Here is a 72,089-nt window from a genome sequence, read left to right on the forward strand (position 1 = left end):
TGTGGGCGAATGTAGGCACACTTGGCTCAATGCCGGCCTGACCCACGATCCCTACTGTTGAATTCAGACATGTCAATACACGAGAATGCGGTAGGGATGCACTTGTGGGCGAATGTAGGCGCACTTGGATCAATGCCGGCCTGACCCACGATCCCTACTGTTGAATTCAGACGTGTCAATACACGAGCATGCAGTAGGGATGCACTTGTGGGCGAATGTAGGCGCACTTGGTTCAATGCCGGCCTGACCCAAGATCTCTACTGTTGAATTCAGACGTGTCAATACACGAGAATGCAGTAGGGATGTACTTGTGGGCAAATGTAGGTGTACTTGGCTCAATGCCGGCCTGACCCACGATCCCTACTGTTAAATTCAGACGTGTCAATACATGAGCATGCAGTAGGGATGCACTTGTGGGCGAATGTAGGCGCACTTGGCTGAATGCCGGCCTGACCCACGATCCCTACTTTTGAATTCAGACGTGTCAATACACGAGAATGCAGTACAGGGCATAGCTTAAGGATTTCATTTAGCTCGGACAAATGTCCTTCCGTTTTGAAATCTGTCCGGACATGCCCGGACATTTTCCACAACACATTTTCAGATTGTTTCTTCTTTTTTTAGTAGTAATGAGGCATATTCACAATGACTCATTATGTGGACGTATCTCACACAATACTATGTACAATTCGCCAATTTACTTGTACAGTCTGTATCGGCTATAGAGTGACCGGATATAAGAATATATCGGCTACAGTGATATTGGTACGAAATATCAAAAGCAAAACGTATTTTATCCAGTACAAATATCACTATAACCAATATTATCGGATGTATTGATATATCGGATATTATGATGGCAACAAAGAATCAAAACATGCATAACACACTGCATTATTATCGGCTATAGTGATAACTTTAAAATACATGTTGCAATAATATCAAAGGCCCTATTTTTTTTACTTTCTTCACGTTCTTCACGTTGCTTATTTTGATAGTGACACATGTACATGTACATAACAGAATTTTTTTATGGAAATGCGGGCACTGTCAACTATGCAGCATGCTCATTTGTCAAAACGCCATGCTGGAAGTATTTCCCTGCCTTTCATGTGTCGATCGAAAAAAATCGATCGTATCGCATATAGTGATGCATCGGTTATAGTGATAAAATCACGGAAATCAAAAGGGTACGCTATAGCCGATACAGACTGTATTAGAAACTGAACTTTTTTTTTACTGACGACAAATGTATGTACAAGAAAGCGTTGCAGTCAAGAATTTTGCAAACGCGATATGCTCCTTGCAGAGAAGGTAAGTCAGTTCGAATTTGCGTCGTGCAATAGCGGCAGCACCATCGTCCATCTTGCACAGTGCCTTCGCATTTCGAGCGAATTCGAGGGCATTTCGAGCGGATCACTCTTGCCTACGGAAAACATTCATTGCTCGTTTATGCATCTCCGTTCCAGCATAATCCTTGAACGCTGATATTCTCAGGTTCTTGAATCCGGTTATGAAAGCCTCGCTGAAGTTTTTACAACTGGGGACTCTGTCTACAAACTTGATGCACACGGAACAGTTCAAACATTCTCCTAACAGCCGATCGTTCTTCTGCCGGTCATAAATCAGCCAGGAGGAAGTAGTCAGCTCTGCATCATTGTCCGAGATCCACTTATCGCAAGTAGCGGCCTTCACACCATGGACTTTTTGCCCGGCAGCAAGTCCTCTGAATCTCCCTTTCGCTTTCCACAAGACATTCTAAAAGACTATCTGCATTTCTGGTCAGTGAAAGAGTGAAAATAAAAGATGACATCTTCCTCTCAAGAGCGAACAACTCAGACTGCAGACTGCATTTCAACCTATCGATTCAAGTGCGAAGTCGACACCATGTACCAAAGGTCGAAAGTGTGAATTGACTGTAGCAACCGCGTTGCTACAGGCGGATCAAGTAAATCTGGTGAAGTCTACGCCTGAGGCTACGGTGTAGACGTGTTAGTTGTACGATATGCAAGTCGCATTTGGCACGAAGTTCCGAAGAAAGCCCAACTCTGCATAAAAAGGTCGAAAGGTCGCTGCTCTTTTTTTCCTTTTTGACCGGACACTATGTCCGGTGAAATTGAAAACGTCCGGTCAGTGGCCGAAAATGGCCGGAAAATGTCCGATGTCCGGCCGTTAATCTATGCCCTGCAGTAGGGATGCACTTGTGCGCGAATGTAGGCGCACTTGGCTCAATGCCGGCGTGACCCACGATCCCTACTGTTCTCCCTTACGGGATGGCTTGAAGGATGCACTTGTGAGCGAATATAGGCGCACTTGGCTCACTGCCTGCCTGACTCACGATCCTTACTGTTCTCCCGAAAATACAACATGACCCAAACATGATTTATCGGCATTACTATTTACAGCAATTGATGCGAGCGCCGTCCAATGCGGCTGCCCATTAGCATAGTGGGCAATGCGCTATAAGTACCGGATCTGGAACAACGCTGCTGGCACTGATCAGTCCCTGGGTGTAGCTTGCGATGGCTAGTTTCTGCTCCGCTGCTGGAGCGGCCAAGTCCTCGCGTGCAGGCTAGTCCGCGGAGTAGGGTTTGTTCCTGTCGGGTCTAAATTGCGGGATGGCAGTGCGTTTCGCAGCTCAGCAGAGCGCATTTTGGCTGGACATCGCTCACTGACAGAGACATGGTTGATCGGATATTGATCAGAAACTGGGCACGATCGTCAAGCAATTTGACCGTCAACGCAGCAAAGCAAAGGCGCGTTATGGCTGGACATCGCTCAATGGCACTGACAGAGACATGGTTGATCGGATATTGATCAGAAACTGGCCGCGATTGTCAAACAATTTGACCGTCACTGCGTTAGCACAGCAAAGCAAAGAGCGTTTTGCCTGAACATCGCTCACTGACAGAGACATGGTTGATCGGATATTGATCAGAATCTGGCCGCGATAGTCAAACAATTTGACCATCAGCGCAGCAAAGCAAAGAGCGTTTTGGCTGGACATCGCTCACTGACAGAGACATGGTTGATCGGATATCGATCAGAAACTGGCCGCGAAAGTCAAACAATTTGACCGTCAGCGCAACAAAGCGAATAGCTGTCAGCGCAGCAAAGCAAAGAGCGTTTTGGCTGGACATCGCTCACTGACAGAGACATGGTTGATCGGATATTGATCAGAAACTGGCCGCGATAGTCAAACAATTTGACCGTCAGCACAGCAAAGCGAAGAGCAAGAAACAACAGCATGGCGAATTGGAGTAATGCGCATGCTCCTGGGGCAAGGGGTTGGCTGTGGCCAGGGTCGATGTTGTTGCTCTCTTTTTGTTTTTTTGGAATTTTAGAAATCAGGTGAGGATTCCGCACTGGGACTGGTTCTCCTGCATTGTTCGGAGGTAATCCAGGGGTTTGCTGGCTGTTTAGACATGTCTGTGTTAGACACCAGTGAGGATAGGAGATCTTCAGCACGCGCCGAATCTGGGTGATTGCATGTTGTGATGGTAGGAGTGGTTGTGTCGGTGTGCGGTGAGGTTGGATGTTGTCGTACCTGTACCTGTGCGGCCTGGCGGCGTTTCAGGGTGCACAGTCGTGCTGGTTGCCGACATGGGCGATATAATGTCGGGTTCGTACTGGTCGTTGACTGGGTCATTTGGTGCGAGCTGGAGAGAAGGTCCGCTTTCCGAGTGGTGTTGGCACCGTCAGAGGCGGTTTCGGATACGGCGCTGGCGTGGGTCAAACTCTGGGCCGCTTTTGGTGCCGAATCGGTACGGTGAGAGTCAGCTCCGCTGTTCCGCTCTGTGCTGCCCGTGCTGCTGCCTTTGCTGCCGGCATGCGTGGAGGTGTGTGCACTGCGACGGTTTTGGCTTTATCCCAACAAGAATGGGTGAGATATTTTCAAAAATTGAGAAATAGCTCAAAACCCACTCGTAGAGGTAATGACAAGTAGACCCATCCGAACTCGTGAGACACGAATATATTTCGCATTGTCACGACTGGTCTCTAAACCAGCTCCCCCTTCGCGAAGAAGTTTCAATAACTCAATAAGCGTGACATTTAGTGCGACAACAAGAGATAGTCACTGGACATAACTAACGAGGTTTTGACAACCTACCTAACAGCCTAAGTGTGAATTTAATTTGCTTATGCTTGCTTGCAAAGGTTGGGTTTCTTTGTGTGGATGTATACGGCTTCAAAACAATCTAGCACTGCGTACACGTGACACAATTGAACAAAATCATCTGAATACACAGCACAACAATCAGGATGCTCAAACAAATGACGATGGACAACTCATACATCAGAATAATCAGCATGTGCGGTGGACACAACCGATACCAAATGGCTAGTCGTGTGGACCCCAGCCATTGCCACTGTCAGTGCTTTAGACGCTGCCATCGCCGTCGGTGCCGATCTTTGCTGTTGCTTGGCGTTGACGTCAGTGCTTTAGACAGCCATCACCATCGTTGCCAAATGTTGTCAACACCTGGACGCACTCATCCGACAACAGGAGACCGCCAGCAAAGAATCATCCTGGTACAAGATGATCTAACGCAGCGGCATCAACACAAAGCAACGTCACCTCACAATTAACTAGACCACCGGAAAAACAACCGGACAAGACACTTACTGGCATGGCAGTGACAGGAACCGCATCAACTAGAAGAATGACAAGATCAGCAACGACGGCAATGGCAGCAGGAGCAGTCTGAAGAACGAATTGCCTGACTCCACCAAGACTCGAACCAGGGACCTTCGCTTGTAGCTAGCGATGCTGTAACCACTGAGCTATGGTGTAGTGGTCATCCCAGCAGAAACCGTTCAAGATTTTCTTCAGACTTCGTAACTCACACTTTGTGTGAATCTATACAGGTGGGTGGGACGCAGCCCTCACTGTAATCCACACACTCCACCTACAAACTAGCACGCAATATTCTTCCAGGATCATACATCCTATTCAAATTCTACTTTGTTCTTCCAGAACTTTGAACGTTAATGGACTTGTAGACCTACCTGACGGGCTGTTCAAAGCCACAACCAAATTACAAACCCTGTAAGTCATGTTGTGAATGTACCGTAAAAAGGCCTTTTTGTCCAAGTTCTTTTGAGATGTGGCAAATGGAATTTCGGGATATTGCATCTCGTTGAATGATCTCATGTACCCTTTATGACCCGAATCTGATGCCGCTCGTGGAAGACTTTTCCAGATAGAACTCCGTGTTGGAAGCAAAGAGCTGAGATAGTGTCTTTACAAGTTCCATTGCGCATTCCTTCAAGAAAGAAACTAGCTCCTGCGATTTCTTTTCCACTTAGCCACCTATTTAACCTCTCCTTTACCACAGGCAAGTTCTCTACCAACTGGAAACTGGCTAAATTTTTGCCTATTTACAAGTGCAAAGGCAGCAAATCCCAAGCGAGTAACTATCGCCCAATTTCCCTCCTGTCCTGTATTTCCAAATTTTGCGAATGGCAATTCTTCAATCAATTATATAATCCTATTTCTCCTGCTCTGGATCCCGCGCAATCTGGGTTTCGTCGTGGTGACTCGACCGCTCTACAGCTCACCAAGCTGATCCAAAACATTGCCGACCATTGTCATATGGGGCGGAAAGTTGCCATATGCTTTTTCGACCTAGAGAAAGCTTTCGACACCGTGTGGCACTGTGCAGTACTTGCTAAACTTTCCAAAGTTTTCGGTGTGTGTGGCGCAGCGCTAGAGTGGATTACAGACTACCTATCCGACAGAACACAAGTTGTCTTTGTAGGTGGACTTCTCTCAGATGCCTCACCTGTTCTGTCCGGAGTGCCGCATAAAGCAAATAGCTTGGACAGTGGTCCTGCGAGCTCGTAGGCACATTCCTTAAGGACGCAAGCAGAAATACCGTCAGGCCCTGTAGCCTTGGAGACGTCGAGCTTTGTCAGAAGGTGGCGCACAGCCTCTGGGCGGAAGCGGATGGTGCAAAGAGGTGGAGCATCTGAGGGAGCAGGGTCCGGTAGGTCAGCCTCCACAAGGTCCGGACCGGCAATGCTGCATTTCTTCGAGAAGAAGCGAGCGAATGCCTCTGCTTTCTCTGAGCTCGTTGCCCACTTGCAGCCGTCAGAGTCGACAATTAGGGGAATTTCGGGCTGTGCGCGGTTGCCTGTAGCGCTCTTCAATTTCGTCCACCACTGTTTGTCTCTGAGGGACCCAGTTGTAAGGCTGCGACGGAGGCTTGCCTCCTTTGCACGTCGTGATCGGAACTGGGTGGCGATCGCTACAGTCACGGAATTGGTGAATGCCTGCTGAAGTGCTGGGTCATAATGGTGTTTTCTCCAATCGCGCCAGGGCTGAATCGCCCGTTCATGCTTATTTTGGAGTCGACGAGATGTCTGCCCTGACGTTTCCTGTGACCGGCGCTGACTCTGCCGATCACGGGCGTTCTGGCCTCGACGGGATCCCTCTTCCGACGTTTCCTGTGACCTGCGCTGAATCGCCCGTTCACGCTTATTTTGGAGTCGACGAGATGTCTGCCCTGACGTTTCCTGTGATCCAATTTTATTTCCACCTCGTCTCCCTATTAATTTTCTTTCCAAATCTCTCTCTACATCAGGGAGTCGTATACATAATACGACGAATATTGTGGCCAGCTGTTTGTGGCCAGCTGTTATGTACAATCCTGTAGAACCTTTATAGTCACAGATAACGGGACAGATACGGTAGCTCCAGGCATGACACAAACAAACAAACACCAAATCACAGATACGGGACCGATACGGTAGCTCCAGGCGTGACACAAACACACACACACAAACAAACAAACACCAAATCACAGATACGGGACAGATACGGGACAGATACGGTAGCTCCAGGTGTGACACAAACACACAAACACACAAACACCAAATTAAAGCTGTGTGGACCCTGGCTAGCGCCAGACGTTACTGAAGTAACGTCTTCTGCACAGCTACGGGAATTAAAGCTGTGTGGACCCTGGCTAGCGCCAGACGTTACTGAAGTAACGTCTTCTGCATAGCTAGGGGAATAAAGCACTTCCTTATGTCAGTACATGACACAACGTGGTGTCAGAAGTTAGTCAACCAGGTCTTCTACACTTCGAGTAGAAATGGCCAAGTTCGCGCCGCCTGCAGACTTTCATTTCTCCATTCCAGATGCCTGGCCGGCTTGGAAACGCCGGTTTGCGAGATATCGCCTCGCCTCAGAGCTCAACGCGATAGACAAGAAAGTGCAAATCTCTACGTTGCTCTACTCGCTGGGCCCTGAGGCCGAAACCGTCTTCGATCAACTGGTATTCGACTCCGTTGGAGACGAGGACAAGTATGACAAGGTCATGTTGAAGCTGGACGCTTACTTTACGCCAGCATTGAACGTTTTTCACCAGAGGACCATTTTCGAACAGTGCGTCCATCTTCCAGGAGAGTCCGTGGAAGAATTAGTTCGGAAACTTCAGGCAGCAGCGAAGTTCTGTGACTTTGGTGACCAGAAGGACAACAGAATTCGAGATCGCTTGTGGCTCACATTCTGGATCGTCAAGTCGCGAAGGACTTGCAGCTGATTGAGCCCGCAAAACTCATCCTCACCGACGCAGTTCTCAGGGCCAGGCAGGCCGAGAACATTTCCGGAGACGTTGCAGTGCAAGCCGCCAGGCCGCAGGTCAATGCTGCATCCGCTTTGGAGGAAAGCAGCAAGATGCAAAGAGTCGCCGCCAGCGCAGCCTGCACCAACGCCGTCCACGCAGAGGAAAAGCGGCACTGCAGCTTCAACATGTGGGTGGTGTTGCCACGCTGGTTCGCACAAGAGCAACCGTTCTGCATATCCTGCGTTCCGTCGCAAGTGTGATTCATGCGGCAAGCAGGGCGACTTCGCCGGCGTCTGTCTTTCCACTCCAGCAACCACGCGTGGTGCCAGAGCTGTCGAAAATGAATCGCTCGCGTCCCCGTCGCCATTCATGGGTGGTGTTGCAGAGCTGTCATCCAACGCCAGTCCTTCCCAGTCCACCGACGCCTGGTCAGTAAGTCTGCCTGTCTGCCTGCTTGCTCGACAAATTTGATATTCAAGATCGACACAGGTGCAGACGTATCATGTATCACGCACTCCACGTATCAGAATCTCGTACTTGGTCTGGCTCATCGCAATTGTCGCTTATCTATCGCCACTAAGAACAGGAGTTTTTTTACCGCTCTGTGAAATTTCCAACAGGCATAGTGAGGAAGCATAAAAAATGAATACTCTCCGCTACAAGAAAAAAAATTCAGCAATGGAATCAGGTGAAGCAAGTCGAAGAAAGGAAGCAAAGTAAGCAAAATGAAGAAGAAGCGCGTTCTTGCACTCACACTAGTAATACAGGTCCAGAGTACATTCAACTCCGCATCTCTGGAGCCGCGCGGCTACATGAGCTGACATTTGCTGGTGTCTAGCTGCTGGCATAGACTGGTACATGGTAGAGTATCTCTCGCGTTCTCAGCCTATCATAATTATGGCAGCAATGGGAAAGAAACAGTTGTGGCTGTCACTTCGGTGCTTGAAGGAACCGTGGGCAGTGTGACCTGTGTGTCACCACAGTGTGTTTCAACAAAGCCTTCGAATGAGGCATACAGGCCTCTCCAGACAGCTGTCATACGCTTTGCTGGATACGCTGGCCACAACTCTTGTAATGCGGCTGCTAGGTCCACCAAGAGAAGGAACAACCAACACGTCGGCCGGGCGCATCCATCAAAAACACTTTTCTTCTTCAGCATGGCGCTCATACTCCTCTGCAGTGCACGCGTGCCTGTCACGCTTTCCAGGGCAGGATGTCAGTTGCCCCTGCTACAGTTCCGGTCTTCGGGTCTCTGCGCGCGCTTGGCTTTTGGCAACACAGACAGTGAATGGCCAGATTCCCACTTCCCAAAAAAAGTCGAATACATCGCAATTCAAAGCGCTAGTCGCGATCATTTTATCCTTGGTGCCTCCTTTGATTTTGCCATCACGATCTCCAAAGCAAGAGTAAGTTCGATATCGTGATTGGACTGGGTTTTACTTGTCAAAACGAGCGTGGGGATAAGCGACAATTGCGATGAGCCGGACCAAGTGCAACGCCCTGTACTCACACCATCCACTACCAAACTTCTTGGTCCATCTGGTGCACCTCTATCCATCAAGGGTCAGTTCACTGCAGACACCATGCACAAGAGTGAACTGTTCTCTATGGAGATCGTAGTTATCTATGGTCCTGGATCTACCAACCTGCTGAGTCGCAGAGACTGCCTCCGACTTCGCCTGATCCAGCATTTAGATGCAGCAGAATCGTGTACCAGCAAGCCAGCACAGCCCATCGGTTGTATGGTTGGGCCCCCAGCTGATATCAAGCTTGTGGATGACGCCACGCCGTACCACTGTGGTGTTGCCCGCCGTGTGCCTCTGCCTCTACAGGACAAGGTCACAGAAGAGCTCGCACGTATGGAGGGAATGGGAATCGTCCGGGAAACAGATCCCTCTGACTGGTGCTCTCCTATGGTGCCGGTTCGTAAACCTAATGGTCGCGTACGGATCTGCGTAGACCTAAAGAAGCTGAACGGCAACGTGAAGCGCGAGCACTTCCCTCTTCCGACAGTTGAGGACACACTGGCTAGGCTCGCCGGATCTACTGTCTTTTCCACGCTGGATGCCAACAGCGGCTTCTGGCAAGTGCCTCTCACGGAGTCTGCACCCAAGCTGACCACGTTCATCACGCCTGTGGGTAGTTTCCGATTCCTCCGGATGCCATTCGGTATAACCTCTGCATCAGAAATCTTCCAGCGACGCCTGCAGGAATTCCTGTCCCACGTCAAAGGTTCTGAGGTATTCATGGACGACGTTCTGGTCCACGCCGCTAACAAAGCTGAACACGACCACCAGCTGGACACAACGCGCCAGGTCCTTGCTGACGCAGGCATCACTCTAAACCCCGACAAATGCCACCTCAAGCAGTCGTCAGTCAAGTACCTGGGACACATCGTCAGCGGGTCCGGTGTGAAACCCAACCCCAGCAAAGTCTCCGCCATTGACGAACTCAAAGAGCCTACGAATGTTCCTGAGCTCCGCCGTGCCTTGGGTCTGTTCACATACGTCGCCAGATTCATCCCGGAATTGGCTACGATCTCAGCGCCCCTCCGTCAGCTCCTGCACACCAACACTGGTTGGTTCTGGGACTCCCCGCAGCAGGACGCGTTCCGTCGGCTGAAAGAGCTCGTTGTTTCAGCCCCGTGCTTAGTGCACTATGACCCCAAGCGTCCCATCAGGGTCAGTGCAGATGCCAACAGCTATGGCATTGGAGGTGTTCTGCTCCAGAAGCACGATGGCGACTGGCGCCCAGTAGGCTACGCCTCTCGCTCCCTGACCAAGACGGAACAAGGCTACGCGCAGATCGAAAAGGAATGCCTCGCAGCGGTGTGGACGTGCGAGAGGTTAGACCAGTACCTCTTCGGCGCTCCCAGGTTCATCGTGCAGACGGACCACAAGCCCCTAGTGCCACTGATCAACACCAGAGACCTGGACAAGGTTCCCATCCGATGCCACCGAATGCTGCTAAGCTTCCTCTGGTGCGAAGTCCATGCCATACACGTTCCCAGCAAGGATCTGGTGGTGGCCGACACGCTTTCACGAGCGCCAGCAACGGCGTCAGTTGACAACGTTCTGCAAGACGACATCGGCATGGTTTTATCAACCACTGCCGAAGATCTCACGAGTCCATCCATTCTCGCCGACCTAGCCAAGGCTACGTCTGAAGATCCCGTGTTGTCCAGTGTGATGCGCTACGTCATCCATGGCTGGCCTGCTACCGTCCCTGACGACATCAAGCCGTTCCATCGTGAGCGAGGCCAGTTGTCTCACATGCAAGGTGTCTTGTGCCACGGCTTTCGCCTGGTGGTTCCGTCCGTGCTACAGCCTGAGATCCTCCAGAAGCTGCACGATGGTCACCAAGGTGTCATGAAGAGTAAAGTCCGTGCCCGCTTCTCGTCGTGGGGGCCTGGTATCTCTGCCGACATCGAGGCGTACGTCGCCAAGTGCACTACCTGTATCAACAAGAGTACATAACCCCCCCAGAGTGTGCAACTCCACTATGGGTGCTGTCCCGACAGAATTTCAAGTTGACGTCATTTTGATGATGCAATGCGCACTGTACACGGATTATCAGACGAATCCGGAACCTGTGGTTGACCGAAGCCGATCGATCCTGTACAAATTATTGCAAAGAAAAACGTGTGATGCGTTGACACCCGTACACATGTTGTAAATCACTGCTGCAAGGAGCATCGCGTCATAAATAATGACGTCAACTTGAAATTCTGTCGGGACAACAGGGTATGTGGGAGTTGCACACTCTGGGGGGTTATGTACTCTTGGTATCAAGCAGCGTCATCAGTCTCCAGAGCCTCTTCAGACAACTCCGTTCCCCGAGCGTCCGTGGCAGCGTATCGCATCGGATCTCTGTGATGTCGACGGCCGCCAGTACCTGATTACCATCGACTATTTCTCCTGTTACATTGATGTCGCTTGTCTCTCATCGATTACATCACGGGCCGTCATCACTCACCTGAAGAGTATATTTGCTGTCCACGGCTATCCGGACATCTTCATCAGCGATAACGGGCCACAGTTCGCTTCCGACGCCTCTCACATCCAGTATAAGAAGTACCCCACTCTTGACAAGCTCACCCATTACAAATCTGAGCGGAACAAGGCCCGGAATATGTCTCGCCCATTTTCGCTGCGCTCACCTTCCCCTCTTCGGTCCTACGTAACCATGAACCTTCCAAGTTGGAAGGCTGTTGGTTTGCGCACTGGAGATGTGTTAGAGCTAGGTCTCGGGTCGCTGAATGTCTCCGTAGCCTGTCTGTTGTGTGCCCTATTATCGCACTTTCTGACCGTTTATCATCTCATTGCTGTCGTGGATAGTTGCTGCATAACTCGTTCTCATGTATTTCTTCTCTTTTTTACATTTTATTACTGGCTCTGTATCCGAGTTTAAACTTTCTTTGAGTGCCGACTTTTTTTAAAATAATCTTTTTCTTTTGTATAAATAATAATAATCCCAAGTCATAACTCGTAACAGGTTGTCCTTCTCCTCTGAGATGCCAAATAGAGTAATAAGAAATTCTTCCAGGAAGTGATATACATCCTATCAAAATTCTACTTTGATCTCCCAGGGATTTGGACACTAATCAACTTGTTCGCCTACCTGACGGGCTGTTCAAAGCAACAACCAAATTACAACACCTGTAAGTCATGTTGTGAATGTACCGTTATTATGATCACACCAGAGCAGTTCAGGACAAGACAAAAGGGGCACTGTTGACTTCAAGATCAAAGCTAGAACGCCGAACTAGAACGACAGAGAAGCTCAGCAGCACAACAGAAAAGCATGCGCGGCTGATACAACTTAGAGTAGAGGAGTAGAAAGATAATGATCTATCACGTGAGGTAGCTCACTAGTACGGATATCACAACCGTAAAAAGGCGTTTTTTGGCATAGTTCTTTTCTTTTGAGATGTGGCAAATGGGATTTCGGGATTTGGCATTTCGCTAATTGATCTCATGTACACTCCCCCGACCTTTATGACCTGAATCTGACGCCGCTTGTGGAAGACTTTTCCAGGTAGAACTCCGGGTTGGAAGCAAAGAGCTGAGATAGCGTCTTTACAATTTGTCTGGCGCATTCCTTCAAGACAGGAGCGGAAACACCGTCGGGTCCAGTCGCCTTTGAGGAATTCAAGACGAGCTAGAAGCCTGTGGACTGCATTAGGACAAAAGTGAACTGTCGTTAGTGCATGTGAGCCAGTGAATGCTGTGTTCAGTAAGTCCATCGTAGTAAATTCGAGGCTTTGTACACTGCATTTGTTGGAAGAGAAATGTGAGAAAGCCTCCGAGTTCTCATAACTTGTGGCCCTCTCGCACCCTTTAAGGTGGCTCGTTCCTAAATTTAAAACTAGTCCTTTGAGCATCCTTCTGCGCAGGTTTGGAGTAAAAATATTATGAAATATTATTATTTTTTGCCGCTCGCGGATTCGAACCTCCCCCGTATAAACTTTTTTCTTCTTCTTTTCTGGTAGTGGTTTTTGACAAGAATAGCTTCTTTAATCAACTTAAAAGGTATGTTCTTGTGGCAACAGAAACATGGAACTTGGCAACCACTTTTTCATCAATCAAAGGAACATCTTTACCAAATTTATAGGAAATCCATTGAGCCGTTTCAATTTACTTGATGGCAGGGATTATGTAAATTTACCCCCAAATTGACAAATTGATAGTACAGTGCGTATCGGTTATAGTGTGGTCGTATACAAGAATATACTGCCTACAAGAATAAACACTCATTTTTTCATAATCAGAACACATGTTTTATGTGTATATTTATTCTTACAAGCAGTATTATCGCATAGTAGAATATATCGGCCCTAAGAATGGATTTTATGCAGCAAAATATGCCAGATTAGTGCAAAGTGTATCGCCTGTAGTAATAACATCTGTGCTCTGTGCATACTCAATACAATAATACTCAACACAAAAAGAGAGTTATGTCCAAGGGAGCATTGGAAAATCACTTTTTCTGTCCAGTCGGACTCTTTCTTCCGACTTCTCTCGTATCTGCTGCTCCGCAGTCTAGTCGCCTAGCACGACCGGTCGACCGCGAGTCTGATCCATGTGTAACATGTGTACGTATCCACATGCCAAACGTGCACGCAATGCGCGCATGTGCATATGATTATGTCACACGTGCATATGATATGTCACACATGCATTATGATATGTGCACACTTGATTTATCGTGTGTAAGAAATATCGGCAATGAGAATCAAATGTAGTTTTTCAAACACCCACGCTATAACCGATACCTACTGTACTTGACAAAGTATGCTTCTGGTAGCTGCAGGGGGCTATAACTTGGTAGACTCTTCCCATTACTATTTGAGCTGAGCAAACCAAGAAGTTGGCTAAGGCATACTTTTTTGGAATTTTCTTTTTTCATGCCAAAGTGATATCTTTCTGTCCAACTTTATGGAAATGTTGGTGCCCATCTGAAATGTATATGTGCCATAAATAAGTTCACATTGTGCACATGTCACAGAATGCGTGGTATCAATGACACTAAGGATTGGTTCATACGGCTCACGCAAACACTAGCATTTGTACAACTTTGAGGGCGTCAAGGGCCGCATCAGTACTGGGCGCTAGTTATACACTTCGGGACGGATATCACCGAGCGCAACTGTACTACTACTACTACTACTACTACTACTACTACTACTACTACTACTACTACTACTACTACTACTACTACTACTACTACTACTGCTGCTGCTGCTGCTGCTGCTGCTGCTGCTGCTGCTGCTGCTGCTGCTGCTGCTGCTGCTGCTGCGGCTGCTGCTGCTGCTGCTGCTGCTGCTGCTGCTGCTGCTGCTACTGCTGCTGCTCCTGCTCCTGCTCCTGCTCTTGCTCCTACTCCTACTGCTGCTGCTGCTGCTACTACTACTACTACTCCTGCTGCTGCTGCTGCTGCTGCTACTGCTGCTACTACTACTACTACTACTATTACTACTAATACTAGTACTATTTGATAGACACTGGGCTGTCCAAGGGGCTCTGGAAATTACACACTGCATTTAACTCCTTGAGGATGGTGTAAAAACTGGTGAATGTCTCTCCCTCTGTTTGGCATGCTCGATAGAATTCCATTCGATTCAGGAAAATATTCCTTTGTTTCCGGATAAAGACTTCCAGAGCTTAAAGCCAGCCATCCACCGTGGATCGTGGATTGCTCCTTGCCTTGCATATCTCCGCGGTTCTTTGTCCAAGCATTGCCTACGCCGCCTTCTGTGTTTCTTCCTTTGCTGCCCTGATGCCTTGACAAGCCGCAAAGTCAGACCATGCCTCTTTTCAACCGACAAAGTCTGCGAGACTGGCGTTCGCTCTCAGGATAGGATGGTTCCTGCAGTTGACTGTCTTGTGCTGTCTTGCTCTGTCATCATTTTCTCTTTGACCGTTTCTGTCGTGTAGTGTCCTTTCCGACAATGCTGCTAAGGGCTCCTCGTGCTGGGCTGACGCTTGAAGTTGTTCTTGGAAAAGCAGAATTAGCTGTGGAATAGTGTCCTCCTTGATGTGATCTGTCGGGCATGTTCCCGCCGCATTCGAGTCTAACTGTGCCATGCTGTGTCCTCATCGGACTATGAACTGATTTATTGTTCCAATGCTTGACTTTATATATTAATGATTAACTGAACACAATGCAAGATGACTTCTAACTTAACACACAAGTGACAATATCAATGTTATCTAATCTCGCACTCAATGTGTGACACTGTATGTGTGTTATCACGCGACTCAGTATCACATCAGTATGCAGCACATGGCTTCAGTATAGTTCATAGGATATAGAGCCATCTGGTGAGATATGGACAGTCGAGTCTATGAAGTTTATGGAGCCAGTCTACTCCGTGGATTGGCGAGTGCATTTAATATTTGGATCAGCATTATTGAAGCGATCTAGGCAACTGGCAACTCGACGCGCTCTTTCTCTTTTGTATAAATATACACAAAAATAACACTTTATCTCAGCAGGTAACGCTGGGCCAAATAACACCTTTTGTCAAGTTTTGTTAATAATACACAAATAACTAAAACTTTCTCGCATACGCTGTGTCGCGCTACATATCATAATGGTAATTGTTATGCTAGACTTGCCACATTCACGGTACATATATAATTATAGCCTGGCAGGGTCATTACCAATTTTAGTCTGATGATCGATTAAGTTCGTGAAACTCGGAGTTACGAAACCGCAACTGCTCGTTCTGCTGTGTGTGTATCCCGCTCTTTCCCTTTCGCAAATTGAGCCCTCTACGGACGGTGGATGAACTTCACATGGTAAAATATGGAACTAAATGTTTCCGCCGACATTGAAGAAGAAAATGCACCTGACCAAGAAATGGGAACAGTCTGAAGAACAAATTGACTGTCACCACGAAGACTCGAACCAGGGACCCTTGCTTGTAGCCAGCGATGCTGTAACCACTGAGCTATGGTGTATACGTCATCCCAGCAGAGACTGTCCAGCATTTTCTTCAGACTTCGTACCTCATACTTTGTGTGAATCTACACCGGTTGATGTGACGCAGACCTCACTGTAACCCGCACACTTCGCGTACAAACTACTGTCGTGGACATGGAAATCCAGTCAGTTGACTGGGGCCAGCGCCCTCAGCGTGCTCAGTGCAAACAGAGCGTTGCATGGCCTGCCATGCAGGGCACAGTCATGTGGATCCGATGCAAACACCCATATACGAATGGTACGGGGCCAGACATCCCTTTTTTGGTATTTTTGATATGAGTATGTTGGAAGTCGATTCCAACGACTAGGTCGAAGACGTGTGAAGCGTTTCCAACAAGTGGATGGCTTTCGCACTAAAGACTACAGTACTAGCCAATGGCTAGCTTTCCCACTAAAGAACACAGCACTCGCCAATGGCTAACCTTTGCGGAATCCCCCCCCCCCTTCACCGCCACGTGTTAACCATTGCAACGAGAGATATGCAAAGAAGCATTCGTGGTGTAATCTGAGAAAGATGAGGAACGTCCCCAACCACCAGTATTTCCCTGGAAAAGAACTGTGCAGAAGAGAGCACATAGATGCGCTCTACCGACCTGGGTTAGGAAGCAGGCACGTTCATGACTTGACCGGCTATAAGAAAACCCCGGTAAGCGAGCAAAACATCAAAGCAATGGAGATACGAGCAGAAAGAGAAGGTCGAGGCTGGTGTTACAGTGAAGACGAAAGCGGGAAGTGGCGCTTAGCCCACACTAGGACCTGACGGACTTCAGCACATACAGCATTTTGTTGAAAACAACCGCTATTCCAGCAGCGAGAAAGCAGCAGCCGACTTGGCTAATGTCGGTCCAGCAGGCGACTCAGTAGGTGCTAGGCAGGTGAGACGGCGCCTATCAGAAACCCATCGCATTGGCTTCCGCATAAGAAAGTCGTCCTCACAGAGGCACACAAGCTCCACCGTCTTGTAAGGGCAATCGTCCACCAAGACCATGCCTTCGACCAGACGGTATCCGCCAACGAAGCTTGCTTCGCTGCCTGCCCAAATCATGTTCTGGTTTCCTCGCGATTCTGTGCCTGTTCTTGAGCAGTCACAGCATCCGGCGAAGGTGCACGTCTTCGGCGCTGTGTCTCTGTCACGCGCAGCAGCACATCCTCGACAACGGCATGCCGATCATTGCGTTTCAACCTGCTCGTTCACCAGACCTAAACCCGATCGAGAACATTTGGAGCTTGCTGAAACGATGACTGGCGGCACGCAACTGGTAAACTGCAGATAAGCTACACAAGGCTCCGATCTGCCGATGTGGCGAGTTTAGCAACATCCATGCCAAAAGTCTGCAGGAAGTCATCGCAAATAATGGTGGTCACAGCAGATACTAGCCCAGCTTCTCAGCTACTGCAAATAAAATAAAATCATGACAAGACTATCATGACAAGAACACTAAAAACACTAAAAATGAAGTTTTGCTTAGCGTAACAAGTATACAAAGTTCACTAATTTGAGGAAAAGACACAAACGGGGACAGTCTGAAGAAAAAATTGACTGTCACCACCAGGACTCGAACCAGGGATCCTCGCTTGTAGCCAGCGATGCTGTCACCACTGAGCTATGGTGTAGTCGTCATCCCAGCAGAATCTGTTCAACATTTTCTTCAGACTTCGTTCCTCACACTTTGTGTTAATCGACACCGGTGGGTGGGATGCAGACCTCACTGTTACCCACACACTTCACGTACAATGTAGGAGCAGGAGAAGCGACAGCAGGTGCAGCAGCTGTGGGAGCAGCAGCAGGTTGAGCAATAACTTGATGACTGACTAGGTAGACAACAGCCACCTATGTAGTGGGTACTAACAACGAGACTGACGTTCCATAAATAGTCAAGGGACGAGTTCACGCACCGCTGCCACCAATGTAGTGGTAGACGAGTGCACGAATTTACTTTTAATCGATCTTCAGGTACGCACCTGGATTGTTAGGTTAATAAAAGAAGCGTTCGTTCGTGTTTCTCCTCTTCCTGGAGCGCGTCACCGTGGCGCTATGTGCAATGGGCATGGAAGTTGCAAAGGAGCGAGTGTCAGTGGTCATTTCTGCTACAATGCCGGAGGGAAAACTTTATTCAACGATTTATAACCCAGGGTACCTAACAGCCAAGGTCTTCCAGCCACAAGCAAGTCTGCCAAAGAAGAAGACACCAGCACTGCCTTCATCTTCTGAGCGACGCCATAGAGGACAAGTGTGCAGAGGAGGACTTTCGCCTGAGACAGAGCACGCACTTTCGGGACAAGCTCTGGTCATTCGCTCGGTAGAGTTACATAAGGATCCGTACCATGAAGCGTTGTGTAGCCACAAAGGAGCGCATCGATACAAATGCATGGCTAGAGCATGAAATTACGCAAGCCGCATCACAAGCCCAGCTTGGCGTTCGGACCAGTAGTGCGGCGACATGTGATGGATCCAGTGTCCAGCGGGCATTGGTTGTGGATGATTGTGTGCCGGACAGCACCAGGCGGATTCTGGAGCTTGGACCGAGCAATAATCTAGCACCACCATTCGCAATATTGTTCATGCACTCTCTGGAAACACACCTTCTGGCTGAGTCACCGGTTCTGCCTGTGCTGTACAAACGGTACATTGATGATGTGATCATTCTCTGGACCCACGGTGAGAAACGCCTCTTGGTGCTAATACAGCACTTCAATGCAGGACACGACCGACTCAAGTTCACCTACGAGCTCAGCAGTAGCAAAGGCTGGATTGATTACATGGACGTGACGATTGCCATACAATAGTCGGGCCAGATGACGTACAAGCTCTGTCAAAAGCCATGCAATAGTGGATTGCTGATAGACTACGCATCTGCTGTGCCCCATCACATCAAACTTGCCGTTGCCTAGTCTCAATTCTTAAGAGCACAACGTCTGTCTTCCAATGACACCATGTGTGAAGAAAGTGAACAGAAAAGACCAACTTCAACTCAACTACTATCCAGAGAGCCTCATCATTTGAGGAAGCATGCGATATACCGTCTGCAATGCAAGTTGTGCAGGGTAAAATACATCAGAGAGACGGGTCACACACTGGAGACGAGACTGAAGGAACACAATGTTGAAGCTTGTAGGTGGACTGTGAAGAAGCCATGGGTGACCACATGTGAGCTAAGCATGCAGGGATCAACCTGAGTGTCGGGGACAGCATCTTCTCAGCAGTGTCTGTGATTGCAAGGTCCAGTGACAGGGCAAGCCGCAAATTGTGGGACGCAGTCGAGATCAGAAACGAAGGCCCAGAGATCAACACCAGTGCTGAATGGTCATTACTCTAAAACAGTCACACCACACTGGTTATCTACAGTTGCGCGTGTGCCGTATGAACTGTGCGTGTGCTGTACTCATACGCATGCATGCTTACACCAAAGTGTAAAAACCGCCCCAAACAAAGACAAGTGCAACATTCATTTCAGTTCAGGACAAGTAAAGAAGACGGAGATCGCTTCGAAGCGGTTTATTTCATACACAGAACAGCAGGGCTTCAATATTTTGTGTGGCCACCGTCTGCTTTGATTAGGGCTTCAACACGACGTGACATTGACTCTACGTATGGGGAAACCGTGTCAGGAGCCAACAAGTCCCACTCCAGGTGCAGTGCCTGCACCAGCTGGTCAGCATTCTCGCAGCGATGTGGAATTATTCTCTTCTTGTCAAATCTTGAGGAGAGCCCACACATTCTCGATTGGATTCATGTTGTGTACAACCTGACCTCCCGTACCCGTATGACAACCTGCTTCGTGTACACCAGCTCTTGCGTGAGACAGTGTGCTCGCTGGTCTACCGGTACCGGTTCCTACATTCCACCATGGAGCAGCCGCTGATCAGCGCATTATTTGGAGATTTCGACACTCCGACTAGGGCTGGCCAAACGCTCGGCTCCCAACAACATCTGCTGCAGCTTCCATCCAGAACTCATCCCGTGTCTCTTTCTGCTGCACGCGTTTGGAACAGTCTTCCACCTGATGCGAGAAACATCACGTCCCCCCTCCAGTTCAAGGGTGTGTTGCACGCGTATTGTCTTACTGTAGCATGACAGCAACCCCCTCCCCTGTCTTGAGTACTAGTATGTAGTAATCCTGATGCTCTGATACATACCGAGGCTAGCTGTATGCTCAGTCTCCGGCTAGCTGTATGCTCAGTCTATACATTCTTGATCTTATCTTCTTCTTTTTCCTTTCTCTTTTCTTTAAAATGTTTTATTGCCAGAAGTGGTCTTCATATAAGGAGGCAAACATGCCTGTTTGTTGTTCGACTTCAAATAAATCCAACTAACCAACCATTGTCCGGCGAAGAGGGAGGTTGAAACAGGATGTTGGGTACTCTGCTATCGAGAAGATCCTGCTGTGCTTGAGTGAAGTGAATGAAAGACATTTTGAACTGTTTTTAGCACGCAACACGTGCACTCCGAACTTTTATGCGTACCGTTGAGTTCATACACACAAATCGCCAGTGATGTAATGGGAGCTAGCTTCGCGCCAATTCGCGGCTTTGCACGTCGGGCCGGATTTCACCGAGCGCAACTAGAGGTGACAGTATTTTCTGGAAAACACTGACATGGTCACTTTCGTGTATTGCTCGCGAGAAACCTGTTCAGACATTTCTCAAGTTATCTGGTGACATCTGCGCTGTGCTATAAACTAATAATTACTTACTACGAACACACAGCATAGAAGTCAGTGAAAGCTTGTGTTCTTTCACTAGTTTTAGACATGTCATATTCAACAACATGTGTAGTCATAGAAATATTAACACCTAAGAACACCAAATTGATGTATATAACTTCTCCTTTGCAGACTTCCACTTCATATAGCATCCTGCTGAGGGCAATTTGCCAAAAACGTTGAAAATGATTCTGAGTAATGAAAACGAGTCGTGAATTTGCAGTGCCCAGGGAATGAGCATGTGTGCTCACCAATTCTCTTTTAAAAAAAGAAGCGGGAATAAAAAGACCTTTCTCCGGTACACACCTGGAGGTTGAACAGCTCTTCTGTTCGGCTTTGTTGTTGTTATCAAATCTCATGAAAACAGAAATGGCTAGCAGCTTTTATAGGCAACAGACCACATGCGCTAACGTATAGGGATACGCTAAAGTACGAAGATACGCTACAAGCAAGGCAGGGATACTACACAATGTACATCTTATCCAAGTCATGGGGTGCGTATATCGGAAAAGAGATTTTTTGCGTAGTTCTGTTATTTTGATATGCGGTAAATGTGTAAAGCACGGTATAAACACGGTATAAAGAGTGTTAAGAAATTCTTCCAGGAAGTGGTATACATCCTATCAAAAATCTACTTTGTTCTCCCAGAAATTTGTTGAAGAATAAACTTGATCACCTACCTGCCGGGCTGTTTGACGCGACAACCGAATTGAACTACCTGTAAGTCATGTTGTGCATGTATCGTAAAAAGGCGTTTTTTTGGCGTAGTTCTGTTCTGTTGTGGCGAATGGGATTTCGGGATGTGGCATCTAGGCATATGCGGATAATGCCGTCAACAAATTGACAGAATTCGGTACTTTTTCTTGTAAATTTCATGCATGTTTAGTATGTGAATAAAGAATTAGAGCAAAATTCGACAAATTGCCTGCCATAAGGTTTGTATCGTTCTGCCAATTTCACTGCTTTTCGAGCAGAATCTGCCACCTTTTCGATGATTATCCACCAGTGCCCAGTGGCATCTCGTTGGTTGACCTTAGGTACCCTTCCCCACTCTTTATGACCGATACCTGATGCCGCTCACGAGGTGGTCGCAACCAACGTAAGCGAAAATGTGGTTCTTTATCCACCCTGTACCGAAACTAGTGTTGTAACGAGCATATCTATAAAAAACGAACTATCAGTTCCACTAACGAGCAAGCTATCGAGCGAGCTAACGAGTTTCATTGATGTGGCAAATATGAATTTTTGAATATACTTTTTTCAAAGTTCGATTTTTTTCAGCTGCTTCAAATTATCACCGCAAATTATCACCACTGGCATAATTGGGGTTGCTGCTACCTCACTTTGGACTGCTGTTTGGTGTCGAGATGTCTTTTCGGCGCCGTGGTTAAGCAGCCTTTGTAAGAATAGACCGTTTTGCAAAGATTGCAAGTAGCCCTGGTCTTCGCTGCATCGCGGGAGAAAACTTCCAAACAACTGAGCGTGAACTTTCACTCAGATGCGGAACAAGACATCAGTAGAGTCCACCAAAGCTGCAATGACAACACAAACAACTCAAGTGTCGTGCAGGCATACAGACACTGTAACTGCGAGTGATATTCACGTTGCGCGGGACTGGACTCTCTATCGACCAGGAAATCGTTATATATTTTACGACTCCCCGGTCGACATGTACTGCCATGTGTACGGAGTACGGTGTACCTTGTTTGTTAGGGAAAAAGAGCTGGCCGCACAAACGAGCCGAGTTTCTGGCGAGCGAGTTAACGAGTACCCGGTGAGATCGTTTTACCACTAACCGAAACCCGTGCAGAACCAAGAGCAGCCTTGTATCAGATACAGTTGTATGTAGACAGCTATGAATGACCATCCGTCTGCTAAGGAAGAACATGGCCACTGCAGGTAGCCATGGAGTTTTGACATCATTCAGGTCTACAAAACCAGAGAAAGATAGCGAAATAACAGCAGCAAAAAGTACCGTCACGATCGCACAAATCGAGATTTGTGTGTGTTAGTGTGTGCGTGTATGTGTGTATGTGTGTGGGTGTTACTATGTGTGTGCGTGTTAGTATGTGTGTGTGTGTGTGTGTGTGTGTGTGTGTGTGTGTGTGTGTGTGTGTGTGTGTGTGTGTGTGTGCGTGTGGGTGTGTGGGTGTGGTATGGGAGCGAGATTAAGCGTGTGCGTGTTAGTGCTAGACCTGCGCCTACTGCGTCTGCCACTGAAATAGCCTGACCATGTATACATTCACGCAATTACTCCTCTTGTTCACCTACCTGCCGGGCTGTTCAAAGCCACAACCAAATTACAAAAACTGTAAGTCATGTTGTGCATGTACCGTAAAAAGGCGTTTTTGGCATAGTTCAGTTCTTTTCAGATACGGCAAATGGGTTTTCGGGATTTGGCATTTCGTTAATTATTGTTACCAACCACACAACAAGCCGACCTGTTTGGGAGCTATTACGCGTTGTATTACCAGGAGATAGGCAACAATTGCCGCATACAAAATGCAATATTCTGGTCCAATGCCAGAGCTAGTATTGCAAGCACCGCTGTGTGTTATTATGGCCAATGCTGACACTAACTGAGGCAACAGTTGCCCGGCGAGAATTCAGACGTGTCAATACACGAGCATGCAGTAGGGATGCACTTGTGGGAGAAGGTAGGCGCACTTGGCTGAATGCCGGCCTGACCCACGATCCCTACTGTTGAATTCAGACGTGTCAATACATGAGCATGCAGTAGGGATACACTTGTGGGCGAATATAGGCGCACTTGGCTCAATGCCAGCCTGAATCACGATCCTTACAGTTCTCCCAAAAATACAACATGACCCAAACATGATTTATCGGCATTACTATTTACAGCAATAGATGCGAGCGCCGTCCAATGCGGCTGCCCATTAGCATAGTGGGCAATGCGCTTTAAGTACCGGATCTGGAACAACGCTGCTGGCACTGATCAGTCCCTGGGTGTAGCTTGCCCTGGCTAGGTTCTGCTCCGCTGCCAGAGCGGCCAAGTCCTCGCGTACAGTAGTCTGGAGCCAACTTCAACTCGAGCAGGCGAGTCCGCAGAGCGCATTTTGGCTGGACATCGCTCAGTGACAGAGATATGGTTGATCGGATATTGATCAGAAACTGGCCGCGATCGTCAAGCAATTTGACCGTCATTGCTGCAAAGCAAAGAGCGTTATGGCTGGACATCACTCACTGACACTGACAGAGACATGGTTGATGGGATATTGATCAGATACTGGCCGCGATTGTCAAACAATTTGACCGTCAGCGCAGCAAAGCAAAGAGCGTTTTGGCTGGAAATCGCTCACTGGCAGAGACTTGGTTGATCGGATATTGATCAGAAACTGGCCACTATTGTCAAACAATTTGACCGTCAGCGCAGCAAAGCAAAGAGCATTTTGGCTGGACATCGCTCACTGACAGAGCCATGGTTGATGGGACATTGGCCGCGATAGTCAAACAATATGACCGTCAGCACAGCAAAGCGAAGAGCTGTGAGCACAGCAAAGCAAAGAGCGTTTTGGCTGGACATCGCTCACTGGCAGAGACATGGTTGATCGGATATTTATCAGAAACTGGCCGCGATTTCATGACCCAGGGGCTGCTGTGGCTGTCGACGTCAGCGAGAACATCTGGCGTGTCGTTGACGTACGCCTGGAAAAGTGTTGATCCAAGAATGCTTCCATCGGGGACTCCAGCGGTGGTTGTGTACGTAGATGACGTACGCCTCCAACGAGGCACTGTAAGGAACGGGTGTCGAGGGAAGAGGCCAGCCATCTCTGAAGCAGACCATTGATGCCTAGGCTACGCACCTTGTGAAGGAGGTCGACATGTGAGACACGATCAAACGCTCCTGTGATGTCCACAGCAAGGTGTTTCGCCGCCCTCCACAGCCCACAGCGCTTGCCCAGGCAGTTTGGAGAGCTTGCAAAGTGTCTGATGTTCCGAGGCCTCCGCGAAATCTAAACTTGTGCGACGTGAGCAGATGGTGGTCCTCAAAATAGTTTACGATGTGTCTGTTTACTAGAGTTTCCATGATTTTCGAGATTATGCACAGTAAGGATATGGGCCTGTAGTTGAGCGGGAAGGTCGCTTGTGGATCAGAACCACGTTGGCCGTCTTCCACATCCTAGGTTGGACTCTAGACCGGAAGCATAAGGCAAATAACTTGGACAGTGGCTCTGCAAGCTCGCGAGCACATTCCTTAACCCTTTGCATGCTGAGCCCCTTTTCTCCAATCCACTGGCCGTCCAGCGCACTGACTCTCTTGGTGGAGTATGCACTCACAGCTCCGAACGAAATTTATTCTGATTTTACTGAACCTTGATGGATTTTCATCGTCCTGGGCTCGTTGGAAAGATCAGGACCAAGCGAATCCATCCTGGCAGCTCTCAGCTCCATAGACACATCAGGGCCACATCCAGGTCCTCTCCGAATTACTCCACCGTGCCTCGGAACGGCACAACAACTCAATTTCACATTCTTGTTCGGCTTCTTGCCCAAATTCAACAGATTTTCAAAATTCAAACTGCGCTGCAAAGCTCAGATCCAAGCGCTTCATTTGATGCCGTGCCAAAAGGGAAATCCCCTGGCACGCTCTGCAACAAAAAGAAGTTATGAACAAAAACATTCGCGTTCACTCTGGGCCGTGATTTCCGTGTTCATCTTGTCGCCGCTCAATGAATTCTTATCCTATCGCGAAGAACTTTATACCCCCGGAAAGATGAGGTGAAGATCTTTCCAACAGTGTATTGATTGTCGCGATGCGTTTATGTTTGACGAAGTTACGAAAGTTTGTACACTGGTCTATGCACTGCGATACAGCGCACGTTCACTCTGGGCCGTGATTTCCGTGTTCATCTTGTCGCCGCTCAATGAATTCTTATCCTATCGCGAAGAACTTTATACCCCCGGAAAGATGAGGTGAAGATCTTTCCAACGCGTTAACGGTGTATTGATTGTCGCGATGCGTTTATGTTTGACGAAGTTACGAAAGTTTGTACACTGGTCTATGCACTGCGATACAGCGCGCGAATTTTTTGCGAGTTAACTCGTACGTAGTGGATCAGGTCATGCATAAAGTGCGAGTTAACTCGTACTCAGCACGCAAAGGGTTAAGAACGCAAGCAGAAATACTGTCAGGCCCTGTAGCCTTTGAGACGTCGAGCTTTGCCAGGAGGCGGCGCACAGCCTCTGGGCGGAAGCGGATGGTGCGAAAAGGTGGAGCATCTGAGGGAGCAGGGTCCAGTAGCTCAGCCTCCACAAGGTCCGGACCAGCAATGCTACATTTCTTTGAAAAGAAGCGAACAAATGCCTGGCTTTCCCTGAGCTCGTTGCCCACTCGCGGCCGTCAGAGTTGACAATTAGGGGAATTTCGAGCTGTGTGCAGTTGCCAGCGGCGTTCTTCAACTCCGTCCACCACTGTTTGTCTCTGAGGGACCCAGATGAGAGGCCGCGACAGAGGCTGACCTCCTTTGCACGTCATGATCGGAACTGAGTGGCGATCGTTACAGTCACGGAATTGGTAAATGCCTGCTGAAGTGCTGAGTCATAAGGGTGTTTTCTTCTCCCTCTGGGTCTGGGTGAATTCAATCGTCCACCATACCGGATCAGAAAGCCTCGTTTCCAGAACTTTGGATGGGACAAATTATGCAACAGCTGCAGTTATCGAAGCGGTAACTTGCTCACAGGAAATTTCCTCCGTGATGATATCACCCCATTCCACGTTGCGAAGGTGCGCCCTGAGATGATCCCAGTCTGCCCTGTTGTAGCAAAATACGGGGGGGGGGGGGGGGTTCACGTCTATGGAGCACATCAGAAAAGTCTGACAGTACAACTGCATGGTCAGATCGACCGAGGGGTGGAAGTGTACGCGTAGTTACTGGGGACGTGAATGTTGACATTATGAGGTCTAGCGGGTTGTCTCCACGGGTGACATGCTGGAAAAAAGATGGGCAGCAGGTATCTTCGAGAGCCTCGCCTGCAGGCGTAGTTTTCGAGCTGTTCAACCAAGCCTAGTTGTGCACGTTGAAATCGCCAGCTAGGATAATGTGGGGGCCCTGCTGTCTAGCTTCTGAAAGGATGGTGTCGGGATGGTCAATTAGGGTGAGATTGCCAGGGGCACAGGACTCCGGCCGATACACTGCTCCCAAGCCGGTGCGGAGACCTGGGCCCAGCTGGAGAGAAAACCAGATGATCTCATGTGCGGGGGGCATGAGTTCAGTGATGAGCATGGAGGGGAGTGACGACTTCACCCAGATGGCTGCCCCTCCCCCGTGTGCCGTTCTGTCCAACCAAAATGGTGAGCTGTATCCAGGGAAACTAATGTCAGAGGGAAGCCCTCTCTCTGCAGTGAACTTCGTTTCTGTCACAATTGCGACGCCGGGCTGGTGCTGCAGGAGTGTGTGCTGTAGGTCGGGAAGTTTGCTGGCTAGGCCTAAAGCGTTTGTGCAGAGAATACGAAGATGCTTGCTACCCTTCATTGCAGGAGGAGGTAATTGAAAAGGGGAGTGGAATTTGGCATAAGCGGGCGCATGGCTACATGTATGGCTAAGGGTCCTAAAAATCTAATGAAATACCTAAAAGGTGTGGAGAACAACGTCACTGTAGGCTAGGATTGAGTATCATGTCACACCAGTTTGCTGAGGCGTGAGCCCTGTGCTGGGGCAAGGGGTTGGCTGTGGCTAGGGTCCATGTTGTTGCTCTCTTTTTCTTTCTTTTTTGGGATTTTAGAAATCAGGTGAGGATTCCGCACTGGGACTGGTTCTCCTGCATTGTTCGGAGGTAATCCAGGGGTTTGCTGGCTGTTTAGACATGTCTGTGTTAGACACCTGTGAGGATAGGAGATATTCAGCAAGCGCCGAATCTGGGTGATTGCATGTTGTGATGGTAGGAGTGGTTGTGTCGGTGTGCGGTGAGGTTGGATGTTGTCGTACCTGCACCTGTGCTGCCTGGCGGCGTTTCAGGGTGCACAGTCGTGCTGGTTGCCGACATGGGCGATATAATGTCGGGTTCGTACTGGTCGTTGACTGGGTCATTTGGTGCGAGCTGGAGAGCAGGTCCGCTTTCCGAGTGATGATGGCACCGTCGGAGGCGGTTTCGGATACGGCGATGGCGTGGGTCAAACTCTGGGCCGCTTTTCGTGCCGAGTCGGTACGGTGAGAGTCAGTTTCAGCTCCGCTGTTCCGCTCTGTGCTGCCCGTGCTGCTGCCTTTGCTGCCGGCATGCGTGGAGGTGTGTGCACTGCGACGGTTTTGGCTTTATTCCAACAAGAATGGGAGAGATATTTTCGAAAATTTGGAAATAGCTCAAAACCCACTCGTTGCTTTCATGATGAGTAGACCCATCCGAACTCGTGAGACACGAATATGTTTCGCATTGTCACGACTTGTCTCTAAACCAGCTCCCCCTTCGCGAAGAAGTTTCAATAACTCAATAAGCGTGACATTTAGTGCGACAACAAGAGATAATCACTGGACATAACTAACGAGGTTTTGACAACCTACCTAACAGCCTAAGTGTGAATTTAATTTGCTTATGCTTGCTTGCAAAGGTTGGGTTTCTTTGTGTGGATGTATACGGCTTCAAAACAATCTAGCACTGCGTACACGTGACACAATTGAACAAAATCATCTGAATACACAGCACAACAATCAGGATGCTCAAACAAATGACTAGCAATGGACGACTCATACAATCAGGATGCTCAAACAAATGACGATGGACGACTCATACATCAGAATAATCAGCATGTGCGGTGGACACAACCGATACCAAATGGCTAGTCGTGTGGACCCTAGCCATTGCCACTGTCAGTGGTTTAGACGCTGCCATCGCCGTCGGTGCCGATCTTTGCTGTTGCTTGGCGTTGATGTCAGTGCTTTAGACAGCCATCACCATCGTTGCCAAATGTTGTCAACACCTGGACGCACGCATCCGACAACAGGAGACGTCCAGCAAAGAATCATCCTGGTACAAGATGATCTAACGCAGCGGCATCAAAACAAAGCAGCGTCACCTCACAATTAACTAGACCACCGGAAAAACAACCGGACAAGACACTTACTGGCATGGCAGTGACAGGAACCGCATCAACTAGAAGAATGACAAGATCAGCAACGACGGCAATGGCAGCAGGAGCAGTCTGAAGAACAAATTGCCTGACTCCACCAAGACTCGAACCAGGGACCCTCGCTTGTAGCCAGCGATGCTGTAACCACTGAGCTATGGTGTAGTGGCCATCCCAGCAGAAACCGTTCAACATTTTCTTCAGACTTCGTAACTCACACTTTGTGTGAATCTATACAGGTGGGTGGGACACAGCCCTCACTGTAATCCACACACTCCACCTACAAACTAGCACGCAATAGTCTTTCAGGATCATACATCCTATCCAAATTCTACTTTGTTCTCCCAGAATGTTGGCCGAAAATCAACTTGATCACCTACCTGCTGGGCTGTTCAAAGCCACAACCAAATTAGAAGTACTGTAAGTCACATTGTGAATGTACCGTAAAAAGGCCTTTTGTCCAAGTTCTTTTGAGATGTGGCAAATGGGATTTCGGGATATTGCATCTCGTTGAATGATGTCATGTACCCTTTATGACCCGAATCTGATGCCGCTCGTGGAAGACTTTTCCAGGTAGAACTCCGTGTTGGAAGCAAAGAGCTGAAATAGTGTCTTTACAAGTTCCATTGCGCATTCCTTCAAGAAAGAAACTAGCTCCTGCGATTTCTTTTCCACTTAGCCACCTATTTAACCTCTCCTTTACCACAGGCAAGTTCCCTACCAACTGGAAACTGGCTGAATTTTTGCCTATTTACAAGTGCAAAGGCAGCAAATCCCAAGCGAGTAACTATCGCCCAATTTCCCTCCTGTCCTGTATTTCCAAATTTTGCGAATGGCAATTCTTCAATCAATTATATAATTCTATTTCTTATGCTCTGGATCCCGCGCAATCTGGGTTTCGTCGTGGTGACTCGACCGCTCTACAGCTCACCAAGCTGATCCAAAACATTGCCGACTATCGTCATATGGGGCGGAAAGTTGCCATATGCTTTTTCGACCTCGAGAAAGCTTTTGACACCGTGTGGTACTGTGCATTACTTGCTAAACTTTCCAAAGTTTTCGGTGTTTGTGGCGCAGCGCTAGAGTGGATTACAGACTACCTATCCGACAGAACGCAAGTTGTCTTTGTAGGTGGACTTCTCTCAGATGCCTCCCCTGTTCTGTCCGGAGTGCCGCAGGGATCCATCCTAGGGCCTCTCCTTTTCCTAGTCAGTGATCTTCCCAGTCATGTTGAAGGTGTGTCCTTATTTGCTGATGATACTGCACTGCTCCGGTTCAATGAGTGTCCAGAGAGACTGCGAGACAGTCTCCAGTGCGGCATCAGCGAAGTCTAGGACTCGGATGACTATGCTCAAAACCCCAATAATGACTATTGTGTTGAGCTCATCACGTTATCTGGTTGCAGTAATATAGATCAGGTGGGTATAGAGACATTATGTCGATAGGAATCAACTTTATTCTCTTTGTCGAGCTATGTCGCTCCGGCAACAGATGTCATCCATGCGTGAAACACAAAATTACTGTTGGCATCCTAAAAAATGCACGAAACACACGACAGACTTAACAGATACACGAAATAGCCATGGATGCATTTCCGTACCCAACAAGTCGATCTCTCCGGGTTGTACCTGAAAAGCAAGTGCTCGAATCTGTCACACCTGTCATACTGGCCAACCCTCCCGGTTTTCCCGGGAAAATGCCGGGAATCAACACTACTCCCGGGGTCCTGGGGATTTGAAGGAAAATACCGGAAAAGTCACAGTTTCGTCTGATACAGGATTTTTCTGAAAACTCCATGGATTTGCTTTGAATGTCCCGGTTTTTTCAAAAATATGTACGGTGAGCACTTGCACTTCGAACTGTTAACGGCACTTTCAAGACCTGACCACAAGATCTGCACTGACAGGCGCTATAGGCGGGCGCCGACGCGCCGACTGATCGAACTGCAGTGCACGGTTGAACTGTGCCGTACGCAGATCTGCAGGTCTGCAGAGTTGAACTTTTTTTGGCGGGAAAATCCCTTTTCACTTGTTTTGTGCCATCCAGGGATTTTGCGAAAAATCCAGGGATTCTGCATGTATTGTCAATGGATTGAGATTTTTGTGGTTGGTCAGTATGCTACGTGGTCGAAATTTCAAATGATATTCCTGGAAAAGAGGTTGCAGCTAGATCCCGAATCATGAAGTGCAGGGCATCGTACCTCTTCATGGTTTCACTCAAGCAGCATTCCATCATACATCACAGTAGTAGCATAGCAAAATATCATGTTGCTGATCAACCTGATCATCTGGATTTTGATTCTGATCTTGATTGTCGATCAAATCGATCAAATCCGTCGATCTGCTATGTCACGCGGTGGTCGGCACACGGCTAGTTTCAGGACGTAAAATATCGTGCTTCGATCGCACAAATCGAGATTTGTGTGTGTTAGTGTGTGCGTGTATGTGTGTATGTGTGGGGGGGGGGGGGTGGTGTTTGAGCGAGATTAAGCGCATGCTTGTTAGTGCTGGACCTTCGCCTACTGCATCTGCCTCTGAAATAGCCTAACCATGTATACATTCACGCGATTACTCCTCTCGCTATCGTATTATCACACCTCTCTCTGCTTAGATATACCAGTGCTGCCTCCTATTCCATTATCGTTGTCTGATGATTGGTTCAGCCATGAAACTCTGAGTCACAACGGAATTAATTTGCCAAGGTTTTCATTGTGTGCCTTTGTGTCTTTTGTGTAAATAATAATAATCCCTAGTCATAACTCGTACAAGGTTGTCCTTCTGCTCTTTTACCATAATTAAATTGGCTCACCACTAGAACTAAACATCATAATTTATTGTTTTACTGCTTATAGAGTTCACTACTTCGAGGGTAAGACACAAAGGGGAACAGACTGAAGAAAAAATTTGACTGACACAACAAGGACTCGATCCAGGGACCCTCGCTTGTAGCCAGTAATGCTGTAACCACTGAGTTATGGTGTAGTGGTCATCCCAGCAGAAACAGTTCTACATTTTCTTCAGACTTTGTAACTCACACTTTGAGTGAGTCTACACAGCCGGGTGGCACGCAGCCCTCACTGTAACCCACACACTCCACCTACAAACTAGCACGCAAAATAGTGTAATAAGAAATTCTTCCAGGAAGTGATATACATCCTGTCAAAATTCTACTTTGCTGTCGCAGAAATGTGTACGGTAATCAACTTGTTCACCTACCTGCCGGCCTGTTCAAAGCCACAACCAAATTACAATACCTGTAAGTCATGTTGTGCATGTACCGTAAAAAGGCGTTTTTGGCATAGTTCTGTTCTTTTCAGATACGGCAAATGGGTTTTCGGGATTTGGCATTTCGTTAATAAATTATTGTTACCAACCACACAACAAGCCGACCTGTTTGGGAGCTATTACGCGTTGTATTACCAGGAGATAGGCAACAATTGCCGCATACAAAATGCAATATTCTGGTCAAATGCCAGAGCTAGTATTGCAAGCACCGCTGTGTGTTATTGTGGCCAATGCTGACACTAACTGAGGCAACAGTTGCCCGGCGAGAATTCAGACGTGTCAATACACGAGCATGCAGTAGGGATGCATTTGTGGGAGAATGTAGGCGCACTTGGCTGAATGCCGGCCTGACCCACGATCCCTACTGTTGAATTCAGACGTGTCAATACACGAGCATGCAGTAGGGATGCACTTGTGGGCGAATGTACGCGCACTTGGCTGAATGCTGGCCTGACCCACGATCCCTACTGTTCTCCCTTACGGGATGGCTTAAAGGATGCACTTGTGAGCGAATATAGGCGCACTTGGCTCAATGTCGGCCTGAATCACGATCCTTACTGTTCTCCCAAAAATACAATCGGCATTACTATTTACAGCAATTGATGCGAGTGCCGTCCAATGCGGCTGCCAATTAGCATAGTGGGCAATGCGCTATAAGTACCGGATCTGGAACAATGCTGCTGCCACTGATCAGTCCCTGGGTGTAGCTTGCCCTGGCTAAGTTCTGCTCCGCTGCTGGAGCGGCCAAGTCCTCGCGTGCAGGCTAGTCCGCGGAGTAGGTTTTGTTCCTGTCGGGTCTAAATTGCGGGATGCCAGTGCGTTTCGCAGCTCAGCAGAGCGCATTTTGGCTGGACATCGCTCTATGACAGAGAAACGGTTGATCGGATATTGATCAGAAACTGGGCGCGATCGTCAAGCAATTTGACCTTCAACGCAGCAAAGCAAAGAAGCGTTATGGCTGGACATCGCTCACTGACACTGACAGAGACATGGTTGATCGGATATTGATCAGAAACTGGCCGCAGTTGTCAAACAATTTGACCGTCACTGAGTTAGCACAGCAAAGCAAAGAGCGTTTTGCCTGGACATCGCTCACTGACAGAGACATGGTTGATCGGATATTGATCAGAAACTGGCCGCGAGAGTCAAACTATTTGACCGTCAGCACAGCAAAGCAAAGAGCGTTTTGGCTGGACATCGCTTACTGACAGAGCCATGGTTGATCGGATATTGATCAGAAACTGGCCGCGAAATTCAAACAATTTGACAGTCAGCGCAGCAAAGCGAAGAGCTGTCAGCGCAGCAAAGCAAAGAGCGTTTTGGCTGGATATCGCTCACTGACAGAGACATGGTTGATCGGATATTGATCAGAAACTGGCCGTGATAGTCAAACAATTTGACCGTCAGCACAGCAAAGCGAAGAGCAAGAAACAACAGCATGGCGAATTGGAGTAATGCGCATGCTCCGCACAGTCCCGTGAGGAAACGCGGGAATTCGGAGTGCATGCATGTTAAGAGTGTACCAATGTTGCTTATGGCAAGGATGTTGGTGTGTTGCTAACTCCACTTACCGTGCCATGTACGGAAACTTATATATCTCATGGACCCTCCCCCACCCTTTATGACCCTAATCGGACGCCGCTCACGGAAAGCTTTTCCAGGTGGAACTCCGTGGAAGCAAAGAGCTGAGATAGCGTCTTTGCAAGTTCCCTGGCGCATTCCTTCAAGACAGGAGCGGAAAAACCGTCGGGCCCAGTCGCCTTTGAGGAATTCAAGATGAGGTAGAAGCCGGTGGACTGCATTGGGACAAAAGTGAACTGTCGTTAGTGCATGTGAGCCAGTGAATGCTGTGTTCGGTAAGTCCATCGTAGTAAGTTTGAGGCCTTGCACACTGCATTTGTTGGAAGAGAAACGTGAGAAAGCTTCCAAGTTCTCGTAACTTGTGGCCGTATCGCAACCTTTAAGGTGGCTCGCTCCTAAATTTAAAACTATAGTCTGTTTCAAAAAGATTTACAATCAGGTTTGGGTCTTAAAAAGTATGAAGATAAGGGAAATTTGGACAACAAAGTACATAGAATGGCTTGTTAGGACACTGCAAATTGTTCTGTGAAGGTTTCGGAACAACGGGACCAGCCGTTAAGGAGTTAGAATTTGGGCCAGGTTTCCGGCCCTTTCCCATGGGTTACAATTTGCCCAGGAAGCCAGTATCGATTTTTATCAAAACCCACGATTTATCCTTTCCTTTTTGGCCTTGTGGTTATGAATGCTGTCTGCTGACCATGCAGTTGTGAGTTCAAATCCCAACCTATCCTCAAGTCAAACTTTTTTCTCATTGTTTTGGTGATCAAGCTGGTACAAGACAAAGAAGATGGCTGCACCAAACGACTTGTTGTTGGAGCTCGCGCTTCCTGCCGAACTGGCTGACACTTGACTGGCTCACGCCATGTGAACACACCCACAACACTGCAATGGTGTGAGTGAATATGGAAGTCATCGTGCTGTAGCTTTTTGAGATTTATTTTAGTATTTCAAGATCGCCAATTTATTTGAATTTAGCAGTCAACGCCGTCTTCTATCAACGTTCACAAGCGTCTGTTTTTCTCAAAATGTCGTCGAAGTCACACGGATAGCTTTGCCAAGTCATGGCCTTGGGAATGAGTCCGTGTCGATGTCGTTTTCGTCACACGGTGAGAAACTATTTTGGTCACAAAACGGACCCATGCAGCTCGTCAACATTTACAACACTTTCGTTTCGACATGTCCTCTCTGACTCCATTATCGATATGAGGAAGAACTAGTTTGTTGTAAACCAGACGTACATGACTGTATCAACGTGAGTGAGTTGTCATTTTTCCTGCTTTCGCTCGGAATATTTCTTCGAGTTCACAGTGAGTTTTTCCAGGCAGCGCTCGAGTGATCATACGGTAAGACGTCAAACTCCACGGGCGATCGCCAGGATTGCAAATCTTTTTGAAACGGACTTTAGAGCTCGAATCCAGCTATCCAGGCCAACAGAAGAAAAGGTTAGAAAAGGTTAAAAGGTGAGTACGAGAGTTCAAAGGTGGGTTTGAGAGTAAAGGTGAGAACAAGTCTGTAAAGATGAGTACGAGTGTGTGAGTGCAGACAAGTGTGTGAGTGCGTACCAGTGTGCGAGTGTGTGCATATGTGAGATCGTGAACCTAAGGCGGTGTTTACATGAGGCGTTTCAACCTGGGTTGAGTTCGACCCGGGTCAGATTTCAACCCGCCATGTGCATAAAATGAATTGCGCGTTTACATGACGCATTGCGCTTGACCCGGGTTGAAATTTCGCCCCGGGTTGATTTCAACCCTCCCCCAAGGGGAGGGTTGAAATCAACCCGGGTCAAGAAAATCGTACAAACGTACCTCTGTGCGTATCTCGCGCCAGGTTTGAACGGCACTGCAGATGCAAATTTCGCGCGAACGGATTCACGTGATCATACAGGACTGTAGAAGTGGACTTTTGGCGGCATATCAGTATTTGACCCGGGTCAACTGTCTTCATGTCAACGCTCACCTCTTTTGTCTATCGTACAGACTTTCAACCCGGTTTGAACTCGACCCGGGTTGAAATTTCTCATGTAAACACAGCCTAACATGACACCCCTACTTGAAAAGACTCCGCGTCCATGTTTAGAAATAAAAAGGAAGGAAAAAATTGCAAATAGATCGAATATAAAGAAGTTTATGGGACAACAAAAGAGAAAGAGCGAGAACAATTAGCCGTAATAAGAGGGCTACAGGACTGTAGAAGTGGACTTTTGGCGGCATATCAGTATTTGACCCGGGTCAACTGTCTTCATGTAAACGCTCACCTCTTTTGTCTATCGTACAGACTTTCAACCCGGGCTGAACTCGACCCGGGTTGAAATTTCTCATGTAAACGCAGCCTAACATGCCACCCCTACTTGAAAAGACTCCGCGTCCATGTTGAGAAATAAAAAGGAAGGGGAAAATTGCAAATAGATCGAATATAAAGAAGTTTATGGGACAACAAAAGAGAAAGAGCGGGAACAATTAGCCGTAATAAGAGGGAGGGAGCGAGAGAGGGAGCGAAAGAGAGAAAGACAGAGCGAAAGAGAGAGAGAGAGAGAGAGAGAGAGAGAGAGAGAGAGAGAGAGAGAGAGAGAGAGAGAGAGAGAGAGAGAGAGAGAGGAGTAAACATTGTAAGTGATGTCCAAGATGTCGATTGGTGAAATCTTGCAGCGTGGTTTGCGGGAAAAAGTCAGGGAAGGAAAGCTGCAAAACAGGCCCGTACAAGATGAACGACAAGGACAACAGAAAACGACAAGGATCCCGGAAACCAACAACTTCCAAAGCCCATGCCAACACACTCCACATGATCACGCATATAACAAACACAGGCATAACGGTAGACAACAAAGGTACAGGCGAGCGCATGGCGTGGCGAAATCCGTCGAACTGTGGCTGTATACTTGAAACAAAAGAGAGGTTTTGCATTCCGAATTTCGGAATGATTTTCGACTGTGCTTTTCCGAAAAAACGGTATTTTCAGTGTTTTGCATTCCGAAAATCTGATTCGACTTCGTTTCCAAGGGTTGCCATGCAAAACAAAATGGAGAGCGTCGAAGGGGTTGATCAAATCCATGTGCGCAGGTCAAACTGAATTTTGGGTGCGGTTCGAAGACGAGGACGGACTGATGGTGGACCAAGTGATCCAACAGCTGAAGACGAGGTTGAAAACGTTGGCGAATTACTGTCTTGTGCTGTCAGTAGGCTCCATGGCAAAGGAAGCCAGAGTGTGATGGAGTGTGAGAAGATTAGTCAATATGGCGAGATCAGCGAGAGCAGCAAAACCAGCCGGATACATGTACGTGGAAAAATTTCAAATAACCGAGAGCAGCAGAAAGCGAAAATAAAAACGTGAAAAATACACTTTTTGTATTCAAATATGCACTCCTAAACATGAAAGAGCCGAAAATCCATTTTCGGAAAACCATGCACTTTCGCCACCACACTTCCGAAAGTTCGACTACTTTTTCGACTCCTGCCGTGACATTCCGAAAATAATTCCGAAATTCGAAATGCAAAACCTCTCTATTAAGAGGAATATCAGTAGGCATTAAACAGTAAGGAAACAGGCGAACGCATTGGGAGGCGAAATCCGTCGATCCGCTAGAAAGCGACATCAAAGAAATATTCGTTAATGAGACAACTCACATTAAATTGAAGTGCGAGACAGGGTATTGTACGTGTGTGCAGGCGCAGAAAGAAGTGTTGGTGTAGGCGCAGCAAGTGGTGTGCGTGTGGCAGGTCCCATTTGCGTCAAACATTTCCAAAGGCGATTTCGACGGACTGGGCAAGGTCGATGGCGAAGAGGACTCTCAAATTAAGCCAGCGGTGCAACCTGCACTAGTCGATATTTGCTAGACTTGTTACATTGCTGGCACCGCTGTGACTGGCAACACTCCTGCATTCCACCCAGAGAACCAACCTGGTATCCACTTACCTAAGGGATCCACTCCTGTGCACGGATCTGATTTATTTCATATTGCAACAGTTTTGCCCGATCGGCAATAAATCCAAATAATTATTAGTGCTAATAAAAGTGAAAGTTGAAAGTTGTTGCATCGCATTTCTGAGGGTATCACCCCACGTTGTACAAAATACAAGTAAAAATAAAACGGTTACGGCATGAACAATGACGGTCGGTTTTTGCTGTACAAATACCTAAAACGGTAAAGGGCTAAAAGATACGGCGTAAAATTCGTAGATGCGTGAACACTCGTATTGTACGCCAACATCGTCGATGGCAGGAGAACGTCCCAATTCGAATTGGCCTCATCAACAAAAAATTTCAAAATATTCTGGATCGTTCTATTCGCTCTCTCAACAACACCATCGCCCTGCGGATGATACGGAGTCGTTCGTGATTTATCGATGTCAAGACGTAAGCATAGCACGCGAAACAATAGTGATTCAAACTGCTTACCCTGGTCAGTGTGAATGCGCTCAGGTAAACCATGGCGAGACACAAACTCTTTCACAAAACATTGAGCGACAGTACATGCACAAATATCTGGCAATGGATATCATTCAGTCCATTTTGAAATATGGGCAACCACGGGAATATATGCATGTTTCGACGAGGAGATTGGCAGTGGGCCCATCAGATCCGTTGCAACCAGTTCAAGCGGTTTGGAAGAAGCCAAATGTTGCAAAGGTGCACGATCAACCGGATTCTTTTCTTTTTTTTCGAACGCTGACAGTCGGTACACCTGCGACAAAATTCGTCAATGTCAGCGCGAAACCCAATCCAAAATACTTTTTCACGACTAATGCTTATCGTGCATTTTGTGGCGAAATGGCCGGTGACCGCTGTCGAGTGCGCTTCACGGATAATACGACTACGAAATGTGCGAGGAACAATCAACTGGCTAGCATTATTCTGAAGTCTTCGATAAACCAACCCATTGTCGACAAAATGTTTACCTTTTTCGGTCCAGAGAGCGCATGCGCCTGGACGAGTCGGTTACTTATTGCGGTTGTGACTTCGTAATAGGTTTTTGATTTCTTTACGATCTCGATCATTATCAGTAGCTTCTTGCCATTCCCTGCATGCCTCATCACTGCCTAGAAAATGGAGCGAGTTAATCGTGGGCGACGCTTCATCGACTGGATATCTGGAAAGACCATCTGCGTTTCCGTGTTGTGGCCCGGGCGATGTATCCAAGCAAAATCATACTCTGACAAATGTTCGATCCAACGGGCAACTTGTCCCCTTGGATTTTTGAAAGTACTTTGCCTATTCAACGCTTGGTGATCTCAACGAATCTGAAATTGCGCATACAAAATAACATCCGGCCACAATATTTGCTGGCTTCTGTATCTGTCCGATACCGTCCCGTACAAACAGCTGGCCACAATATTCGTCGTATTCTGTATACGACTCCCTGATGTAGAGGGCGATTTGGAAAGAAAAAAGGAGAGACGAGGAGGAAATGAATTTAGAATGGATGTTAGTTGCCGAACAGATGATAGGATGTGTCAGCAAAACAGATTTTGGAAGAGAGATCCTGTCGTCTCCAAAATAAGCGTGAACGAGCGATTCAGCGCCGGTCAACGGAAACATCGGAAGAGAGATCCCGTCAACCGCAGACCGCCCGTGATCGGCAGAGATAGCGCCGGTCCCAGGAAACGTCAGGACAGACATCCCGTCGAGTCCAGAACGCCCGTGATCGGCATACTGTAAGTATACAAATTTCCGACAGCTATTTAATTGGCCGTTAATGTTCTAGGTGTAATGTACTGCTGTTATTTGTTATCACTTTGTCCTTCCTTCTTTCTTTCTCTTCTTTGTTCACTTTTCAGTTGCAAGTTTAGTGTTAGTACACACATTCGTTATTGCTCTCGCTTTCTTTGAAGAAATCACCCATCTTTTCGCCGAATTTTCAAATTTCGCATGTTGAATTCGCCGAAAATCGATGTTTCAGTGCTTCAACAGAGTGTGTGTAAATGTACATGACGTAATGGGAACGGTGTCTTCAACTACTACGTTGAGCCGTATTCTGATCTTGGGGCTAATAATATGGCCGAATTTGAACATTCTCTTAACCGATCGAAAAGCCGATTTGACATGCTCTGTATGGGCAACTTGTCAATCAGTGCACATCTACGATGTGTGAATAAAACGAAAGCAAGGAACGTGTCATCTACGAATCAGGGAGTAGTATAATGACACGTGTACCAGTACACCTTGTGTTGCACTGCGTCTTTTCCACACGCATAGGACCACTGAAGGTCACACGCTCCGCGTGCGTATGCACGCATGCGCAATATGTCATTCACTGCATGCAATGCACATCTATGATGTGCAAATTTAGGTTGGGAAACAAGCTCACGTACACTGGAGGGCTTCAACAGTGTTCCCCAGGTGTCCTGGCACGAACTGGTGTCATTGATTGAGGATGCGTTTGAGGACTATGGAGATGATCGCAACTGAACTCCCGCAAACAAGACTCAGAGGAGTGTTAGAACAGTACCTGCAGACCGTACATTTCAGAGAAGCTGTTGTCGCCCGGCATCACGGCTGTCTATAAATCCTTTCCAAGGATGCCTTGCAAACTCGGCGGAGTATCTTTCTGGTCGCCTTCTCCCACTGGTGAATATTGTAAGCTGTAGTAAGCTCAACCTTCTCAAACCGGGACTCGTCCGACAAGAGAGAATCTTGCTTCCGCATAGAGTCTTGCCACGCCGTGAATTGCCCATAGCAGTGAGACTTCCTCCGAAATTTGTCCTCGATGGCATACCTCAAAAAATTGCGACCATATGCATCGTCCGACAAGAGGGAATCTTGCTTCCGCATAGAGTCTTGCTTGGAGTACAAGCCAAGGTCGGCCGTCCACGCCGTGAATTGCCCATAGCAGTGAGACTTCCTCCGAAATTTGTCCTCGATGGCATCCCTCAAAAAATTGCGACCATAGGCATCGTGGCGGTTAGCTCTGGAGGGACGTGAAACTATCAGCTGGGGGACGCTGTACTAAATTAAAATTAATATGGATCCAGCTGCCCGCACAAACGGTCTGAGCTTGTGTCAAAGTGCTGCCATGAGAACAAATATTACTTGTCAAATGTTGTCACATGATACTAGCAGAACATCACTCAGTTAATAATAAGGACGTTTAGCAAATTCGAAAGTTCGAAAGAAATTTCGAGTCTGGGAATGAGTACAGAGAGACCAAGACCGAATTCTTGCATCTGACATCAACTTCAGACTCCTGGCGGTCCAGCAGGCAACTAAGGTCCCTCATTGGCGACAGTGAGGACTTGGAGCGGAAGAAAGACCTCACTTCGAGTGCATACATCAGGATGTATAGCCTCTGGCTGAGGCGTGGGAAGGTCAGTGACCAGAGGCGCATCCGACTGTATAATGCCCTGGTTCTGCCCGTTCTTTTGAATAACTGCTGCGCATGGGGGCTCACAGCGGCACAAGCAGAATCACTTAACGCATTCCACCGGAAGCAGCTCCGATGGCTCATTGGCATAGTTTACCCAGCCAGGATATCAAATACTGAGCTGTATGAGAGGTGCAACACGGAACCACTATCTGACATCGTGGACAGGAGAAGATGGCAGCTAACCGGCCATATTCTCCGTATGGACAGGGATGCGCCGCCATGGACCCCCTGACGGGCTATTTTGCAGGAGATGCCAAGGCTGGGCGTGGACGTCCGAGGACATCCATTGCGACGCGCATCACAAGCGACTTACAGAGAAGGAACAGCAGTCTGCTTCGATTAGGGCTTCAACACGACGTGACATTGACTCCATGTATGGGGAAACCGTGTCAGGAGCCAACAAGTCCCACTCCAGGTGCAGTGCCTGCACCAGCTGGTCAGCATTCTCGCAGCGATGTGGAATTATTCTCTTCTTGTCAAATCTTGAGAAGAGCCCATACTTTCTCGTTTGGATTCATGTGTACAACCTGACCTCCCATATCCGTATGACTCCCGTGTATGCGGAACACAACCTGCTTCGTGTACACCAGCTCTTGCGTGAGACAGTGTGCTTGCTGGTCTACCGGTACCGGTGCCTACTTTCCACCATGGAGCAGCCGCTGATCAGCGCATTATTTGGAGATTTCGTCACTCCGACTAGGGCTGGCCAAACGCTCGGCTCCCAACAACATCTGCTGCAGCTTCCATCCAGAACTCATCCCGTGTCTCTTTCTGCTGCACGCGTTTGGAACAGTCTTCCACCTGATGCGAGAAACATGACGCCCCTCCCCTCCAGTTCAAGGGTGTGTTGCACGCGTATTGTCTTACTGTAGCATGACAGCAACTCCCTCCCCTGTCTTGAGTAGTGGAAAGTAGTAATCCTGATGTTCTGATACATACCGAGGCTAGCTGTATGCTCAGTCTCCGGCTAGCTGTATGCTCAACGTCTGAGAAGACTCCCGCATTACGACAGGAATTCTATGACTCGCTGCTCACTCTAATTCGTAGTTTTGCCAAGAGAACACTCGTGCTCGTGGGAGGCGACTTCAACGCTAAGGTCGGCCGCCGCCACGCATCCGACGCATACACTTGCTTAGGGAGGTGGGCGAACGGTTGAGGGAACTCGAACGGGGAAGCGCTGTTGGAGAGCTGTGAGGAAACCGGCATGCGACTCGCAAATACTACGTTTCAGCACCCTGCCAGACACATCACTACCTGGACTGGCACCATCCGACGTAATCAACAAAATGTAAATATCTATAACCAAATTGACTATGTGCTGATCCCAGACAAAATATGCCACGGACTGCAAGACAGTAGAGCTTATGCGGGATGTGAACTGGCATCTGATCACAAGATGGTAGTGACCACCATGGTTGAGCCATCAAGAGCCATCAGCAGCCAGCCACTACTGCAGTAAACAGAAGGAAGGTCGCATACCAATTGAAAAGCTCTCCACAAACTCCAGCCTTCAGCAAGTGTACAGAAACTCAATATCGCATGCAATATCCAGCCTGGACAGTGGCGTGACATGGGAAAAGCTTGCAGAGACTATCAAGTGCTCAGCGGAGGCTGTCCTGGGCAAAGACACCTGTGGAAGGCAGTCTTCCACGTCAGGCGAAATTACTGGTCAGTCGGCGACACGCATTTTTCACAAAAATTTGTGTTTCACCTCCTGGGAGAGTATGCGTGTACTCGAGTCTCATCCTGAGCACGTTTTTGCTTCTTTTTTTCAGCTCCAGTATACCTGTATTTTTCATTGCAAAGCCGTCCTCGATTGTTGTGTTCGTTGTTCAAATGAAGTGGACATTCAATCATGAAGGCAGACGACATAGGAGCCTGATTGGAGTTTCTCGTGGCATAGGACGGCCACACAGAGACACTTTGGGATTTTCTGAATATAAAATACCGTACGCACGATGCTGAGATCAATTTGTGCTATATCAAATTGTTTGTGATCTACCACATCGAGCAGAACGGGATCCAAACACAAGCTTACCGACGGTTAGGCTGCTAACCTGACTGGACAAATGATCCCTGGCTTCACCAGACGCCAGAAGTCGGACACCATGTCCTTTGCCGCGACGTCCATCTCCAAAAAGAACTCCATCTTCGTCGTGAAAAGGCTTGAAATACTCAATATTCAACAGAGATTCGCGGACTCGCGCTTTCTCGGATCGATTAATTTCCTGTTGGAACAGTTGCAGGGCAGCTTCCTGCCACTGTTTCAACAGGCGATGGCTCCAAAGCATGCCTGGAACAAGCCATATCGAGGTTGCAAGCCACCCCTCTCAGCAAAAAAATTCGAAATTTCAATGGTGGAAGATATACTATGAAGAGAATTTCAAAAAGTATGTTTCGCGGAGCGATCGCTCAACCTACGTCATTCAAACTTGGCAGGATGGTTCAGATGTACATGCTAGGCATGGAACCACAGGCGATGATGCCATAGGTGACACACAGAGTAACACACACAGCAGATCCGTGTGCACAGATACTAAATAAGTGGACGTCGTCATCTTCTTCCCGCTGATCTCGAATGTACAATGACGTGCTATTTCGCCTGACGGCTATGTCACCGATGATCAGTGATCTATCTACGCGCCAGAAACAATTACGAATCCAGATCAATGCAACACCAAATGTCGAGGAATAAACTGCTCTGAAAACGCAAAGAAATCACCTGCTCCATCGGCTGAGTGCTGCAGTCAAGCAATGTGAAGCAGACCGTCTGGAAGCCAAGGCAGTGGAAATAGAATGCATCAAAAACGACACCTCAAAAATGCATGCTTCTGTTGCTGCCCTCTGCAGGCCGAGAAGGTCTGGTATAGCTGTTGATGATGGGAAAGGCGCAAGAATATGCAACCCAGCACAGCAAGCCAGGCGAGTCTCAGACCATTTTTGTGGGCAGTTCTCAGACTCTAGCAGTAAGCCGTTAAAGAAGGAAACAACAACTCTAACCAATACCATAACGACAGCAGAAGTGGCCTCTGCCATACGCAGACTGAAGAATGGCAAGTCACCAGGGCCAGATGGAATTCCCAACGAGATGCTTAAATATGCCTGCAATGAGCCTCTATGTACATCAATTGCTCACATCGTACAAACTTCTGTAGAGTCGGCGACACCATATCCTGCGATTGGTGCTGGCGTGCTGATACCTCTGCAGAAGCCGGGGAAACCCAAGGGTCCATGTAGCAGCCTTCGTCCAATTGTTCTTCTGAATTCAGTTAGAAAGATCCTGTCAAGTATCACACTGCGACGGATTCAACACCAGGTGGAACAGTACCTGCCATCCTCACAGAGTGCGTACAGACCAGGCCGGTCGACGAGTGATATTGTATTCACTCTTCGTATTCTCAGCAGTTTAGTAGAAAATAAGCAGTGGTCATTCAACAAGCTGGGCATCGACCTCTCCAAGGACTTTGACACTCCGCATAGAAACAGCCTGCTTGAATCAATCCTCACTGTAGCGCCTGGCGTACCTGATGCTCGAGCCATGGTCTCAACGCTGCTTGTAGACACAACGCTCAGTGTTCGAGTATGCGGACAGACTGCAGACGCCTTTCAATCTGGCATGCGCACACCACAGGGAGATTGCCTGAGCCCTATCCTGTTTACGTGCTATTTTGAACATGTTCTGCAGCAGCTGAGACATCAGTTCCGAAGAGAAAGCACAGGCCTAGCACCATCTATCCCTGAACTTCAGTACGCAGATGATCTTGACTTCCTCGATGGAAATGACCAAAATCTTGAACAAACCCATGCCGTATGCGTGCTGAAGATGCCAGAACACCAATTGATGGTCAACGGCGCGAAAACTGAACGGACCCACTTCTACCTCGATGCAGACCTGGAAAAAAGAGGGAAAGAGGAAAGGCGGATGGCAAAGTCGGTTGGATCGAGAGCTAGTACTGCCGAGGACATCAAACACCGAATGGTTCTGGCATCGCAGTCATTTGGCCGGATGCAAAGCCTTCTGCAGTCATCAGGGATCTCCCTAACGTTGAAGCTTAGGCTGTACAATTGCTACGTTCTAAGCCTTTTGCTTTACAACTGCGCCACCTGGGGCCTCACTGAGGCACTCAGAACGTCTCTGGACGTTTGCCACCGCCGTCACCCCCGCTCGCTACTCCGTATAAAGTATCCAAATATAATCAAAAACACGGAACTCTACAACCGCTGTCGCACCCAACCCATCTCCAAGGACATCGCGGCGAGGCGATGGAGCTTCCTGGGGCATGTGCTCCGGATGCCATCAGGGGCACCGCCACAGGTCGCTCTCGATTTTGCTGCTTCTGGTGCCTTGCGGGGAAGGATAGGCAGACCAAGAACAACACTGCTAACCACTCTCTCACTGGATTGTCGGGAGAAGCTGGGGCTTGTGCTTCTGTCGCGACCTGGCCTAGCCCAGCTTCGGAAGGTGGCGCATGATAAATGCCGATGGAATTCTTTGCGAAACAGCACTGTTAATTAGCCTGGCCATAATAATACGATTACATCTGACATGCTTGCCTGCCTACTCGTGCGCACGCATGCATTCTTGCCGGAGATGTCTACCTGTGGCGACAATAATTTTTTCATGGACTGATCTTCTTTTTTAGTGGTTGCACACTCTTAGCTGCTGCTGTGGCACTTTTGTATTTTCGTGCTGCTGCCCTCTGTCCGGCCCCACTAGCCGTATTAACTGTCGCACCCAGATGCACACATTCAATCCCTGGCTATGCTTTGGAATTGTTTTCGTTGCCTATGTCCTCATCTCTCTTCGTTTTGTTTTCGCTGCCTGGGCTCTCATTTATCTTTGCGTGCTTGCATGCTTGTATTGCTGAGGGAACATATGCTGGTTTGTATTCGTGGGGCCCCATGGTGCATGGGCCACGCGTACTCATCCGGCGGATATGTGTGAATAATAATAATAATAAGTTAGTTTTGACAAAGGGACATGTATTTTCGTTTTGTCTTTTCTCGCAGTGTTTCCTTTCATTTCTAAGCCGCGACGCCGTCGTGTACTGCGGTACAACGGGTCACGTGCTGCCAACCTACTGCATTCTTTATTCACCAGTTTTCACGGCTACACTGCATGCATTGTATAATGACTCATAATTATGTTTTGCTCTGCGCTGAATCCCGTACTAGTGTAGGGCTTTTTCAGACTTTGCTTTCGGTGAGGCTCGGCAAGTTCGGTTCTTCGAAAGGAAGAGAAAGAGTTATTTTTTTATTTTTTTGCGAAATATCTATTTTACTACCACGAAGTCTTCCCGTTACGTGTGAGAACCTGCATGACACCTAAGAACACCAAATTGATGTATATAACTTCTCCTTTGCAGACTTCCACTTCATACAGCATCCTGATGAGGGCAATTTGCCAAAAACGTTGAAAATGATTCTGAGAAATGAAAATGAGTTGTGAATTTGCAGTGCACATGGAATGAGCATGTGTGCCCACCAATTCTCTTCGAAAAAAGAAGCGACAATAAAAAGAACTTTCTCCGGTACACACCTGGAGGTTGAACAGCTCTTCTGTCCGGCTTTGTTGTTGTTATAAAATCTCATGAAAACAGAAATGGCTAGCAGCTTTTATAGGCAACAGACCACATATGCTAACGTATTGGGATACGCTAGCGTACGAGGATACGCTACAAGCAAGGCAGGGATACTACACAATGTACATCTTATCCAAGTCATGGGGTGCATATATCGGAAAAGAGATTTTTGCGTAGTTCTGTTATTTTGATATGCGGTAAATGTGTATAGCACGGTATAAAGAGTATTACGAGATTCTTCCAGGAAGTGATATACATCCTATCAAAAATCTACTTTGTTCTCCCAGAGATTTGTGGGAGAATAAACTTGTTGACCTACCTGCCGGGCTGTTTGACGCGACAACCGATTTGAGATACCTGTAAGTCATGTTGTGCATGTATCGTAAAAAGGCTTTTTTTGGCGTAGTTCTGTTCTTTTAAGATGTGTCGAATGGGTTTTCGGGATGTGGCATCTAGGCATTTGCGGATCATGCCGGCAGAAAATTGGCAGAATTCGGTACTTTTTCTTGTAAATTTCATGCATGTTTGGTATGTGGATAAAGAAATGGAGCAAAATTCGACAAATTGCTCGCCATAAGGTTTGTATCGTTCTGCCAATTTCACTGCTTTTCGAGCAGAATCTGCCACCCTTTCGATGATTATCCGCCAGTGCCCAGTGGCATCTCGTTGGTTGATCTTAGGTACCCTTCCCCACCCTTTATGACCGATACCTGATGACGCTCACGAGTTGGTCGCAACCAACGTAAGCGAAAATGTGGATCTTCATCCACCCTGTACCGAAACCCGTGCAGAACACAGAGCAGCCTTGTATCAGATACCGTTGTATGTAGACAGCTACGAAGGACCATCCATCTGCTAAGGATGATCATGGCCACTGCAGGTAGCCATGGAGTTTTGACATCATGGCGAAGCTTCGACACGCTAGCTGCTATTGCTATTCATTTCCACTCTTCTTGCTCCTGGGTGCCATTTTCCTGATCTGTCAAGGTCTGAACTGAAAAATAGCTACAACGAGATGTGAGGGCAGTGCGTTTCTTCTCATTGCGCCAGGTGGACGAATAATGAAAAAAAGTTCGCTCCTATTTGTTTGCAGCGTTGACAGCCTTGCTCTGTGACGACTTGCTGCTCTCCAATATATGAATCATGCTTTCCTACGATTCCGAAATGTCATGTTAGTGTTTCAGGTTTACAAAACCAGCGAAAGATAGCGAAATAACAGCAGCGAAAATTACAAGAGGACAATTCCGGTATATGGATTGATATTGACAATGACCCTCCAGACATCTGTTTCTGTGGGGTTGGTGATGTGAGTGCAGAGTTTGGATCGGCCAAGAGCGCAATGTGGCGGTGTGGTGTATTGCTCTTGATATTTCTTACCAATATCACTGTAGCCGATATATTCTTATATCCGGTCACTCAATAGCCGATACAGACTGTAGTTGTACACAACTCAATACAGAAGAAAAAAATTCGCGTACAGATACCTCTGTATCGGCCTGACGTCACTATCACATTATAGTCAGGCGTAAGAAAAAAACGATCTCTTTGGCCTCAACTTCTTTGTTGTCCGATTGGCCATTGTAGCCGTCGACTAGAGCGCAACATACGGCCCTAAACATGTGACCCCACACGCTGCCCACTTCGGAGTGTGCCCGATGCCTGCCATCCCTGAGCTCTCGCCGCAGTTTCCTGCTCGTCTCAACTCTTGGGTTGCCGTCAATCGCCGGCCGGTAACATAAAACTTGAATCTCAGCATCATTCGACACTGGATCCGCCTCGGACTGCTAAAACCCTTAACCCATTGAGGGCTACACGGCCTTTTATCTGAGACTCTGAAGAAAATGCTAAAAATATGGCCAATGTACAGCTCCACAACTTCATAATCTAAGAAACTAGGTTGTTGAACTCTTGTGAAATGTTGACCAAGGCTATAATCATCATGCTGACCAACTCGATATAGATCCTAGAAAGGGGAACAAAATGCTATATGACACGTAAGTTCATCCAAATTGCGTAAAATACGAAAAAGTCGCCAATTTGAGTCGAATCACCGGACGAAAAAGAAGAAAAAAAGTATCCAAGCGGGATTCGTACCCGAAACCTCTCGTTTTGAATGCAGGAAATGTACCGCTCGACTCTGGGGTCTCTTGCAACCCTACGCTGGAACTCGGAGCTTAGTACAGTAGGATAGCCTGTCAGCCCGAGTATATTCGGGCTCAGCGCCCTGACGTCATCCTGAATCCCGAATATATTCGGGCTCAGCAGTCAATGGGTTAAACCCTAAATTGGTGACCCCCGACATGCGCTCTTCGGAGTTTTCATCATGCCATCCCTGAGCTCGGCTTGCAGCAGTTCCCTGCTCGCCTCAACTCTCGGGATCCAGTCAATCGCCGACTGTTGACTGTAAAACTTGAGCCTCACCATCTCGAAACTGGATCCAGCCTCGGAGCTAGTGTGGCCCCTGCCGACCTCCCGGCCCACCTGGATAACCCGCTATCCTGTCACAGCACATCGTTCAGTCGTTTTCATCTTTTGTATTCATCCTGGCCTCAATCTGGAAATTGGCCACCTCCACCCCAAGTATCAGTTTGCAGGAATATGCCCGGCACAGGACTTGGAGGTACGCACGCCTCCATCAGTCCTCGCCTTACACGGCACGCCTCGCCCCAGTGTTTCCTGTACTCAGTGACTGGTACGTTGCAGCCGCCTCTTACATGATAACACTCCTCTGTCACGCATACATTTCCTCTTTTCTTTCTTTCCAACTCTGACTCCCGCCTCTGTCATGCATCTCTCTTTTTTCCACTTTCTGCTTTCTGAGTTTTGTTTTGGTCTTTGCTGCCACGTTATCAACAAACTTCATACACGCAGCGCTCTCTTGTACACATTGTATTCTATTTTTGCCTTTCCGCCTTGTACATGCCGCGCTTCCTTTCTTTTCTCTCTTTTTCTTGTTTATCATGCTTCGCGCCTCCCGGCCTCACCAATGGCGGCGGAGTACTGTAGCGAACTGACGTCACTATCAAATTATAAGCATGCGCAAAATCATAAAACATTCTCTTAGGCGTCACCTTCTTTGTTGTCCAGTTGGCCTTTGTAGCCGTCGTCTAGGGCCTGACGTAAAACCCCTGAACCTCTACCGTCTACCTCCATCGATAGAGTGATTCTACTCTACCAGGAAGCTAAAAACGAACGCAGCCTAGAAGGCGTACTGGGGGGGGGGGGGGCTGGGGACTCTCTTGGTGCTTCAATGGCTATCCGGGATGCGAAGGAATCCCCCCTAGCACGTACTGCAGCTGGCTCCGATGATTATTCCTTTCACGTTGGAATTAGACGTTCTTTTCCTGGAGAGCCCGAATCTCCTCTCGAAAGTCCGCAATGGCTTCCTTTTTCTGTTCTTTTGAGGCTGTTAGACTTTTCAGGTCCGCAATATCTTCCACAAGAAGACGCACTGTCTCCCTCAGCTGATTCATGATCGCAAGCATCCTGATGCTGGCGGCTTGAGGGTCGGTCCATTGGTAGACCTGTCTGTAATGCTACTCGATCATTTGGCTGGAGTTTTTTCCCGGAGTGCTCCGACGAGCTGAACTCGGCTGAGGCTGGCCAAGTTCACATTGTTGGCCCTTGCTAGGCTTTCTGTGCCTAGCTATCCAGAATACCAAAATCTATGGTAGCCATACTCTCCCTGGGAGAGCAGGGAATTGGACGTAAAAGAACCTACAACTGCGCAGGGGAACGACGAAAACGATTTCATGCCCCAGGGATTGCTGTGGCTGTCGACGTCAGCGAGAACATCTAGCGTGTCGTTGATGTACGCCTTGAAAAGTCTTGGTCCAAGAATGCTTCCCTCAGGGACTCCAGCGGTGGTTGTGTACGTAGATGACGTACGCCTCCAACGAGGCACTGTAAGGAACGGGTGTCGAGGGAAGAGGCCAGCCATCTCTGAAGCAGACCATTGATGCCTAGGCTACGCATCTTGTGGAGGAGGCCGACATGTGAGACGCGATCAAATGCTCCTGTGATGTCCACAGCAAGGATACGTGCCGCCCTCCACAGCCCACAGCGCTTGCCCAGGCAGTTTGGAGAGCTTGCAAAGTGTCTGATGTTCCGAGGCCTCCGCGAAATCCAAACTGGTGCGACGTGAGCAGATGGTGGTCCTCAAAATGATTTTTCGAGATTATGCACAGTTAGGAAATGGGCCTGTAGTTGAGCGGGAAGATCGCTTGTGGATCCAAACCACGCTGGCCGTCTTCCACGTCCTAGGTCGGACTCCAGACCGGAAGCATAAGGCAAATAACTTGGACAGTGGCTCTGTAAGCTTGTGAGCACATTCCTTAAGGACGCAAGCAGAAATACTGTCAGGCCCTGTAGCCTTGGAGATGTCGATCTTTGCCAGGAGGCGGCGCACAACCTCTGGGCAGAAGCGGATGGTGCAAAGAGGTTGAGCATCTGAGGGAGCAGGGTCCAGTAGGTCAGCCTCCACAAGGTTCGGACCGGCAACGCTACATTTCTTTGAGAAGAAGCGAGCGAATGCCTCGGCTTTCCCTCAGCTCGTTGCCCACTCGGGGCCGTCAGAGTTGACAATTAGGAGAATTTCGAGCTGTGTGCAGTTGCTAGCGGCGTTCTTCAACTTCGTCCACCACTGTTTGTCTATGAGGGACCCAGTTGAGAGGCCGCCACAGAGGCTGTCCTCCTTTGCACGTCGTGATCGGAACTGAGTGGCGATCGTTACAGTCACGGAATTGGTGAATGCCTGCTGAAGTGCTGGGTCATAAGGGTGTTTTCTCCGGTCGCGCCAGCGCTTTTTCTTCTCCCTCTCGGTCTGGGTGCATTCAGGCGTCCACCATACCGGATCGGAAGGCCTCGTTTCCAGAACTTTGGATGGGAAAAATTATGCAACAGCTTCAGTTATCGAAGCGGTAACTTGCTCACAGGAAATTTCCTTAGTGATGATATCACCCCATTCCACGTTGCGAAGGTGCGCCCTGACGCGATCCCAGTCTGCCCTGTTGTAGAAAAACCCTGGGGGGGGGGGGGGGTTTACGTCTATGGAGCACATCAGAAAAGTCTGCATGTTCAGATCGACCGAGGGGTGGAAGTGTACGAGTAGTTACTGGGGACGTGAATGTTGACATTATGAGGTCTAGCGGGTTGTCTCCACGGGTGACATGCTGAAAAAGAAGAGGGGCAGCAGGTATCTTTGAGAGCCTCGCCTGCAGGCGTAGTTTTCGAGCTGTTCAACCAAGCCGTGTTGTGCACGTTGAAATCGCCAGCGAGGATAATGTGGGGGCCCTGCTGTCTAGCTTATGAGAGGATGGTGTCGGGATGGTCAATTAGGGGGAGATTTTCAGGGGCACAGGACTCCGGCCGATACTGTAAAACGACAAACTTTCGCGGCGGCTAAATTTAGCGTTTTGGAAAACTGGACCAGTTAGCGGCGATTAATTTTAGCGATTTTTACCTTCCACCGAAAATCAAAGAATTTTATTTTACGAAGCCTCGGAGTGCTGGGCGCAGAGTGCATGAAGAATGAGAGAAGAAATCAAAGAATGAAAGAAGGAATCAAGGAATGTAAGAAGGAATCAAGGCATCAAAGAGAACCATAAGGTAAGTACTAGTACTGAGAGAAAGGATGGCACGTTCGAAGAGGGATCATCGGAAGACTTTCTCTTCAAACTGCTGAGCCACTGCGATACTCATCGCGATAAAATTCAGAAGACTTCTTCGAGCAGTACAACACTAAAATCTACGCAACAGCAAGCTGGTCAAACGCTCCAAGAAGTTCAACAACACTTTCCACAACACTGAGACATTCTCCAGTCGATCGTTTTATTCTCTTCGTGTTCAAGTCGCCATACTCCAACGACAACTAATGTTTGTTACTTGCATGACTGGTGTTGGTACGTAACCCGTCGTTGCAACAGCTGCGCTCTTTGGTTGGACATAACCGGCCGTGCAAGCATTGATCAGCGGCGCTGTGAATGTACAGTCAGTGCAGTGAGTGATACATGCGCGCGCACGTAGACCTACTCGTACTGTACAGATCTGTTGCAAAACGATCGATCATCGACGCATCGATCGCGTAGTACAAATTTCATATTCGCGTGTCAAACTTTCGCGATTCGACCCTGCTCGCGAAAGTCGCGAAAGTTAATCGCTCGCGAATATTTGTCGTTTTACAGTACACTGCTCCCAAGATGGTGCTGAGACCTGGGCCCAGCTGGAGAGAAGACCAGATGATCTCATGTGCGGGGGACATGAGTTCAGTGATGAGCATGGAGGGGAGTGCCGACTTCACCCAGATGGCTACCCCTCCCCCGTGTGCCGTTCTGTCCAACCAAAATGGTGAGCTGTATCAAGGGAAACTAATGTCAGAGGGAAGCACTTTCTCCGCAGTGAACTTCGTTTCTGTCACAATTGCGACGTCGGGCTGATGCTGCAGGAGTGTGTGCTGTAGGTGGGGAAGTTTTCTGGCTAGGCCGAAAGCGTTTGTGCAGAGAATACGAAGATGCTTGCTACCCTTCATTGCAGGAGGAGGTAATTAAAAAGGGGAGTGGAATTTGTCATAAGCGGGCGCATGGCTACATGTATGGCTAAGGGTCCTAAAAATCTAATGAAATACCTAAAAGGTGTGGAGAACAACGTCACTGTAGGCTAGGATTGAGTATCATGTCACACCAGTTTGCTGAGGCGTGAGCCCTGTGCTGGGGCAAGGGGTTGGCTGTGGCCAGGGTCGATGTTGTTGCTCTCTTTTAGTTTTTTTGGATTTTTAGGAGTCAGGTGAGGATTCCGCACTGGGACTGGTTCTCCTGCATTGTTCGGAGGTAATCCAGGGGTTTGCTGGCTGTTTAGACATGTCTGTGCTAGACACCAGTGAGGATAGGAGATCTTCAGCACGCGCCGAATATGGGTGATTGCATGTTGTGATGGTAGGAGTGGTTGTGTCGGTGTGCGGTGAGGTTGGATGTTGTCGTACCTGTACCTCTGCGGCCTGGTGGCGTTTCAGGGTGCACAGTCGTGCTGGTTGCCGACATGGGCGATATAATGTCGTGTTCGTACTGGTCGTTGACTTTGTCATTTGGTGCGAGCTGGAGAGCAGGTCCGCTTTCCGAGTGGTGTTGGCACCGTCGGAGGCGGTTTCGGAAACGGCGCTGGCATGGGTCAAACTCTGGGCCGCTTTTGGTGCCGAATCTGTACGGTGAGAGTCAGTTTCAGCTCCGCTGTTCCGCTCTGTGCTGCCCGTGCTGCTGCCTTTGCTGCCGGCATGCGTGGAGGTGTCTGCGCTGCGATGGTTTTGGCTTTATCCCAACAAGAATGGGTGAGATATTTTCAAAAATTGAGAAATAACTCAAAACCCACTCGTAGCGTTCATGACGAGTAGACCCATCCGAACACGTGAGACACAAATATGTTTCGCATTGTCACGACTGGTCTCTAAACCAGCTCCCCCTTCGCGAAGAAGTTTCAATAACTCAATAAGCGTGACATTTAGTGCGACAACAAGAGATAATCACTGGACATAACTAACGAGGTTTTCACAACCTACCTAACAGCCTAAGTGTGAATTTAATTTGCTTATGCTTGCTTGCAAAGGTTGGGTTTCTTTGTGTGGATGTATACGGCTTCAAAACAATCTAGCACTGCGTACACATGACACAATCGAACAAAATCATCTGAATACACAGCACAACAATCAGGATGCTCAAACAAATGACTAGCAATGGACGACTCATACATCAGAATAATCAGCATGTGCGGTGGACACAACTGATACCAAATGGCTACTCCTGTGGACCCTAGCCATTGCCGCTGTCAGTGCTGTAGACGCTGCCATCACCGTCAGTGCCGGTCTTTGCTGTTGCTTGGTGTTGATGTCAGTGCTTTAGACTGCCATCACCATCGTTGCCGATCTTGTCAACATCTGGACTCACGCATCCGACAACAGGAGACGTCCAGCAAAGAATCATCCTGGTACAAGATGATCTAACGCAGCGGCATCAACACCAAGCAACGTCACCTCACAATTAACTTGACCACCTGAAAAACCACCGGACAAGACACTTACTGGCATGGCAGTGACAGGAACCGCATCAACTAGAAGAATGACAAGATCAGCAACGACGGCAATGGCAGCAGGAGCAGTCTGAAGAACGAATTGCCTGACTCCACCAAGACTCGAACCAGGGACCTTCGCTTGTAGCCAGCGATGCTGTAACCACTGAGCTATGGTGTAGTGGTCATCCCAGCAGAAACCGTTCAAGATTTTCTTCAGACTTCGTAACTCACACTTTGTGTGAATCTATACAGGTGGGTGGGACGCAGCCCTCACTGTAATCCACACACTCCACCTACAAACTAGCACGCAATATTCTTCCAGGATCATACATCCTATTCAAATTCTACTTTGTTCTTCCAGAAGTTTGAACAGTAATGGACTTGTAGACCTACCTGACGGGCTGTTCAAAGCCACAACCAAATTAGAAGAACTGTAAGTCACATTGTGAATGTACCGTAAAAAGGCCTTTTTGTCCAAGTTCTTTTGAGATGTGGCAAATGGGATTTCGGGATATGGCATCTCGTTGAATGATCTCATGTACCCTTTATGACCCGAATCTGATGCTGCTCGTGGAAGACTTTTCCAGGTAGAACTCCGTGTTGGAAGCAAAGAGCTGAGATAGTGTCCTTACAAGTTCCATTGCGCATTCCTTCAAGAAAAAACTAGCTCCTGCGATTTCTTTTCCAATTAGCCACCTATATAACCTCTCCTTCACCACAGGCAAGTTCCCTACCAACTGGAAACTGGCTAAATTTTTGCCTATTTACAAGTGCAAAGGCAGCAAATCCCAAGCGAGTAACTATCGCCCAATTTCCCTCCTGTCCTGTATTTCCAAACTTTGCGAATGGCTCTTCTTCAATCAATTATATAATCATATTTCTCCTGCTCTGGATCCCGCGCAATCTGGGTTTCGTCGTGGTGACTCGACCGCTCTACAGCTCACCAAGCTCCGGCAACAGATGTCATCCATGCGTGAAACACAAAATATCTGTTGGCATCCTAAAAAAATGCACGAAACACACGACCAACTTACCAAATACACGAAATAGCCGTGGATGCATTTCCGTACCCAACAAGTCGATCTCTCCGGGTTGTACTTGAAAAGCAAGTGCTCGAACCTGTCATACCTGTCATACCTGTCAAACTGGCCAACCCTCCCGGTTTTCCTGGGGAAATCCCGGGAATCAACACTACTCCTGGGGTCCTGGGGATTTGAAGGAAGATACTGGAAAAGTCACAGTTTCGTCTGATACAGGATTTTTCTGAAAACTCCATGGATTTGCTTTGAATGTCCAGGTTTTTTCAAAAATATGTACGGTGGGCACTTGCACTTTGAACTGTTAACGGCACTTTCAAGACCTGACCACAAGATCTGCACTGACAGGCGCTATAGGCGGGGGCCGACGCGCCGACTGATCGAACTGCAGTGCAGGGTTGAACTGTGCCGTACGCAGATCTGCAGATCTGCAGAGTTGAACTTTTTTTGGCGGGAAAATCCCTTTTCACTTATTTTGTGCCATCCAGGGATTTTGCGAAAAATCCAGGGATTCTGCATGTATTGTCAAGGGATTGAGATTTTTGTGGTTGGTCAGTATGGGCGAAATTGATATGATATTCCTGGAAAACAAGTTGCATATAGATCCCAAATCATAAAGTGCAGGGCATCGTGCCTCTTCATGGTTTCACTCAAGCAGCATTCCATCATACGTCACAGTGGTAGCATAGGAAATATCATGTTGCTGATCAACCTGATCATCTAGATTTTGATTCTGATTCTGATTGTCGATCAAATCGATCAAATCCGTCGATCTGCTATGTCACGCGGTGGACGACACACGGCCAGTTTCAGGACGTAAAATATCGTGCTTCGATCGCACAAATCGAGATTTGTGTGTGTTAGTGTGTGCGTGTATGTGTGTATGTGTGTATGTGTGTGGGTGTTACTATGTGCACCATGGCTGGTTAAAATCGCCCTCATCACATGCTTATTGGCACTATGTCATCGTGATTGTGAAATAATAATAATGCGTGTGTGTGTGCGTGTTAGTATGTGTGTGTGTGTGTGTGTGTGTGTGTGTGTGTGTGTGTGTGGTGTGTGAGCGAGATTAAGCGCGTGCTTGTTAGTGCTAGACCTGCGCCTACTGCATCTGCCTCTGAAATAGCCTGACCATGTATACATTCACGCGATTACTCCTCTCGCTATCGTATTATCACACCTCTCTCCGTTTAGATAGACCAGCGCTGCCTCCTATTCCATTATCGCTGTCTGATGATTGGTTCAGCCATGGTTCAGCACAACGGAATTAATTTGCCAAGGTTTTCAATGTGTGCCTTTGTGTCTTTTGTATACATAATAATAATCCCTAGTCATAACTCGTAATAGGTTGTCCTTCTGCTCTTTTACCATAATTAAATTGGCTCACCACTAGAACTAAACATGATCATAATTTATTGTTTTACTGCTTATAGAGTTCACTAAATCGAGGGTAAGACACAAAGGGGAACAGACTGAAGAAAAAATTGACTGACACCACAAGGACTCGATCCAGGGACCCTCGCTTGCAGCCAGTAATGCTGTAACTTCTGAGCTATGGTGAAGTGGTCATCCCAGCAGAAACAGTTCTACATTTTCTTCAGACTTTGTAACTCACACTTTGAGTGAATCTACACAGGCGGGTGGCCTGCAGCCCTCACTGTAACCCACACACTCCACCTACAAACTAGCACGCAAAATAGAGTAATAAGAAATTCTTCCAGGAAGTGATATACATCCTGTCAAAATTCTACTTTGTTGTTGCAGGGATTTGCACTTTAATCAACTTGTTCACCTACCTGCCGGGCTGTTCAAAACCACAACCAAATTACAAAAGCTGTAAGTCATGTTGTGCATGTACCGTAAAAAGTCGTTTTTGGCATAGTTCTCATCTTTTCAGTTTCGGCAAATGGGTTTTCGGGATTTGGCATTTCGTTAATTATTGTTACCAACCACACAACAAGCCGACACTAACTGGGGCAACAATTGCGCGGCGAGAATTCAGACGTGTCAATACACCGTCGAGCATGCAGTAGGGATGCACTTGTGGGCGAATGTAGGCGCACTTTGCTCAATGCCGGCCTGACCCACGATCCCTACTGTTGAATTCAGACGTGTCAATACACGAGCATGCAGTAGGGATGCACTTGTGGGCGAATGTAGGCGCACTTGGCTCAATGCTGGCCTGACCCACGATCCCTACTGTTGAATTCAGACGTGTCAATACACGAGCATGCAGTAGGGATGCACTTGTGGGCGAATGTAGGCGCACTTGGCTCAATGCTGGCCTGACCCACGATCCCTACTGTTGAATTCAGACGTGTCAATACACGAGCATGCAGTAGGGATGCACTTGTGGGCGAATGTAGGCGCACTTGGCTCAATGCCGGCCTGACCCACGATCCCTATTGTTGAATTCAGACGTGTCAATACTAGTGTTGAAACGATCTCACCGGATAATTGTTAGCTCGCTCGCCAGAAACTCGGCTCGTTTGTGCGGCCGGCTCGTTTGCACTAACGAACACCGTACACCGACCGTACTCCGTACACATGGCAGTACATGTCGACCGGGGAGTCGTAAAATATTTTACGATTCCCTGGTCGATCGAGAGTCCAGTCCCGCGCAAAGTGAAAATCACTCGCAGTTACAGGTGACTGTATGCCTGCACGACACTTGAGTTGTTTCAGTTGTCGTTGCAGCTTTGGTGGACTCTACTGATGTCTTGTTCCGCATCTGCTGACCTGTCGCAGGATATGCTTCGGTCACCTCTCCATTCGAGTGAAAGTTACGCTCAGTCGTTTGGAAGTTTTCTCCCGCGATGCAGCGAAGACCAGGGCTACTTGCAATCTTTGCAAAACAGTCTATTCTAACGAAGGCTAATCGACGACGGCGCTGAAAAGACATCTCGACACCAAACAGCAGTCCGAAGTGAAGCAGCAGCAACCCCAAATGCCGGCGGTGATAATTTGAACCAGCTGAAAAAAATCGAACTTAGAAAAAAAATATTCAAAAAAATTAATCATATTTGCCTCATCAATGAAACTCGTTAGCTCGCTCGATAGCTTGCTCGTTAGTGGAACTGATCGCTCGTTTGTTATAGATACGCTCGTTTCAACACTAGTCAATACACGAGCATGCAGTAGGGATGCACTTGTGGGCGAATGTAGGCGCACTTGGCTCAATGCCGGCCTGACCCACGATCCCTACTGTTGAATTCAGACGTGTCAATACACGAGAATGCAGTAGGGATGCACTTGTGGGCGAATGTAGGCGCACTTGGCTCAATGCCGGCCTGACCCACGATCCCTACTGTTGAATTCAGACGTGTCAATACACGAGAATGCAGTAGGGATGCACTTGTGCGCGAATGTAGGCGCACTTGGCTCGATGCCGGCCTGACCCACGATCCCTACTGTTCTCCCTTACGGGATGGCTTAAAGGATGCACTTGTGAGCAAATATAGGCACACTTGGCTCACTGCCTGCCTGACTCACGATCCTTACTGTTCTCCCAAAAATACAACATGACCCAAACATGATTTATCGGCATTACTATTTACAGCAATTGATGCGAGCGCCGTCCAATGCTGCTGCCCATTAGCATAGTGAGCAATGCGCTCTAAGTACCGGATCTGGAACAACGCTGCTGGCACTGATCAGTCCCTGGGTGTAGCTTGCCCTGGCTAGGTTCTGCTCCGCTGTTGGAGCGGCCAAGTCCTCGCGTCCAGGCTAGTCCGCGGAGTAGGTTTTGTTCCTGTCGGGTCTAAATTGCGGGATGGCAGTGCGTTTCGCAGCTCAGCAGAGCCGTCAGGCGAAATAGCACGTCATAGTACATTTGAGATCAGCGGGAAGAAGATGACGACGTCCACTAATTTAGTATCTGTGCACACGAATCTGCTGTGGGTGTTACTCTGTGTGTCAGCAATGGCATCATCGCCTGTGGTTCCATGCCTAGCATGTACGTCTGAACCATCCTGCAAAGTTTGAATGACGTAGGTTGAGCGATCGCTCCGCGAAACATACTTTTTGAAATTCTCTTCATAGTATATCTTCCACCACTGAAATTTCGAATTTCGTCGAATTTTTTGCTGAGAGGGGTGGCTTGCAACCTCGATATGGCTTGTTCCAGGCTTGCTTTGGAGCCATCGCCTGTTGAAACAGTAGCAGGAAGCTGCCCTGCAACTGTTCCGACAGGAAATTAATCGATCCGAGAAAGCGCGAGTCCGCGAATCTCGGTTGAATATTGAGTATTTCAAGCCTTTTCACGACGAAGATGGAGTTCTTTTTGGAGATGGACGTCGCGGCATAGGACATGGTGTCCGACTTCTGGCGTCTGGTGAAGCCAGGGATCATTTGTCCAGTCAGGTCGGCAGCCTAACCGTCGGTAAGCTTGTGTTTGGATCCCGTTCTGCTCGATGTGGTAGATCAAAAACAATTTGATATCGCACAAATTGATCTCAGCATCGTGCGTACGGTATTTTATATTCAGAAAATCCAAAAGTGTCTCTGTGTGGCCGTCCTATGCCACGAGAAACTCCAATCAGGCTCCTATGTCCTCTGCCTTCATGATTGAATGTCCACTTCGTTCGAACAACGAACACAACAATCGAGGACGGCTTTGCAATGAAAAATACAGCTATACTGGAGCTGAAAAAAAGAAGAAAAAAACGTGCTCAGGATGAGACTCGAGTACACGCGTACTCTCCCAGCAGGTGAAACGCAAATTTTTGTGAAAAATGCGTGTCGCCGACTGACCAGTAATTTCGCCTGACGGCATTTCGGCTGGACATCGCTCATTGACAGAGACATGGTTAATAGGATATTGATCAGAAACTGGGCGCGATCGTCAAGCAATTTGACCGTCAATCGGTCAATGGCACTGACAGAGACATGGTTGATCGGATATTGATCAGAAACTGGCCGCGATTGTCAAACAATTTGACCGTCACTGCGTTAGCACAGCAAAGCAAAGAGCGTTTTGCCTGGACATCGCTCACTGACAGAGACATGGTTGATCGGATATTGATTAGAAACTGGCCGCGATAGTCAAACAATTTGACCGTCAGCGCAGCAAAGCAAAGAGCGTTTTGGCTGGACATCGCTCACTGACAGAGACATGGTTGATCGGATATTGATCAGAAACTGGCCGCGATAGTCAAATAATTTGACCGTCAGCACAGCAAAGCGAAGACTAAGAAACAACAGCATCGCGTATTGGAGTAATGCGCATGCTCCGCACAGTCCCGTGAGGAAACGCGGGAATTCGGAGTGCATGCATGTTGAGAGTGTACCAATGTTGCTTATGGCAAGGATGTTGGTGTGTTGCTAACTCCACTTACCGTGCCATGCACGGAAACCTATATAATCTCATGTACCCTCCCCCACCCTTTATGACCCGAATCTGACGTCGCTCACGGAAGACTTTTCCAGGTGGAACTCCGTGGAAGCAAAGAGCTAAGATAGCGTCTTTCCAAGTTCCCTGGCGCATTCCTTCAAGACAGGAGCGGAGCCACCGTCGGGCCCAGTCGCCTTTGAGGAATTCAAGATGAGGTAGAAGCCAGTGGACTGCATTGCGACAAAAGTGAACTGTCGTTAGTGCATGTGAGCCAGTGAATGCTGTGTTCGGTAAGTCCATCGTAGTAAGTTTGAGGCCTTGTACACTGCATTTGTTGGAAGAGAAACGTGAGAAAGCTTCCAAGTTCTCATAACTTGTGGCTCTCTCGCAACCTGTAAGGAGGCTCCAACCTTCTGCGCTGCGCAGCCGGTCTGGCGCTCTGTTTTGTTTTGCAGGCAAAAGTCTTGTTTTTGCCGATAAAGAGCAAAAATTTGGGAAATTCCAATCTCAACTATTACTTACTAAAATTTGAACTTCGCGATCGACAGTCATATCAGAGAATATTGTTTCATTCTTCACCTGAGTCTTCCGTAGGCCGTATTTCACCGCGCAACTGTAGGTGACAGTATTTTCTGGAAAACACTGACATGGTCACTTTCGTGTATTGCTCGCGAGAAACCTGTTCAGACATTTCTCAAGTTATCTGGTGACATCTGCGCTGTGCTAACTAATAATTACTTACTACCAACACACAGCATAGAAGTCAGTGAAAGCTTGTAATCTTTCACTAGTTTTAGACATGTCATATTCCTAGCACTGAGGTAACATGTGTAGTCATAGAAATATTAACACCGAATGTTGGGAAGGCCGTCGTGGCCATGTGTTTTTTTATGATGTATTTACTATTTAGAACGAGGTCTGTCTCGTTGTCTAGGAAACGACCAATCAGCGACATTCCCGCCAAGGGCCTTATCAGAGTTTAAAGCCCGCTCAATCGTTATTTTACTACTCTTGATGACGCGTCGAGGGCCTTGGATTAGTTTAAAGCCCGCTGAATATACTCTAAACTGGTGCGTACAACTCCCTGTATGCATAATAGTACGGTGCAGATAATGAACTCTGCATAACGCATACGGTGTACTACTAAAAGCTACGCAATTCAGAAGTGTGTACGGGTTTTGCCTCCCGTATTCTTTCACCTGTACGAATTTTCTTTGTCAACAGCTTGCGGAAACCTATAAAAACCGAAGATCAAAGTCATTAGAGTTATCGACAAGGGGCTCTCAAAGCCCCTAAATAGCTCCACAAGCTACATGTATGAATAAGAATGAAGCTCGCAATAAGAGCCCAGCATTTCATTTGCTTCCATTCTACTTTTAGTAGTCCTAACTGGTGCTGAGTTACCATAACTTACCAGAAGAAAATATTCTTTCATACCACACCAAGTCTCTCTGCACACAAACCACAAAACTACCCAATATAGTGGTGCACACGCATAATGGAAGTAAGATAATGCATGTAACCTCGTTCTAAAATAGTTAGTGCATGGCAGGGAGGGTCTTATGGCTTGTTTGTGCCCTTCAGGGTAGCCCTCGGGCCTACGGCCCTCAGGCTAACCTGTCGGGCACTAACAAGCCATAAGGCCCTCCCTGCCATGCACTAACCTATAATTATTCAATATTTCTCTTAGGATGTGAAAATTATGAAATGTCTCAGAAATTCAGTTTATTTTGGAATGCAATTTCGCGTACATGTGGTGATTTAGCCTACAGTTAGTTCACGAGTCATTTCGGGGGTTGTTTGTTTCTTGCGTTGCACAGTGCAAGACAAGAATTTGCACAACTGCACAAGAGTATTGACGTTGACTCTCAAAATGATTCTTGGTCGCCTTTTGTTTGTTTCTTCTAAGTTAGTTTTGACAAAGGGACAAGTATTTTCGTTTTGTCTTTTCTCGCAGTGTTTCCTTTCATTTCTAAGCCGCGAGGCCGTCGCGTACTGCGGTACGACGGGTCACGTGCTGCCAACCTACTGCATTCTTTATTTACCATTTTCACGGCTACACTGCATGCATTGTATAATGACCCATAATTATGTTTTGCTCTGCGCTGAATCCCGTACTAGTGTAGGGCTTTTTCAGAGTTTGCTTTCGGTGAGGCTCGGCAAGTTCGGTTCTTCGAAAGGAAGAGAAAGAGTTGTCTTTTTGTTTTTTTCGAAATATCTATTTTACTACCACGAAGTCTTCCCGTTGCGTGTGAGAACCTGCATGACACCTAAGAACACCAAATTGATGTATATAACTTCTCCTTTGCAGACTTCCATTTCATACAGCATCCTGATGAGGGCAATTTGCCAAAAACGTTGAAAATGATTCTGAGAAATGAAAATGAGTTGTGAATTTGCAGTGCCCAGGGAATGAGCATGTGTGCTCACCAATTCTCTTCGAAAAAAGAAGCAACAATAAAAAGAACTTTCTCCGGTACACACCTGGAGGTTGCACAGCTCTTCTGTCCGGCTTTGTTGTTGTTATAAAATCTCATGAACACAGAAATGGCTAGCAGCTTTTATAGGCAACAGACCATATACGCTAAAGTATGGGGATACGCTAACGTACGAGGATACGCTACAAGCAAGGCAGGGATACTACACAATGTACATCTTATCCAAGTCATGGCGTGCATATATCGGAAAAGAGATTTTTGCGTAGTTCTGTTATTTTGATATGCAGTAAATGTGTATAAAGAGTATAAAGAGATTCTTCCAGGGAGTGATATACATCCTATCAAAAATCTACTTTGTTCTCCCAGAGATTTGTGGGGTAATAAACTTGTTGACCTACCTGCCGGGCTGTTTGACGCGACAACCGAATTGGAAAACCTGTAAGTCATGTTGTGCATGTATCGTAAAAAGGCGTTTTTTTGTCGTAGTTCTGTTCTTTTAAGATGTGTAGAATGGGATTTCGGGATGTGGCATCTAGGCATATGCGGATAATGCCGGCAGAAAATTGGCAGAATTAGGTACTTTTTCTTGTAAATGTCATGCATGTTTGGTATGGGGATAAAGAAATGGAGCAAAATTCGAGAAATTGCCCGCCATAAGGTTTGTATCGTTCTGCTAATTTCACTGCTTTTCGAGCAGAATCTGCCACCCTTTCGATGATTATCCGCCAGTGCCCAGTGGCATCTCGTTGGTTGATCTTAGGTACCCTTCCCCACCCTTTATGACCGATACTTGATGACGCTCACGAGTTGGTCGCAACCAACGTAAGCGAAAATGTGGATCTTCATCCACCCTGTACCGAAACCCGTGCAGAACCAAGAGCAGCCTTGTATCAGATACAGTTGTATGTAGACAGCTACGAAGGACCATTCATCTGCTAAGGATGATCATGGCCGCTGCAGGTAGCCATGGAGTTTTGACATCATGGCGAAGCTTCGACACGCTAGCTGCTTTTGCTATTCATTTCCCACTCTTCTTGCTCCTGGGTGCCATTTTCCTGATCTGTCAAGGTCTGAACTGAACAATAGCTACAACGAGATGTGAGGGCAGTGCCTTTCTTCCCATTGCGCCCGGTGGACGAAAAAATGAAAGAAAAGTTCGCTCCTATTTGTTTGCAGCGTTGACAGCCTTGCTCTGTGACGACTGTCGGCTCTCCAAAATATGAATCATGCTTTCCTACGATTCCGAAATGTCATGTCAGTGTTTCAGGTTTACAAAACCAGGGAAAGATAGCGAAATAACAGCAGCGAAAAGTACAAGAGGACAATTCCGGTATATGGATTGATATTGACAATGACCCTCCAGACATCTGTTTCTGTGGGGTTGGTGATGTGAGTGCAGAGTTTGGATCGGCCAAGAGCGCAATGTGGCGGTGTGGTGTATTGCTCTTGATATTTCTTACCAATATCACTGTAGCCGATATATTCTTATATCCGGTCACTCAATAGCCGATACAGACTGTAGTTGTACAAAACTCAATACAGAAAAGAAAAAAATTCGCGTACAGATACCTCTGTATCGACCTGACTTCACTATCACATTAAAGTCGTGCGTAAGAAAAAAACGTTCTCTTTGGCCTCAACTTCTTTGTTGTTCGGTTGGCCATTGTAGCTGTCGACTAGAGCGCAACATAAAGCCCTAAACTGATACCCCACACGCTGCCCACTTCGGAGTTTGCCCGATGCGTGCCATCCCTGAGCTCTCGCCGCAGTTTCCTGCTCGTTTCAACTCTTGGGTTGCCGTCAATCGCCGGCCGGAAACATAAAACTTGAATCGCAGCATCATCCGACACTGGATCCGCCTCGGACTGCTAAAACCCTAAAACCCTAAATTGGTGACCCCGGCATGCGCTCTTCGGAGTTTTCATCATGCCATCCCTGAGCTCGGCTTGCCGCAGTTCCCTGCTCGCCTCAATTCTCGGGATCCAGTCAATCGCCGACTGTTGACTGTAAAACTTGAGCCTCACCATCTCGAAACTGGATCCGCCTCGGAGCTAGTGTGGCCCCTGCCGACCTCCGGGCCCACCTGGATAACCCGCTATCCTGTCACAGCACATCGTTCAGTCGTCTTCGTCTTTTGTATTCATCCTGGCCTCAAGCCGGAAATTGGCCACCTCCACCCCAAGTATCAGTTTGCCGGCATACGCCCGGCTCAGGACTTGGAGGTACGCACACCTCCATCAGTCCTCGCCTCACACGGCACGCCTCGCCCCAGTGTTTCCTGTACTCAGTGACTGGTACGTTGCAGCTGCCTCTTACATGATAACACTCCTCTGTAACGCGTACATTTCCTCTTTTCTTTCTTTCCAACTCTGACACCCGCCTCTGTCATGCATCTCTCTCTTTTCCAATTTCTGCTTTCTGAGTTTTGTTTTGGTCTTTGTTGCCACGTTATCAACAAACTTCATGCACGCAGCGCTCTCTTGTACATATTGTATTCTATTTTTGCCTTTCCGCTTTGTACATGACGCGCTTCCTTTCTTTTCTCTCTATTCGTTGTTTATCGTGCTTCGCGCCTCCCGGCCTCACCAATGGGGGGGGGGGGAGTACTGTAGCGGAATGACATCACTATCACATTATAAGCATGCGCACAATCATAAAACATTCTCTTAGGCGTCACCTTCTTTGTTGTCCAGTTAGCCTTTGTAGCCGTCGTCTAGGGCGCGACGTAAAACCCCTGAACCTCTACCGTCTACCTCCATCGATGGAGTGATTCTACTCTACCAGGAAGCTAAAAACGAATGCAGCCTAGAAGGCGGACTGGGGGGGGGGGGGCTGGGGACTCTCTTGGTGCTTCAATGGCTATCCGGGATGCGTAGGAATCCCCCCTAGCACGTACTGCAGCTGGCTCCAATGATTATTCCTTTCACGTTGGAATTAGACGTACTTTTCCTGGAGAGCCCGAATCTCCTCTCCGCAATGGCGGCTTCCTTTTTCTGTTCTTTGGAGGCTGTTAGACTTTTCAGGTCCGCAATATCTTCCACAAGAAGACGCACTGTCTCCCTCAGCTGATTCATGATCGTAAGCATCCTGGTGCTGGCGGCTTGAGGGTCGATCCATTGGTAGCCCAGTCTGTAATGCTACTCGATCATTTGGCTGGATTTTTCCCGGAGTGCTCTGACGAGCTGAACTCGGCTGAGGCTGGCCAAGTTCACATTGTTGCCCCTTGCTAGGCTTTCTGTCCCTAGCTATCCAGAATACCAAAATCTATGGTAGCAATACTCTCCCTGGGAGAGCAGGGAATTGGACGTAAAAGAACCTACCACTGCGCAGGGGAACGACGAAAACGATTTCATGCCCCAGGGGCTGCTGTGGCTGTCGACATCAGCAAGAACATCTGGCGTGTCGTTGACCTACGCCTGGAAAAGTCTTGGTCCAAGAATGCTTCCCTCAGGGACTCCAGCGGTGGTCGTGTACGTAGATGACGTACGCCTCCAACGAGGCACTGTAGGGAACGTGTGTCGAGGGACGAGGCCAGCCATCTCTGAAGCAGACCATTGATGCCTAGGCTTCGCATCTTGTGGAGGAGGCCGACATGTGAGACACGATCAAATGCTCCTGTGATGTCCACAGCAAGGATACGCGCCGGGCTCCACAGCCCACAGCGCTTGCCCAGGCAGTTTGGAGAGCTTGCAAAGTGTCTGATGTTCCGAGGCCTCCGCGAAATCCAAACGGGTGCGACGTGAGCAGATGGTGGTCCTCAAAATAGTTTACGATGTGTCTGTTTACTAGAGTTTCCATGATTTTCGAGATTATGCACAGTAAGGATATGGGCCTGTAGTTGAGCGGGAAGATCGCTTGTGGATGAGAACCACGGTGGCCGTCTTCCACATCCTAGGTCGGACTCCAGACCGGAAGCATAAGGCAAATAACTTGGACAGTGGCTCTGCAAGCTCGTGAGCACATTCCTTAAGGACGCAAGCAGAAATACTGTCAGGCCCTGTAGCCTTGGACACGTCGAGCTTTGCCAGGAGGCGGCGCACAGCCTCTGGGCGGAAGCGGATGGTGGAAAGAGGTGGAGCATCTGAGGGAGCAGGGTCCATTAGGTCAGCCTCCACAAGGTCCGGACCGGCAACGCTACATTTCTTTGAGAAGAAGCGAGCGAATGCCTCGGCTTTCCCTGAGCTCGTTGCCCACTCGCGGCCGTCAGAGTTGACAATTAGGGAGCATCTCATAAGTTCGCATTTTTTTTCTAAACGTAACGCATTTCGAAACGGGGGTAGGGGGGTAGCGCCCTTTTCGAATAGAAAAATGACAGTTCGCACATTTTCTGGTTGTGTGCTGTGCACATATGGTGCATGTGCTAGACAGCTTCAGCAGGGTGTGTTCATGGTTCATGGTGTAGATCTACCTGTAGTATGTTGGCAGATCAGCTAACCCTGCACTGCATGCAATCAATCATGCAGGCTAATCAGAGGTCTCAAATGTCACACCAACATTATCAAACCGTGTACCTGGCCAGCTTTCACAGTACAGTCTTTGTGGAGAAACTCTGTTTATGTGCGTGTACATGTCATTGGTTGTACTGTACTTGTACTCAGTAGATGCCGTACTACTGTAAGCCATTCACTTCCACACTAGCAAGACATTCATGTACATGTACATGTGCATACCATGGCATGCATGGACATGTACAGAGTAGTATATCTACATGTACCGTAAAGTACCGCCAGAGCGCCCAGTCTCTCGAGAGCGCCCCACCTTGATTTTACAGCCTGAGAAAGGAAAATCATATGGCAGAGTGCAACGAAGTTTGTATGATGTGAGAATCTTAGTGCACTAAGGTCACGCTTGGCAGGGTTTTGTGTGGAGCTTGTGTCCGCTCGAAGGTACGGATTGACTGCAAAACGTGCAATATGTGTACAAGGTTCATGTCGTATGACCTACAGACAGCAGACCACCTCCACAATACGACCACGAAAGGATGAGATGGTGGGGCGCTCTGGCGGTACTTTACGGTACATGTACACGGAAAATGTGCGATAAGACTTCCAAATAGTGGGGGGAGGTAGGGGGGGTAAAGTCTATTCGAAATGCGTTACGTTTACAAAAAAAGTGCGAACTTATGAGATGCTCCCTTAGGGGAATTTCGAGCTGTGTGCAGTTGCCAGCGGCGTTCTTCAACTTCGTCCACCACTGTTTGTCTCTGAGGGACCCAGTTGAGAGGCCGCGTGATCGGAACTGAGTGGCGATCGCTACAGTCACGGAATTGGTGAATGCCTGCTGAAGTGCTGGGTCATAAGGGTGTTTTCTCCGGTCGCGCCAGCGCTTTTTCTTCTCCCTCTCAGTCTGGGTGCATTCAGGCGTCCACAATACCGGATCGGAAGGCCTCGTTTCCAGAATTTTGGATTGGAAAAATTATGCAACAGCTGCAGTTATCGAAGCGGTAACTTGCTCACAGGAAATTTCCTCCGTGATGATATCACCCCATTCCACGTTGAGAAGGTGCGCCCTGACGCGATCCCAGTCTGCCCTGTTGTAGCAAAACACTGGGGGGGGGGGGGGGGGGGGTTCACGTCTATGGAGCACATCAGAAAAGTCTGGGAGTACAACTGCATGGTCAGATCTACCGAGGGTTGGAAGTGTACGTGTAGTTACTGGGGACGTGAATGTTGACATTATGAGGACTAGCGGGTTGTCTCCACGGGTGACATGCTGAAAAAAAGATCGGCAACAGGTATCTTCGAGAGCCTCGCCTGCAGGCGTTGTTTTTCAGCTGTTCAACCAAGCCTGGTTGTGCACGTTGAAATCGCGAGCTAGGATAATGTGGGGGCCCTGCTCTCTAGCTTATGAGAGGATGGTGTCGGGATGGTCAATTAGGGTGAGTTCGCCAAGGGCACAGGACTCCGGCCGATACACTGCTCCAAAGACGAAGCGGAGACCTGGGCCCAGCTGGAGAGAAAACCAGATGATCTCATGTGCGGGGGACATAAGTTCAGTGATGAGCATGGAGGGGAGTGACGACTTCACCCAGATGGCTACCCCTCCCTTGTGTACCGTTCTGTCCAACCAAAATGGTGAGCTGTATCCAGGGAAAGTAATGTCAGAGGGAAGCACTTTCCCCGCAGTGAACTTCGTTTCTGTCACAATTGCGACGTTGGGCTGATGCTCCAGGAGTGCGTGCTGTAGGTCGGGAAGTTTGCTGGCTAGGCCGAAATACGTTTGTGCAGAGAATATGAAGATGCTTGCTACACTTCATTGCAGGAGGAGGTAATTAAAAAGGGGAGTGGAATTTGGCATAAGGGGGTGCATGGCTACATGTATGGCTAAGGGTCCTAAAAATCTAATGAAATACCTAAAAGGAGTGGAGAACAACGTCACTGTAGGCTAAGATTGAGTATCCTGTCATACCAGTTTGCTGAGGCATGAGCCCTGTGCTGGGGCAAGGGGTTGGCTGTGGCCAGGGTCGATGTTGTTGCTTTTTTTTTTTTTTTTTTTTTTTGGAATTTTAGAAATCAGGTGAGGATTCCGCACTGGGACTGGTTCTCCTGCGTTGTTCGGAGCTAATCCAGTTTGTTGGCTGTTCAGACATGTCTGTGTTAGACACCAGTGAGGATAGGAGATATTCAGCAAGCGCCGAATCTGGGTGATTGCATGTTGTGGTGGTAGGAGTGGTTGTGTCGGTGTGCGGTGAGGTTGGATGTTGTCGTACCTGTACCTGTGCGGCCTGGCGGCGTTTCAGGGTGCACAGTCGTGCTGGTTGCCGACATGGGCGATATAATGTCGTGTTCGTACCGGTCGTTGACTGGGTCATTTGGTGCGAGCTGGAGAGCAGGTCCGCTTTCCGAGTGGTGTTGGCACCGTCGGAGGCGGTTTCGGAAACGGCGCTGGCGTGGGTCAAACTCTGGGCCGCTTTTGGTGCCAAATCGGTACGGTGAGAGTCAGTTTCAGCTCCGCTGTTCCGCTCTGTGCTGCCCGTGCTGCTGCCTCTCTGCCGGCATGCGAGGAGGTGTGTGCACTGCGACAGTTTAGGCTTTATTCCGACAAGAATGGGTGAGACATTTTCGAAATTTGAGAAATACTTCAAAAACCACTCGTAGCGGTCATGACGAGTAGTCCCTCTGAACTCCTGAGACACGAACATGTTTCACATTGTCATGACTGGTCTCTAAACCAGCTCCCCCTTTGCGTAGAAGTTTCACGGCTTGCTAATGGTCCCTAGTCATAACTCGTGACAGGTTGTCCTTCTCCTCTTTTAACGTAATTAACTTGGCTCACCATCCGAGTAAAACTATTTAAAATCATAACTTATTGTTTTACTGCTTATATAGACAGTTTCCTCCGAGACAAGAATGCGACAATACTCATAAAAAGGACTTCACGAAAATCTTGAAAGTTTTGGTTTCACAAGTATACTTTCACTTGAAGCCTTCTCATCAGGTGAAATAAAGGCAAAGGGAAAGGAAAAGGAACACTGAATTAAGTACGGTAAGGAGGTGGTCAAGCAGAGCAAAGAAGAAAGTAAACAGCGAAAATGCGTGACCTATACAGATAGCAATTATGACACAAAAGTGCAAGTGCGAGAAAACTCAATCAGCGTGACATGTAGTGCGACAACAAGAGACAATCACTGGACATAACTAACGAGGTTTTGACAACCTACCGAACAGCCTACGTGTGAATTTAATTTGCTTTTGCTTGCTTGCAAAGGTTGGGTTTCTTTGAGTGGATGTATACGGCTTCAAAACAACCTAGCACTGCGTACACATAACACATCGCCGTCAGTGCCGATCTTTGCTGTTGCTTGACGTTGATGTCAGTGCTTTAGACTGCCATCACCATCGTTGCCGATCTTGTCAACATCTGGACGCACGCATCCGACAACAGGAGACGTCCAGCAAAGAATCATCCTGGTACAATATGATCTAACGCAGCGACATCAACACCAAGCAACGTCACCTCACAATTAACTAGACCACCGGAAAAACAACCAGACAAGACACTTACTGGCATGGCAGTGACAGGAACAGCATCAACTAGAAGAATGACAAGATTGGCAACGACGGCAATGGCAGCAGGAGCAGTCTGAAGAACAAATTGCCTTACTCCACCAAGCCACGAACCAGGGACCCTCACTTGTAGCCAGCGATGCTGTAACCACTGAGCTATGGTGTAGTGGTCATCCCAGCAGAAACCGTTCAACATTTTCTTCAGACTTCGTAACTCACACTTTGTGTGAATCTATACAGGCGGGTGGGACGCATCCCTCACTGCAATCCACACACTCCACCTACAAACTAGCACGCAATATTCTTCCAGGATCATACATCCTATCCAAATTCTACTTTGTTCTCCCAGAGATTTGGACAATAATCAACTCGTTCACCTACCTGACGGGCTGTTCAAAGCCACAACCAAATTAGAAGAACTGTAAGTCACATTGTGAATGTACCGTAAAAAGGCCTTTTTGTCCAAGTTCTTTTGAGATGTGGCAAATGGGATTTCGGGATATGGCATCTCGTTGATTGATCCCATGTACCCTTTATGACCCGAAGCTGACGCCGCTCGTGGAAGACTCTTCC

At 48.0% G+C, this 72,089-nt stretch overlaps 2 long non-coding RNA genes across 2 annotated transcripts; both read left to right on the forward strand.

The window, feature by feature from the left end:
• The first annotated feature begins 21,439 nt into the window (after window positions 1-21,439).
• On the forward strand, window positions 21,440-47,006 carry LOC135821440 (uncharacterized). Its single transcript, XR_010554356.1, has 4 exons — window positions 21,440-21,484; window positions 29,193-29,264; window positions 32,028-32,099; window positions 46,936-47,006. It is a non-coding gene; the product is annotated as an uncharacterized LOC135821440 (long non-coding RNA).
• Window positions 47,007-57,512: 10,506 nt separating this feature from the next.
• LOC135821810 (uncharacterized) lies at window positions 57,513-71,940 on the forward strand. Its single transcript, XR_010554394.1, has 3 exons — window positions 57,513-57,576; window positions 63,877-63,948; window positions 71,866-71,940. It is a non-coding gene; the product is annotated as an uncharacterized LOC135821810 (long non-coding RNA).
• The last annotated feature ends 149 nt before the right edge of the window (window positions 71,941-72,089 follow it).

The sequence above is a fragment of the Sycon ciliatum genome, chromosome 7 (genome assembly GCF_964019385.1).
Source record: "Sycon ciliatum chromosome 7, ocSycCili1.1, whole genome shotgun sequence".
NCBI lineage: Eukaryota > Metazoa > Porifera > Calcarea > Leucosolenida > Sycettidae > Sycon > Sycon ciliatum.